The sequence below is a fragment of the Lipophrys pholis genome (genome assembly GCF_963383615.2).
Source record: "Lipophrys pholis genome assembly, chromosome: 5".
NCBI classification, from domain to species: domain Eukaryota; kingdom Metazoa; phylum Chordata; class Actinopteri; order Blenniiformes; family Blenniidae; genus Lipophrys; species Lipophrys pholis.
Genome location: NC_137628.1, coordinates 19,026,217 through 19,095,600, shown reverse-complemented (window position 1 = coordinate 19,095,600; position 69,384 = coordinate 19,026,217). Strand labels below are relative to the sequence as shown.

At 40.8% G+C, this 69,384-nt stretch overlaps 7 protein-coding genes across 9 annotated transcripts; 3 read left to right on the top strand and 4 right to left on the bottom strand.

Moving 5' to 3' along the window:
- The first annotated feature begins 6,792 nt into the window (after positions 1–6,792).
- On the top strand, positions 6,793–9,417 carry LOC308109313 (uncharacterized protein). The gene is made up of 5 exons (XM_080462797.1): positions 6,793–6,835; positions 6,929–7,321; positions 7,588–7,725; positions 7,957–8,018; positions 8,216–9,417. The coding sequence occupies exons 1-5, from the start codon at positions 6,799–6,801 to the stop codon at positions 8,363–8,365; spliced, it is 780 nt and encodes a 259-aa protein (XP_080318923.1). The 5' UTR covers positions 6,793–6,798; the 3' UTR covers positions 8,366–9,417.
- A 6,221-nt stretch (positions 9,418–15,638) lies between these two features.
- On the bottom strand, positions 15,639–26,367 carry stim2a (tromal interaction molecule 2a). Its single transcript, XM_080462770.1, has 12 exons — positions 26,234–26,367; positions 23,565–23,695; positions 22,265–22,376; positions 22,070–22,181; positions 21,854–21,969; positions 20,410–20,584; positions 20,129–20,306; positions 19,812–19,973; positions 19,604–19,704; positions 19,270–19,523; positions 18,860–19,040; positions 15,639–18,720 (listed from the first exon to the last, which is right to left on the bottom strand). Exons 1-12 carry the CDS (start codon positions 26,352–26,354, stop codon positions 17,208–17,210), a joined length of 3,156 nt encoding a protein of 1,051 aa, XP_080318896.1. The 5' UTR covers positions 26,355–26,367; the 3' UTR covers positions 15,639–17,207.
- A 2,490-nt stretch (positions 26,368–28,857) lies between these two features.
- rbpja (recombination signal binding protein for immunoglobulin kappa J region a) lies at positions 28,858–35,151 on the bottom strand. Of its 2 annotated transcripts, XM_080464351.1 has the most exons (11): positions 35,096–35,151; positions 34,277–34,315; positions 34,065–34,160; positions 33,761–33,926; positions 32,956–33,130; positions 32,065–32,202; positions 31,845–31,957; positions 31,061–31,201; positions 30,815–30,970; positions 30,594–30,697; positions 28,858–30,149 (listed from the first exon to the last, which is right to left on the bottom strand). In XM_080464351.1, the coding sequence occupies exons 1-11, from the start codon at positions 35,113–35,115 to the stop codon at positions 29,927–29,929; spliced, it is 1,371 nt and encodes a 456-aa protein (XP_080320477.1). In that variant the 5' UTR covers positions 35,116–35,151; the 3' UTR covers positions 28,858–29,926. The 2 variants fall into 2 exon arrangements, with proteins under 2 accessions (XP_080320477.1, XP_080320476.1); XM_080464350.1 differs by having other exon boundaries at positions 29,114–30,149; positions 30,594–30,970.
- A 1,515-nt stretch (positions 35,152–36,666) lies between these two features.
- On the bottom strand, positions 36,667–45,486 carry hgsnat (heparan-alpha-glucosaminide N-acetyltransferase). Of its 2 annotated transcripts, XM_080463028.1 has the most exons (19): positions 45,113–45,314; positions 44,681–44,820; positions 44,256–44,365; positions 44,014–44,150; positions 43,018–43,133; positions 42,743–42,812; positions 42,517–42,586; positions 41,906–42,006; positions 41,541–41,617; positions 41,387–41,417; positions 40,312–40,472; positions 40,012–40,127; positions 39,782–39,903; positions 39,358–39,484; positions 38,976–39,062; positions 38,784–38,861; positions 38,529–38,599; positions 38,130–38,242; positions 36,667–37,983 (listed from the first exon to the last, which is right to left on the bottom strand). In XM_080463028.1, the coding sequence occupies exons 3-19, from the start codon at positions 44,334–44,336 to the stop codon at positions 37,802–37,804; spliced, it is 1,740 nt and encodes a 579-aa protein (XP_080319154.1). In that variant the 5' UTR covers positions 44,337–44,365; positions 44,681–44,820; positions 45,113–45,314; the 3' UTR covers positions 36,667–37,801. The 2 variants fall into 2 exon arrangements, with proteins under 2 accessions (XP_080319154.1, XP_080319153.1); XM_080463027.1 differs by lacking the exon at positions 44,681–44,820 and having other exon boundaries at positions 45,113–45,486.
- Positions 45,487–46,530: 1,044 nt separating this feature from the next.
- LOC308110119 (dynactin subunit 6-like) lies at positions 46,531–49,092 on the top strand. The gene is made up of 7 exons (XM_080464213.1): positions 46,531–46,640; positions 46,820–46,884; positions 47,697–47,802; positions 47,889–47,974; positions 48,084–48,131; positions 48,234–48,376; positions 48,469–49,092. Exons 1-7 carry the CDS (start codon positions 46,615–46,617, stop codon positions 48,559–48,561), a joined length of 567 nt encoding a protein of 188 aa, XP_080320339.1. The 5' UTR covers positions 46,531–46,614; the 3' UTR covers positions 48,562–49,092.
- Positions 48,909–59,653, bottom strand: gtf2e2 (general transcription factor IIE, polypeptide 2, beta). Its single transcript, XM_080464212.1, has 8 exons — positions 59,431–59,653; positions 57,875–58,045; positions 51,472–51,554; positions 50,792–50,899; positions 50,271–50,453; positions 50,094–50,187; positions 49,741–49,856; positions 48,909–49,651 (listed from the first exon to the last, which is right to left on the bottom strand). The coding sequence occupies exons 2-8, from the start codon at positions 58,032–58,034 to the stop codon at positions 49,532–49,534; spliced, it is 864 nt and encodes a 287-aa protein (XP_080320338.1). The 5' UTR covers positions 58,035–58,045; positions 59,431–59,653; the 3' UTR covers positions 48,909–49,531.
- Positions 52,424–55,508, top strand: smim18 (small integral membrane protein 18; the record flags this gene model as incomplete). Its single annotated transcript, XM_080464214.1, has 2 exons — positions 52,424–52,523; positions 55,189–55,508. Exon 2 carries the CDS (start codon positions 55,194–55,196, stop codon positions 55,506–55,508), a length of 315 nt encoding a protein of 104 aa, XP_080320340.1. The 5' UTR covers positions 52,424–52,523; positions 55,189–55,193.
- Positions 59,654–69,384: the final 9,731 nt, after the last annotated feature.

The window sequence follows — 69,384 nt, the reverse complement described above, 5'->3', positions numbered from 1 at the left end:
GTGCCAGAAGAGAACAGCAAATTCTCGTCAGCCTGCTTTTCTCATATTTCATGTCACGGATTGTTTTCTAAAGTGTCCCTTTTGAGTTTCTGGGTTGGGCTTGGAAGGGTTTTCTGTGACGTTTGGGGTTTCTTTGGGTGCTCTGGTTTCCTCGCACACTCCAAAAACCTCCATGTGAGGCTAATTGCTGAATATAAATTGCCCCTCGGTGTCGAATGTGAGTGCGTGTGCTTGTCTGTCTCTCTGGGTTTTCCTTGTGATGGACTGGCATCCTGCCCAGCGTGTTCTCTGCCTGAACCCATAGTCAGTCTGGAGCCCTTCCATTGCCCCGCAAACCCCAGTTAGATAAAGTGGTGCGGAAGATGCTGGGAGTAGCAAGATAAATTAGCCAATGATAGGATGCTGATTTTGTGAGATATGGTTTTGTATTGGTATTTCTGGTATTGTTTCGCTTAATGAATCTCTCTCTGTCTAATTCTTTGATGTCTTCACCATCCAATAACCCCAACACGGTGAGATGGCGTCACTTCTGAGGGTTTTGGGGGGGTTTTTCCTGTTAAAAGTGATGGTTTTTTTTTCTTTTTTCTTCCCTCTCCGCCGTCTATGCTTTCTCATGCGGGTAGTTTTTTTTTTTTTCCTCCCTCAATTCTAATGGGACGCTAAGTGCCAGGAGATGACTACTTTTTAATTAGCGCTATATAAATAGAACTAAATTGAAATAAAAAGGATTGGGCAGGAGGTAAGAATCAAAGCAGGAGACAACATCACACTTAAGTGTGGCTGTAAAACCCCAGGTGTTATTTACACAATTTGGCTTTGTGGATTCTAAAAACACAAAGTTAATGTGACCCTGCACACATTGCCAATAGTGTAGCTGCTCTAGATATTTTACCTTTGCTCATTTGCTGCTGATCAAAAGCAACAATGGTTCTGATTAGGGCCTTGACAAAGCTAAATATTTAGAATGTGCTTGGAATATGACAATGTCACAAAGTAGGTAAGATATCTAATCCTGAACTTCCCGCTCCTATTTTTTTTTTCCTGAGGTGAAGTTGAAGATACACTCAGTATGCGAAAACTGTTTTATATCTTCAGTTGCTCAGGAGAACCTTTCTAACTTTGGTGACATCAACAAGATTATCTTGTCTTTGGCATGAGACGGGGGGGGTTAAGAAGTGGGCATTTATCAAAGCCAAAGTGAACTTTATTGTCATTCTCGACCATGCAGTGAGGAGCTGAGTGAAATTGCCTTTCTCCGAGCTAAACTATGCTGCATTCAGGCGCTGCTGTCGGAATGAAAGAGAAGAAAGAAAATCTGTTATTAGAGAGTGAGGGCATTATTCCGGCGTGGTTATCCTTTGTGCCGACGTTGCTGTAACACCAATAGAAAGCTTCAGTTCGGTACTATTTGCAGGGTTACTCATTTCTAGCAGAGAACAACTAAATGGAACCAGTTTCAATCCGGGAGTGCACTGCTCTTCTTAGATTGAGGCAAAACAATGAGCTCACTTTTGAAGTGACTGCCTGCTGTGGGGTATTTAAAGCATTCAGGTTGCTTGTGGATATGCCTGCGGTTCTTATCATCTGCCTCCGCGGCTGCCGTGGTCATGGTTGAAACACTAATTAGGAGATTGGGAGAAGCCAGTGGAAGTGCTGGTAAAGTTGGCTTTATGAAAATGTATGGATTGTTTGTATGGACTCAAGATATGAGTGGCTTCGATGCGCTTGTGCAAATGTAGCGTTCATACATAGAAAATCAGTATTTCTGCAATTTTTTGTTTATATATATATATATATATATATATATATATATATATATATATATATATATATATATACGGAAAACAATACATTATATATATATATTTTTATTTTTGTTTTTTTTAACTGTATTAAAGCCGGCACTTATTGGCCAAACTTGTTGGGTTTTTATTCCGTTGCAGCTTTAATACCGACTCTCGAGTCTCGAAGAAGTTTCATTTGAAAAACAAATAAATATATACAGCGAGAGACTGAGATCAATAGTATTGATTTCACGGTGCAATGTGGCATCAACATAATGTTCCACTTTTTGAGATCAGACATGAAGATGCACTCAGAGCTCCCTCGTGTCACTTTGTGTTACAGCCACACTCCAGCGGGCCTCTTCGAAACATCCACTGGACTCCGCATGACTGTCAGCTTCGAGTTGGTCTTTCGGTCAACTGGTGTTCAATTCTTTGTGTTCCGTCTTCTGGTTTCACCGTATAGTCAGAAAACAAATACTTGCAGTATTTTCCACATACTTTCCTTCACTAGTGAAGTGTGCTACTGCAATTGTTGATTTTCTGTGCATCACTGATGTTCAAATTGCTTCGACTTCTGCAGCAATTATATCTTAAGATGAGGGAACGCACGATATCGAAAGCTAAATAAGGTAGATAATTACTTACAATATTACTACTCAATACTCATATGTACTGACCAATCCCAGAGAGTGAATTTGACTTGGAATTCAAGAGTTAGTTAAACCCCCGAATACAGAAATAACATCTTTCATGTCTCCTAACCCTACCATTAACAGTGTGTACTACTAGTCCTCCTGCTTATCATATGTCATTAAAACCAGATGGTCGTGATGCGATTGTCTGCCATCACTATTTGTATAGTGTAAGGACATTTTTATCATTTTTCATTGTATGAAAATGGTCAACTGTACAGGTAATATAAAAGGCTTTCTTACTTCATGCAGCTTTTCAGACCCATCTTAAAAATGGCATTTATGTTTCATCACCGTTTCTGGTTTAGTCTTTGGATAAGACAATATGAAAGCAGAAAAACGAGGAGCCTTTAGCTCTTTTGATTCTGAGTTATTGCATTGGCCATCAAAATACATATTTATTTTCTGTGAGGTTTTTGGGGTTTTTTCAGTCTCACAACCAAGTAGATATTTCTTGAGTGTTTTCGTTTTCCTAAGAAATAAACGTTGTATTAAAAATTGATCAACTGCTAAGAAACCACCAGACGAATTGTCTGTTTGCTGCTGTTATACAATTCAGCTTGAAGTTCCCTTCTTTGATCGAAATCGCTCCGTTACACAGAGGTAGTGAGCTTGTAATAAGACATGACAGCTGTTTGCAGGCAATTTCCTGTTCTCTTTATCTCAAGTTAAAGATCAGTCATATACCTTCACCAGATAGGATCAGACTCAAATTGAAGAATGTATTTCATGAACAAAACTCATCGCATGCAAGAAGTTGAAAGATAGTAGACAGTCGCAAGTGATGCCAGCCTCAACCTAATCCAACAACTCTACTTGTTGAAAAGACAATAATGGATTCCCATCAAGTCCCAAAACACCACAGACCAACAGACAAAGGACAACACAATAGATTAGTTTAGTTGTAGAATTTAACAGTGAAACACAGCACGCACAACTAGGTATACTTTCTATACATAATATGTCCAAATATTTGGCCTCAGCTGTTGAATACTGATTTTCAGAGTTCCAATCAGATCATTTAGCTGCAGGTGTATAAAATCAAAGCGCATGCATTTTGGATTTTTCTATGCTTTCAGCTTTGTGGCATCAGTTTGGGGAAGACATTCTATTCCGACAGGAGCGTGCGCCAGACCACCAACTTAAGGTCCATCACAATGTAGGTTTGGATTTATTGGAGACAGCAGCAGCATTGAGCTTCTCTTTTCTCCTCTCTCACCCTCCATTTCACCATTAACTGTCAAACATCCTGGCTCTCTCATGTAGTCTGTGCTTTCTCCATCCTCTGTCTCTGCACCTTCCTGCGGGATCTCGAACAGTGGAAGTAGAAGTTTGCTATCTGAGCCTTCTGCCCCCATCAAGTCTACAGCAAATGGATTACTTTATCTTCTCATGACAATCTGTTTGTTGGTTGTTGCTCTCTGTCTCTATCTGATCCTATCCTTTTGCTCTTTCTATCCTCCCCCCCCAATCTGAACAGCAGAAGGTCTCCACCTCTGCGCCTGCTTCTTGCAAAGGTTTCTTCCTGTTAAAGGGAAGTTTGTCCTTCCCATTGCCTCCGATGCTTGCTCGGGTGGAAGGTTGACGTTTGCTCTGTAAAAGTGCCTTGAGATGACTATGTTGTAAATGTCACTATATAAATAAATTGAAAACAATGTCAGTACAATCTCTGATGGTACAATTGCTGAGGCATCTGGGTTATTTTGTGAATATAATCATCCATTGATCTCCAATGCAGCTTTATCGCGTTCAGGGTTGCAGGAGCCGGTTCCAGATAAATGTGGGTGAAGAACAGGCCGCCAGTCCATCACAGGGCAACCACAGAGAGACAAACAACTGCACACACACGCCCACGTTTTAAGGTCACCTAAAACCTCACATGCATGCTTTTGCACTGTGGGTGGAAACCAGAGTACCCAGAAAGCATGCAAACCCCACACAGAAAGGTTGCTTGTAATTGAACCCACAACATGAAAAACCGTTCAACATGACCGCCACTGAGCGCACCACAGTAATCAAATTCAGGTCTTTTAAAAAGTCCTTGATCCAGCCACCAACCCCATGCTCCTCAGAGTGAAAACTTTCATCATATCACTCACTTTGTAGTGATGTAGTTGTCAGCACTTTCACCTCATAGTGAGAAGGATCTGGGCTCGAATATAGACCAGGCCTTTCTATTTGGAGCTTTCTCAAATTTGCTGCCGCTGTTCCTGCCTTTTCTGGGTTCAGCTCCAGCACCCTGACTTTTCCTTTTTATTTAAAAAAAATGAATAAATAAATAAAAAAAAAAAGTGGTGGAAAAATGACACAAAAAATGTGTTACTTGATTTGCAAACATTGAAAATAACTCAATATTCACTTTGAGGCTTCACAGTGGAAATACGTTTGTATATTTGTCATTCATGAGTCATTATAGATTTTCAGGAGAATACCTTAAAGCCATTACAAATTTTTAATCGAGCAATTGAGTATGTCACGTTGCTCTTCTCACGGCAGATATTTATGATCTTTTTGGCGTGTTTATTCACATTTTAATGATACAGGATGAATTTGTAGCATCAAAATTCCATTAAACTTGTCAAAAAAGTAATAAATATCAATGCTACGGAATTCATTTGTAATCTTTGAATTGCATAGTGTATTTAAGCTTACATTATACAAGCAACCTTGGAAGATAACAGATCAAGGAGAACTATAATGAATCCATTGTCTTCTATTAAGGGACGAATGGTTTTATGATTCAGGGAACTTCTCAGTAGTATACAGTAAATGTGAATACACTACACCCACTGATCAGATCGAAAAATATCACCACTGTTACTTGACAATAGAACCTCAATACCCCTACATGCCCAGACTTAACAAAGGCTACCAAAACATCAGATTCTGGTTCAGTAAGTCTTGCACTGTGCATGCTGGAGCGTTGCATTGCTGCTGCAGAGTGCTTCTCCACACGGTCAGTAACAAGCCAAGAAAATCACATTTTCCTGGTATTAAAAGTGTTTTAGTAACTTATGATGCGTACAGTTTATCTGAACTTGTTCTACAGTGTAAAATACGAGTTTGTACAGAGTTAACATAAGTACATCAGCTAAGCCCAGAAGACCTGCATCCCATGAGCCACACATTCAGCGACAGGACCCTCTGATGTGGGTTAAAGACCGTCTTTAAGACGAGGGCAGTGATGCCAGTACTCATTATTGCCTGAAAACACAACCTGTACATCTAGAAACTTTACTAATCAAACTATGTATCATGCTGGCTTCACAGATCGTCAGCGTACATTCATCAGGGCCATGTCTTCGTACTGTCAAACCTTATTTTTGTGGCTTCAAATTCATTATTGACCCCTTTTGCTCTGCTTTGGCTGCAGCATCCTTTGCAGAGTGTAGTTTCACACATAAACAGATCTGCTTTCATACCATGCAAGAAAGGTTGCAGCGTACTAAAGATGTGATATTACTCCCGAATCCATGTATCTTTTGAAAAACATGGGCTTTTTTTTTGTCAGTTTCATTTGGCTTTGAATGGACAATTTGAAGAAAAATACAGCCATAAAATCCTCCCTCTTTCATAGATCAACTACTTTTTCAAGGGCATAGTGGAGTGGTGTATTTCACAGATGAGGAGGAGGATTGATAAAATGGGATTTTAGGGCAATAGCTCAGAGACTAATGGAAAACCTCTTCTGACCTCTAGTGGAAATTTAAAGTAATAGCTAACTGGAATGGCAGACAGCAACCGAACTACAATTTGGACAAAATGCAGCAGCAATCCCACAGTGTTATTTTGAATCAGGGTGCTGCTGTACAAAACACTGGAACTAACCCTTTTTTTTTTTTTTTTGCAGAAAACTTGTAAATGAGTACATAAAACAAATAGATCTTTGAGGTAATCATTAAAATGTTTTAGTGATAATCATTAAGCAGTCATTAATTAGAACTGAAGTCGAAAAAAATAAGTATATTTACAAATTGTCATCCTCACATCAAGCTATTTTCAGGGAATGCTGGCCCAACTACTTATATTTAACTTTTTATTTCCAAGATCTGAGCCTCTTCACATAGTATATTGGATGAATTTTATATGAATATATGAAGTTTGTTTACATATTTAACAGTGTTTGTTGTATGTTTTTGATGGTTTGCATTTCTTACTTTTCATCCATCAAAAGCAAAACAAACAAGAAGAAGAAGAAGAAACATAAATCCTGTAAGTTCAATCTATTGGCCAATCACAGGGAACATTTCCTTAAAAGGAAACGTGCCGGTATGATATAACTGACACCTGTGAGGGAAACTTCTTTTGAGGCACGCATCATGGACACGCAGTGGATTTTACTGATTATTTTCTTCGGTATTTGTTTAAGTGAACTTCTTTTCAAAAGAAAATGTGGTGCTTACGTACAGTTGACGTTCATTATCTTTTGTGATCATGGTTCTCTTTCAGGAGGCGTTTTCTCCAGCCAGAACAAGATCACTCCGTCAGTGTTGGAGGTGACAGCCAGACCCGGAGACAACATCACAGTCTATTGTGACTGTAAATCATCCAGGATAGTTCATATAGTGTGGAACAGATACTGTACCCATGAGAACCAGCCTCCTCTTGTCATCAAGACGAGACGTTCACAGTTTGAAACCAATATTCTGAAAGATTTCCCCCGTTTTCAATTGGTGAAAAACCATTCGTCTGAATCATACGATCTGCTGATCACCAACATGACCAGCTCCTACGAGGGCCTCTACGTCTGTGGAACTGAAGAGATCAAGGTGGAGAACAAAGATCGACTCTATTTGAAACATGAGTATGTATCTGGAAACGTCACAACAAGGATCCTTTTCAGTGAGTATTCCCTGAATTTTCTCATTATCTGAACAAATGATTATCATGCAATGGGGTAACATATGTACGCCATATTCCCAGATATGTGTTTTTATGTTTTTATGTCTACCTTAAGGAAACCCGAGAAGAAGACACTCTCCATGTGCCTCAAACTGTATTTATGTAGAACTTCTGAAGAATTCAATTAACTGTATCTGACTCTAATTTAAACAGCAAAGTAGACCCCCCCCCCCCCTCAAAGCAGCTTCATGTTATGTTTTATGCAGACCCCAGTGAACCTCAGGACCCTGAAACTGCACATTGTGGACTGTGCTGGATGCTGCTCATCACTTTGTGTCCAGTCGTTGCTGGGCTCTCCTCTCTGGTCTGGTCCCTGTGGACTTATCAACCCTGGAAGAAAAAAGGTAAGTTTCTGAGAATACCACTGATCTTTACTTTTCCAGGGTATTCTAGACAATGACTTATTAAAGACACATAAAAGTGCAGATAATGGAACTATATTTTTTTTCTCTTGTTGAAATAAAGTTTTTATTACTTTCGCAATTGATCCACAATATCTCTCTTTGCGGATTTAATGGATGAACTTCTATTCTGTTAAGATGCTCTGTGTTTTAATATTGATGTTATCTCCGAAGGTAAAGACTGTAATGGTGATGAGAAAAGACTTGGCACACAAAGCCAAATGCGACAAATTCAGGTAAATACCATTTAAAGATAGATACTGAATCCATTTGGACTCTCTGGTCTATTTTAGATAAAGCTGTAACAATAACAAGTATGGAGATTTAATGGCACTTAATGTTCTGAGAGGGAAAATAATGATACGGTCTATTCATATATGATTACACCTTGCACTTTCTGATTTGTAATTATTGGTTTTAAAATTGGTTTTAGGATGAAGACGTCTGGCTTGCCTCTACGGACATTCAACAGACATTGAAGAAGAACAAATGCTGGAGTTCTGATTTAACTTTCTGCACATATTCTCCCGTCACAGTCTCTGGAACAGCAAGGAACAGACAAGTCAGGATGAAAGTGTCATAACGAAATAGAAAAAAAACTGTATTTTAAGAATCTTTGTTTTGTCAATGTATTGCGTGTATCGACAGCGGTGAAGTTAGATAACTGAATGCCGCCAATGAAGGAAACTTTTTTGTTTTCCTGAAAGTTACGTCAAGTTAATTAAAATTGAAAATACCTATGATTCACAAGAATGTCTTTACATCCATTTTCTCTCGTATTATTCTCTGTGTAGATACAGATGCTGTTGCTGAAGATTGCAGGTCAGGAGTGAAAACCCACAACCACACCGTTGTAGAATGAAATATTTTACTTCGCTGGAAGATTTTCTTTTTTCCATGGGTTTGTGTTTGTGGCTCCAAATAGCAGCATTCCGATCTCTTTTGTAGTACAGTATATACAGGCAGTCAACCACATGCTGGTATTTAGAAGTTGCAAAGACTCCAGTGAGCGCCATCCCGGCGAAAGATGGTAAGAGCTGCTGGATTCTGTGTATTCCCTGTGGTATCTTTACCAGAGCTGCAGAGGAGGGAAATCTGCCATCACTCAGGCCTTTGTAGAGGCTGGAAGAAGGATCAGAGAGTAAATCTGATAGAAAGTTTGACAAATAAAAAGATAAGGGTGGTGGGAAGTTTGATCAGAGAACAAACGAAAGATTTCAGTCTGGATGCCAAAGATTTTGTCAACAAATGCCAAGTCGCATCCCTCTACACCGGTTGGACGCCGTCCTCGCTGTCACAGTGGAGAGAAGCCGCTCTAAGCTACTGTCACGTCTCAGGCAAAGACCACAACGCTGGTTGTTGAAGAGTAATGCCACTACAGACAGTACAGGAGCGCAAAGTGGGGCGACGATTCAACGTTTAACTGAGTCAACCACGTGAAACAAGCTTTAACATGAAAAAAAGACAACCGAGGAAAAAAAAAAATGTAAATACTGGCCAATTTTCAGCAATTTCTTAAACGACATTTCAATCAAAGTTCTAAACTTTTGCATACATTATTCAAGTGTGTGGTTTGGTTTAATGGCCTTTCGCTTTGTTTTCTCTGTGTGTACTTTGGTTTGCTGGCACGATCGGAAAAAGAAAAAAATAATAATCCAAAATGTGAAAATATGGCTCATACTTGTGCATATGTCTGTCTGTCTGTCTCTGTGATTGCAACGTGATGGACTGGAGCCCAGTCCTGTGTAGAAATGTGACATATTTTTGGCTTCAAATCAGGTAGACGTCACTCGTGTAAACCACACATTTGAGCAACAAATCTCCAAGTAACCCAGTGACAAGCAGCAGCTCACACATCAGAGCTCAGACAGATTGAAACTGAAGACTGATCAAGTTGTTTTGTTCACAATAGAGACCAACGCAAACCACAACTGTGACACTTTGTATGCACACATGCAGAGGTGGGATAGCAAACAGGAACTTGTACTATTTTTCATGTCCCTGAACGTATACTTTCTTTAGCCTTAGTTTTTTTTTTTTTTGTTTTTTTTTGTGGGAGTACAAAAACACTGACGCACAGTACTATCAGTTCATGAAATGTCAGCAAAGAGTCGTCATTTACACCACCAGCTCCGCGGTGTGTTATTACAAATTGGAAGTTGTATGTCAGTCAAGTTAATTAGCTCTCCTTCAAGTTCAGGCTGAGGTTCAACCAACTTCTGAGGAAATGTTGGCTCTCTCGCTCTCGTCTATATCTCCCCCACTAATTGCGTGTGTAGGTAGTGCGAAGACAGTTTGTTAGAGTTCTTCTCTTTTGTAGCCTGCCGCTGCCGGAAAAGGCTCCTGTGAGAAGTAAACCAAAAGCGGTAAAGCTGCACATCAAAACAATGAGTTGAAAAATGCTACAATGCTCGTTAAAGTTAATGGAGGCTTGGAAGTAAGGCGCGATTATTATTTTTTTTTTTTTAATGGGCAAATCAAAGTAATAAGCTATAAATAATTGCTTTCTCAGAGAGTCACGGCATTTATTATTGATGTGAAAAATGAATGAATGAACATCTGAGTGGAGCAAAGACAGTGGTATACTGAATGTGTTCTGTATCTTTTGCACTTACTTCCCCGATACTCTTTGAGAGAAGAAAGCCTCAAAGACTCCGGTTCTTTTCTGACAATCAAAGTAAGATTTCTTTCATGTGCACTCAATTGTTTTTGTAATTAGTGTTTTTGTTTTTACGTCCAGCAGTTTCACCAAAACCAGTCTAATTGCAATACACTCTGACAAACACATGATGAAACATTTCAGTCAATCCATAATGACATTTGGTTTAGATTCACATAAAGTGGGGGTCTGCTTCGACAAAAGATGGAGAGAAAAAAGGTGATTTCCAGAAACAATGGCTCGGCTTCACAAGTGTACCCAGGGTTTACAGGAGGTTTCAGAAAAGGAGAAAAATATCCATCAAGCCACAGTTTTCTTGGGTAAAGAAGCTGATTCTATGCCAGAGGTGAGATGAGAATGGCCTGACTTTGAGATGAGAGAAAAACAGCAGCAGTCGCTCACGAAACCACAAGATGCAACCGAGGTCTGCAGAAGACCGTCTCCGTCTGAACCAACAACAAAAGATGAAACAGGTGGGTGACGGCAGCAGCGGCTCTTTTTGGACATTAGATACATGCTTACATTGTCGTGTTTCTGAGTTGAGTCATTTTAACCATTGCCATCGGATTGAGTTCAGATTTCAGAAGCCACTTCCTGCAGCGTGATCACATTTCTGCAAAGGTTCATGGGGAGTGTTAAAACTGTAGCACAGAGAATCCGACTCATTTCTAAGAAACCAGTTCACTAACTGGTGTAACCTGCCGATTTCAAATGTCAAGGGTGAACTCATTGACCGTGGAATTGAAGACCAAGATGGACGGGTGGGAGAAATAATATCCTGCTCGTCTCTGAGAAGAGACTTGGTCATGGTCATGAGTGTGTTAACCGGTAAAGTAACGCAATGAAGTATGACTGTCTAACATCTTGTTCCAAAAGCAGAAACTATGTCATTTCAAAAGCGTCCGCTCTTCCGAGAAGCCTTTTCACAGGATTGTAAAATCTGAATGCTGAGATTTGCTCCCATTCATCCACATTAGTAAAGCTGGGCATTTGGTGTTGAGCGATAAGGAGCTCTCAGTTGGCTTTTCAGTTCATCTCAAAGGCATTGGATGGAATTTAGTTCTGGTGGGGGGGGGCATTTCTTTGTAGAGATCACTTTTCCACAAGTGAACTGTCAAAGTGAAGCCGGAGAGAGCCATCCCCAGACTCCGACTGTTGTTTGAATAGCATTTGATTATGTTTATTACAAACAAAAAGCAGATTCAGAAATAGAAATCTGAGGCTCAGTGTGTATATGTTTCAGTTTTCATTCAAATCGACATATAACTCAACAGGCAGTAAAATGACTGCTTATCGGTGCCTCTCTTAATAGAAAACTTTATGTGTTTAACACAGCATCTCTGATGGAATACTGTGGGGATGTAGTTCATGTGGAGGTTACCGGTTCAAATCCTCTTGCTGATGGGTCACCACTAGGACAAAAAGTCCCTTCACCTAATCCAATGATTCAGATTAAATCAGGAGTACAAAACTGCTCCTTACTAGAACTCATCACAATTCATCATGCACCCAGCAAGTTTTCAAAATGCCTGCATAGAAATGATGATATTTATTACAGGCAATAGTGGGATGTCGGTTTTGTTCCATCGATTCTGTCTTACTGTGTCGTTCATGACTGCCCGGGAATTGAACAGTGACACATTTGTGTTAATATCTTATTGTAGGCGAGACGCGTATGAAATGGCCTTCCTTGATGAACTTACATATCATAATACTGAATTCTTCAAAAGCCAAACGCTAATGAAATCCGTGTAATGGTCCCTTTAACTCTGAAACTATAAGAATGACTAGAAAAGTTAATGAGGCCAGCTGTGGGGAAAAAAATGTAAAGAAGACAAGATTTTTTTGCTGAGCAGTATTTTCCTCAGCAACTTCACAACACAAGGTTGACCTCATAACTCCGGCTTCGCCGTATGATCTGCCCTCAGGAAACCCACACAGACAAACAGCGTCTCATCTAGGCTAACTGAAGTTGTAGGCCAGTGACCTTTTGAAGGTTTGCGGCTGACGGTTTCTTCAGTTCATCACATTAACAATGAAGCCATAACAGAAGCAGAAGATGCGGGAAGAAACGTTGCATTAAACCATCAACAATAGAATAAAATCCCGTAACTGATAAACATTACAAAACGTTTCCTATTTGAAATGCCAATGAATTTCATTTGCAAGGCAGAGTAGATTTGGCAGTCAGAAGCATTCACAGTCTGAAACAAAGATCGGAATTTGAACACACGCTGAAGGACACGTTTTCCTCTCTGAGAGTGTGAAACAGTTGCGACCTCCTGAAAGAAATTGAAACAGGTCAACTTCACCAATAAATGTGTGAAAAGGAAAACTGAAGAGCTGGTCCACATGAAAGTATCGTATTCACACAGCTCAGAATTGAGTTGGGTAACGTCAGCAAATCATCTGGAAGCGAGAATCAATGTATTGAGCATGAAGTAAAAACACATTCTTTGATTCTTTAGATCATGTAATTATTAATCGACCAAGTGCTTAGCTGGCTGAGGTTATACTTTCTATTTTTAAAGAATATGCACAAGACTTTTTCTTTCCCACAGTCCACAATATTCTGAGGCGGGACCTGCGGTTACAATCGTTTTTTTGTTAGGTTTTTTTTTTTTAATATCAGTGCTACAGTGACAACTTGATGCAATGGTTGACATCTTGATTAAATGATAAGATGTCATCCCCCACTGCTAAAACCTAAAATGATATCATTTGTAGAAGTCATTTGTATATTGCAAATTCTTCTATTGGACTTTTACAACACTGATGTCTGATGTTGGAATAGTGGAGAATCATTGTACTGTATGTCAAACACTTCCTTTGAATTATAGCTTAAGCCTGCAGGACAGAGCCATCAATTTCCTTTATATACATTTTGAATAGGTCACATGGCATCAAGGTCCATATCCTTAAACTGACTGAAACTAAACTATTACAGCCAGACCATAAATTAGAGTAAAATGTTAAATGGGCCCTACAAACAGATGTAAACCTGCAGCATTGCCTAAGAAATTAGCAAAGCGAGAACAGTCACTTGGTTGCATTATCAGTAAAACTGACTTTAAAGACACACACACACATTAGTTATTTTCAGTAGTGTGCAGTGGTGTTTCAGTCAGGGCCAGCAGTAGCAAAATGATTACCAAAATAAGTATTGTTGCTCACGCCGTTACAATCAATGCAACAGCCGCACATTATGTCCTACAGTAAAAACACAATCCGAATCCAATGTCAAACCACTATTATGCATCAGTTCTTAATCCACACCAACATGACAGCTGATCAACGATCACAACACATCAAGACACTGCTGTGCAGCATCGCTATCAGATCATCTTCCAGTGTTTCCCATAGGAAACACCACTTTACAATCAAAACAGAACCAAATGCCAACAGCAGCGCCAATCTAATCCAGAGAAAGTAAAAAAAATAAAAATAAAAACTAGCACTCACCCATCACTTGTAGATGAAATCCATCCTGCGATCCTTTTTGATGACTCGCTCTATGAGGCTGCTAAAACCACTGCTATTCCATGTTCCGGAACTTGTAGTGAAGCGAAAACATGGCCAGCAGAGCAGCTTGTTGTGCTCCAGCTAGCTGTCACCCAGTTGTAGTGTTGGTAGTTTCCCGCTGTAAAATGTTGCACAAAGCCTTTGGTCTTCCTCTACTCACAATTTCCATTTCTTCTGCAAACGGGCGCCTTGAAAAAGGCCCCCGAAGCAGGTCCGCTATCGTATCACCAGACCTTGCTGTTAAATTAGCCATCACCTCCAGAATAGCAGATAATAACAGTGCGTCATCACGCACCTACCCATGGGCCAATCAGTGAAGCTCATTTCAATGACGACACCAAGACCAGCACGAGAAACGCCACTTGCCCGAGGGCGTTCCGTCAATAACATATCAAAATTTGACTGGCTGATGATACTGTCACTCAACATTTTAAGCCAATAGCAGCGTCCAGCTTCGATCAGAGGTCAGCAATACAGTTACTGCTGGCCCCGGCAGAGGAAATGAGCTGTGATGCGTTTAGAGGACATAGGAGATTTGAGCCCCACAAAATATAACCAGTCGTTGTCTGGATAAAGTTGCATACTGAACAAGTAGCCTAATTCATTCCAGACAGATTTCAGAATCACCTTTTTAATTGTAAAAAAAAAAAAAAAGTATTATTTTTGAACAGCGCTAGTGACTGTACACCACTGGTTATTTTCTGCAGCCCACACACCTGCAATATATTGTCAGGCAGCTCATTTTGACTGCGCAATATCCCCGCTTTATTACACTGACTTTTTATATAAACATGAAGTTGCAAAGCTTGGAGCTCAATAAAATTTGTATTTTTAGTTGTTATTTTGTTTTGTTTTTTTCATTTTTTTTTATAACCATACCCATTGGCAAAACCACTGGCTCGCCTGCTGTTATCACACCCTGCCTATTTTTATTTAAAAAACAAACAGACGATGACTTTGTAATCTCAAGCACAAGAAACTCTCCTGTCCTCTAGTGGCGGAAGTGAGTAATAAAATCCAAACAGGAAAACAAGTTTGATGCAAATTGAAAATATTCCATTATTCAGTGCCTCTATGTTTTGCACTTGAACGTATCTGTGATGAATAGAGATTGTTGACTTCTCAAAACACACCATGCACAAAACCAACAGAGATATACTTATCACAGAGGGGAAGAGGTAAATAACACGATCAGTATCAAGGTGTGTTCTGCTCTAAAAAACATTTGACTAAATGTTGCGGTTGTAGTTGAAAGAGGTGTGTATTTGTTAGCTCCCCTGAAGTGAAATTGGCTTTTTCAGACTGCTCAACTCTTTAATGACAATGGTATTTTAAAGCAAGAGGAGGAAGATGAAATAATTAATTTCAAATCAGTCCGAAATGGTTTTTTTTCGCTGTGTTCTTTTTTTTCCAGCAATATGCTTTGCAAGTTAGTCATTTATATCTAATCACATACACACCAATGGAGGGGGCTGCCATGCAAAGTGCTCAGTCCATCTGTAGAGATTAATTTGAGGGTCTTGCTCAGGGACACTTTGACATGTTGGTAAGTTAAAAAAAAAAAAAAAAGTCGACACACTGTACACACTGAGATTTTGATTTGATTCTTCTTTGGGGATTTTTTTTTATGAAAGTTTTTATCATAGATCATAGATCATGCACAACATTTGGTTATCATCGCATGTTTATTGCATCTGTTATCAAATTACAGCACAATTCACCAAGTGTCATTTTCTAAGACAAGGGAAGTTGTATTTGCATTTCATTTATACATTCAGGTCATTGGACAAAAACAAACGTCAATTCAGAAAGAAAGAAAAAAAAGAAATTCTCTGAAATATATAGAAGGGGAAAAACAACATACTGATTTTGTCACCTGTAAACAATAAAGGAAACATTAACATACCACTAACTTTAACTTCAAACTTGCTACTTTAGCAAGCAAACTATTCCTGAGCTTATGGCTAATTTGTGCTAACCATTTTCCCCAAAAAATAAATAATAACACAAAATGTGGGTTATATTGCATTAAACCAAGAAAAAAAAAACAATTTGATTAAATTTCTATTGTTATTTTAGGTGCAAATCATGTCAGAAATATCTGAAACAGTGTGATAATTGTGTTTCTTTTCAGCAACATGTGGTGACAAAAGTACACAGGAGATAATAATGATGATCTGGTAGTGATAATAATGTTTAAGTTGTCGATTACTGAGATAAGACTATCGATTTAAACAGGAGGATGTTTAAGTCCCGTACAGAGCCTCCCGCAAAAACACCGTGCTGCTTTCAAAAGACACACAAAACACAAAAAAACAACTCCTCAAACAAAACATTTCTAAGAGGTTCTCCCTCGATGCAAAATGTGCTCGTCAGTGCTCACTCATTTAAGTGCCAAACATGGTAGAGTGCCATAAAAACCAGATTTCAGGTCCCACATCAATCTTAAAATCGATTAACTGGCCAAAAACAGGTGGTCTCCAATGGGATTCTAATCTTAAATCACTGTCAGTGAACGGACAACAATATCTGACCTCCCATTTTCTCTCTGAGCTGAAGCCATTTAGCTCTAAAGGAACAATCATCTCTTCAATCATGGGGTCCTACAGTGAGGATTATTACATAGCAGAATACCTTTTCACTTAACTGCCCAACAAAAGTTTTATAGAAAGAAATGGAAGAAATATATGTAATATATAATAAAAACAATAAAGTCAGTTAGGTTTCACACAGATTGTGTTATAAGGTAAAAACTGTGACTGTGATTACCCTGATTTCTTTCTGAAAAAACAACAGTCATTTAAAACTGCAGTGAATAAATTCCAGGTTTGATTCATAGCATTTTTTTGCTATTATACAGGTGAGCAGCAATTACTAAAACTCTTCATTATTTAGCCACAGGCAAAGCATTTAAAAAAACAACAAAAAAAAAGAATCTACATCTATAAAAATACACGGTTATTCGCCATGTGTCTATAAAACTTCATACCAAAGTGAAATCAGCTTCAAATATAAAATATTTTCTACTAAAATCCTAATTTCTTCCGGTGCTTAAACACAAAAGTAAGAAAATAGAGACATTATATTCATGTTTCTCTTCCCCATTCATTGCGTTTAAGCTCTTCGAAAGTGCGCTTTCTCATTGCTCACTGTCACCCAACCATTTCTAACGCATCACTTTCTGGTTCAAAAGAAAGAATAAGAATATGAATAAAAACTACAAAAAAAGATTCACAGCTGATTGTCATAGTTTTTGAAGACCGCTTTGAACCTTTTCTGAATTTGACTCATTTTTCTTTTTAAAGAGATTTTTGAGTTTCATAGATTTCTTGCCCTTCTCTTTATCCTTGTTCTTCTCCTCCCTACCTTCGGCTGGCGAAACCACAGAGGAAGCGACGCCCCTGGGCGGTCGCGGAGGTGGCTCTGCCTCCGTTTGCGGCCTGTTTTGAGGCAGGTTGGGATTGGAGGATGAGAGACTGCCGGGGCTTGAAGTCATGGGGTTGCACGACTTTTCAAGGATGCCATCGTACACGAGTTGGCTCAAAGGACCGACGGAGAAAATGTCTGACGAGGACTTCCACGGCGCCTGTGCGGTCAACATCAGGTCTGGCTGCCGACTTCGACCCGGATAGGAACTTGACTCATGTGCTCCTAACTCCTCCCTCAGGAGAGCTTGTTTGTGCATTTCGATTGGATCTTCAAGTATTTCCCAGGAGACGCTTCCAGTTGGAGTGTCCAAGGAAACGTCCATGTCATCTCTCAGCATTCGTGGCATTCGTCTTCTGAGAGAACCGGCAGGCATCTCGGGTTCATTTCTCATTATCTTCCTGCTTGCGGATGGTTCCAAACCAAATTCCTGCTTCTCTGTTAAGGACGATGTATCCATAAGTGCTTCCAATTTCTCTCTGGGCAGCATCCGGATGGAAGCAGCGTCAGTGCAATACTCCAGTTCGTCTCTTGATATCTTTCTCGGTGGCGTTCTGGCAGCTTCAACCATGGTATCCTTCACTAATACTCTCACAGGAGAATCAAGATGGCATTCTCCTTTGTTCCATGGAAGCTTCCAAGCACCTGTGTCCTGGGACATTCCCATTGCGTCTCTTGTAACCCTTCTGACTTCAAATGCATGTTCAGTATCGTCTCTTGCCGTCTTTCTTGAGGCGCTGTCCATGGATGCTCCTAACATGTCTCTTGATATTCTCCTCGGCGTCGCACCTGTCGAGGGTTCCAGCTCATTCCAGAGAATCTTCCTGACATCAAGTGGTGCGTCACTTCTTTCTCTGTATAAATTCCTCGTTGGGATCTCCATCAAATCCCCCACTGTGTCTTTTTCTACCTTGTGGAGAGAAAGCTCTGCATCCGACTCATTTGAATTCCCCTTTCGAAACGCAACATCCACCGGAACTTCACTTCTGTCTCGGGATATCTTTCTTGTCGTACTATCGACGGCAGACTCTTCAGTGGGCATCCGCAGAGGTGTTTCCAAAGAAGCGTCAAAGGCTTTGTCTCGTGCCATCTTCCTACAGAAAATGTCCGCCGAAGCTTCAAGCTCTTCCACGGAAACTTTGCAAACTGGAGCTTCAACAACAGCCTCTGCTTCTTTACTCAAAGGGCTTGTACCTGAACTCTCTGCAAGGGGCTCAGTTTCATCGTAATAGAGCTTTCGAGAGGCACATTCAGCAGTAGCACTCGGAAATATTTTACTGAGAGGCTGTGGAGTGACGTATTCCGAGTCCGTGAACTTCTCTTGGGAATTTCTAATGGTTAGAAAAGTAGAACAAAACAAAAACCAGAAGGACAGAGTCAGGGAGTGGATAAACATACAAACTTGTACATGTTGAAGGTTCTTTAAAATGAACAGGATAGGCAAGTGAAACTGGAAACAGGAATACATACTGTTTTTTGAGCGTTTTCAGAAAACGTCCCTCTTGTTCATCGTAGCCAGTGTAAGGGGCCCGGATGGGAATGAGGAGATCCGGGTCTGGAGAGTTCAGCGCAGCCGGTGGCTGATTGATGACGCCTGAACGACGCGACCGACATATGGCAGATCCCCGCATCCGAGGAGAACGTTTAAGTGCTGGACGAGAGGCCAAAGTTTAGATAATAAGTAAAACCAGATATATTTATTGATAACAGACAGTGGTGTAGAGATCTCATTGAATATGTACCCTTAGTCTTTATCATACAACATCAAATATAAACAAACACTGAGTTCAGTTCATTCGTTTACTACACAGCACACGATGATTAACGGAACACATTGTAACAGACATTATGAGAGATAAAACCTCATTTTTGTTTCTTACCTGGCTTCTGTTGTAGGATTGGCACAGCAGGCTCCTCTAAGAGATCCTCTATAGATCCGTGAATGGAGCTGTGATATGAACAAGGTTGTTGGAGCACCCGTGGCAATCCCAAAGTAATGGATTCCGAGTAGAGTTGAGCAGTGAGGTTTGCGAGGCCGGGGTTTCTGATGATGGGGAAGCCACAGAGCAGCTCAATCTGCTGCCAGCGATGAAGACGTTCCCGCAGGCAGGCCGTCACCTCAGACAATGCATTCCTTTGGAAAAACACAAATGTTATCATACCGTTATGATAACGTGTAACACGCAATAATTTGCAGCGGAGCGCATAACTCACTTTGCCTCCAAGATCTTCTGGTCGACCTGGTCCAGAGAGGAGCTGTGAGCCATGTGAAGAGTCCCCAGAACAGAACTCCTCTTTTTCTTTATCCTCTCTGCCTGTGAGAAAGCAAATCGTCAGCAATATCTCAACCGAATTAAAACGTTCCTCTCAGTATGACCGCAATGTTTTTTTTTCCTTTGTACTTATTGGATTCATCCTTTACCTCTTCCTTTGCGATGGCAAGCTGAAGCTCTGCACTCTGCTTTTTAACGTTGTAGTATTGAACCTCAACTTCATGGGTGAGCTGCAGCCAGTGCTGAAGAACCTCGGAGACGTTCCAACTCGCCTGCATGTCCTTCTCGGCCTGCATTAGTGCTCCACGGATCTAAAGACGTGACATCAGACGTTGGACACGCCACGTGTCGGTTAAAGATGAAATCCATTCCTTTAAGTATTTCAAATGCGTTTTAATCGTTCAATATAGAAGTGACAGGTGTCTCGAGAGTTTGTGGGATTCCTTCCACTAATCGGCATGTGTACCTGCTCCAGCTCCTCCTCTGCATATCGGAGGCGACTGAGCTCAGTGACAGCTCCCTGCCTCAGCTCGTGCAGACGGTAAGCCTCCTCCTGCGCCCCCATAATCTCATCTCTCATCTTCTCCTCCAGGTTGTGCTTCTCCTCTGCTACATTACGTTTTTCTTCCTGGGCTCGTTCCAGCCTGAGCAAATAAGAATGTTCATTTTTCAATCAAACTAAGCAAAGTCAACTCCGAGTATAATATGCAAAAGCAAAAGAGAAGAAAGCAAATGCGTAATACTCACTGTTCTTGTAGGTCTATAAGGCTCTGTTCAGCCCTCTGCAGACTTTCTAAATCTTTCATCATCCTGGTAATGTGGACTTTGCTGGCTTTGTTCTGAGACTGGGCAAACCAACAGCCTCCCACTCCCATCACCACGGACACAATGAGAAGCAGGTCCTTCATGTAATTATGAGGGCCTATAATAAAATAGAAAGTCAGGATATCTCACTGGTAAAAGATGCACAGTGACTATATGAACATAAGGGGAGAAATACACAGACAACTTTAGCCTCTGTGCCAACTTTATTTTTTGTCTTTATTATAAAAAGCAATAAAGATTTACTACACATGTTCTCTGTTCCTGTCCTACTTTCTTTCTTTCTTTCTTTCTATCCCCTAACCCCGGGGTGTCAAACTCATTTTAGTTCAGGGGCCACATACAAGCCCAATTTCATCTTGAGTGTGCTCAACCGATAAAAAAGTGCAAAATTAGTCTTTAAATGTAAAATTTGAAGTTTTCCTTTGTTGTGGCACAGATCATACACAATGAAAATGTCCATATTTTCACCAAACCAAACAATTACTACTGAAAATGACTTCAATTTCGACATAAAGCCAATTTTAATGAAACAGTTTGGTGCAAAATACAGTTTATATACATATATATATATATATACCTCTCCTATACCTATTGCTTTATGCATATTTCACCGATATCTCAGATCGGGTCTCAGTGTTGTGTTGTGTTGTGTTGTGCTGTGTTGTGATGTGATGTGATGTGTTGTGATGTGATGTGTTGTGTTGTGCTGTTCTGTGTTGTGTTGTGTTGTGTTGTGTTGTGTTGTGTTGTGCTGTGCTGTGATGTGTTGTGTTGTGTTGTGTTGTGTTGTGTTGTGTTGTGTTGTGCTGTGTTGTGATGTGATGTGTTGTGTTGTGTTGTGTTGTGCTGTGCTGTGCTGTGCTGTGCTGTGCTGTGCTGTGCTGTGTTGTGTTGTGTTGTGTTGTGCTGTGCTGTGCTGTGCTGTGCTGTGCTGTGTTGTGTTGTGTTGTGTTGTGTTGTGTTGTGTTGTGGCTACAACTCTTAATAAATCTGTTTAAAAATCAGTTTTCTTTGAAATTTTGCTTGGTGGTTTGATGAACTGGATTGAAGCATCTTCCGGGATGGCTTTGACCCACGCGACTATTTGTTTGACACCCCTGCCCTAACCGGAACCATAACCAGAGAAAGTCGCCACCTCTGAGCCTGGTTCTGCAGGTTTAATCTTGTTAAAAGGGAGTTTTTCCTTTCCACTGTCCTGTGCTTGCTCATGTTGGGTTTTTTTTCTTTTCTGTAACATGCTGTGATGTATTCAGCACTATCTAAATAAAATAAAATAGAATTACATTGACATGCACATTGAAGAGGTAAATAGGCAGAACAGTTTAAAAAAGAAACACGAGCAGGAAAGCAGAGGATTTGTTCTCACGTGCGGGCGGTCCGAACAGGACTACATCCAGTGCTTTGATGTTGAGTTTCTGTTTGTCTCTCTGGTCTTGAACTCTCAGATGTCCGCTCAGGAATGACGGCTCATTAGCTGCAATCCTGCAAGCAGATGTTACGGACGGTACAAGCTCTGTGATGATGTGCGCCTTAAAATTAACTGACGGTGAAAAGCAGGAGAATCTCCACAGGTTGCTCTCACCTGGGGAGTGTGTTTCCATTGACTTTAAAGTCTTTAAAGTTTCTTTCATACTGTGGCAACTCAACAAACTCCTTCAGCCAGCGGAGCACCTCATCTTGAGTCCAGTTGTGTACTGGAAGGAAAGAAGTTTAGAGCACGATACCTCAGGACGCGAATGAAGAAACAAAAAACAAAACCTCGGGGACATGCACACACCTTCAGAGGACTTCCATCCCCTCCAGAGCTCCTCCACGGTGATGTGTTGGTCTTCTCTGTGCAACATGTTGTGTTTGTTGGTCTGCTGCTGCTTCATGTCTTCAATGATGAACTGCAACACCAGGGAAGAGTGAAACAATTGACTGAAATCAAAGTGTTTTTCCGATCATGTTGTTCTCAGTGGTACAAATCACAAGCACCTGACATCATCTCTGTCCGAAAAAAACCATTGGGTGGCTGCAGTGCTTGATGTGCTTGGATTCCAATCTAGAAATAAATTGCGGCTGGTTTGAGATTGCCTTTTTATTTGCATGTGCTTGCGTGCGTGCGCGCTGTCTTGGAATGTCGCCTTGGCTGCAAAAGCTTCGTATGATGGGGAGAGGAATTTTGACACTTTGACGAGCCCAGACCCCGTCCCCAACATCTCTATGGCAACGGCAACCCGAGCCCCTGGATACTGTATCCCCGAACGGCATTCTGGACGGCAAAGACATTCTAGAATTCTGACTTTACTATCTATGGCACACACCACAGACTTGTTTGAGTATGAACTCTGAAATGCTAAAAGAATTAACAAAATGGCTCAACTAGACCTGTGCAAATGTAAATGCTTACAACGAGCAGGCCTTTACACACATACCAAAAGAAATGCGGTCGTAAAGACATTTACAAATGACCACCTTTTTTTAGAAGAGATAAAATAGTAAAGTATTTTTGGTGCAGTTGTTCACTGGCCAGTATTGGTTTTGGTATTAATCTTTCTTAAAAAAACAACAAGAAAACAACTCAACACATCATCTGACCATAGCAGAACATAATATAGTACAAATCTGATATAATCTTAGAAAATCTAGACGGTATACTGTTTGCATAAAGATGTAATATGTCAGGCTTTATAACGATCAATGTGTAACTGTCATACACAATATGGGTATAGCACTCAGGTAGTGTGATGGGCCAGCATCTCTTTTCAAGGATTTCATAGACGCGACATCAAACTGGCATATGGATAATTTTGAAAGTTGAGTCAGAAAACATTAAGAGGAGACGTACTCTTCACTATGACTATGAAGGTCACTAGTGTTTCAGTATTCTACTAGTGCAATCCAGTTCTGTCACCGAGCCAAAAGCAAAGTTATACTGTTGCTATCCTTGAAGGAGCATTTGACTCTGACATAAGCCAGGACACCTGTCGTTGCACTGCTTTACCCCGTCTGTCTCTGGCATGAAAGAACATGCATACACAAGGCATGAAACCAAGAAAATAGCTTTAGAGGTTCAAGAAAAGAGCACTCTGTACCTCCACACTCTCTTCCACCTCAATGCCGCCATCTTGGTCGTCGTCCATCATCTGATGGATGCTCCGCAGGGCCTCCAAGCTGTAGCGATCGGCCTCACTCATGCAGGGTGGAGACACCACCATGCAGGGATCTACATGGTGGAAAAAAAGCATTTTCACGTCAAAACAAGTCTATCAGAAAAACTGACCTTTAGGTTTCGTAATATCTAATTCAGCAACAAAGTCGTGGTGTCCACTTACTGCAATGCAACTGTGCTTTGACTATAACAGAGAACCAGTCACACTGGTCCATTTATGTCTTATTGTTGTTTTTACACTGTGCTTTGACATCAGAGGGAAGACTCGGACTGAATTTATTCATTCATGAGTTCTACGTTGGGCTGCATGGCGGTTGCCTCGCAGTAATGAAGGTCCAGGTTTGAGTCCCATCTCAGTGGTATTTGCAGGTGTTTACTCTGGTATCTCTTACACCATCTAAATCAGGTATGAGGGAATTGGTGACACCAACTGTGTGTGTGACTGTGTCTGCTCTATGCCAGTGCATCTCAAAGTAACACACAGATGCTGCCTATTTGGAGTCACGGTTCTCCTTTTAGAGTAACTAGTTAACTTAATAATCAAGTCTGGATTCGGGAAAGAAACCTAGAAAAGCACAAAGAGAAGATGCAAACCACACAGGACGCTTGCGGCTCAGAATATTAAAAGGACCTTGCTGCCCTGATAACACAGTACCAACCACTACAATACAACTCAGGCTGGTTCAGACCACTCAGGACCTTTTTCTAATTAAGTTGGAAGACCTTTACTGCACTGAGCTTCTCTTGTCATTCACTGTCTGTCTCTCTCTCCCCGTCTCTGAGCCTGTCCACCATCACCTGTGTCTCATGTGTAACACTTGAGATGCCAATGCTGTTTTTGCCCTATATAAAACAACTAAATTGATTTGAATATATAGCCACGGCCCTATATTCAAATTCAATTTATTTCAATTCAGTTCAAGTCAATTCATCTAACTGGACACTACCTCTTTCCATTGTCAAGAATGAACGGTGCTGTTTTACAGTATTTAAAACATTTAGTGTCTAGTTTCACCAATCATTCAAAACCCTTTCAGCCCATTTCACAGAAAGAATTAAATTCTCCGTTATGTTGTGGTGAATTTTACTAAGTCAAGTTAACGCCTGACTTGTGACACTCAAATTGTTTGATTAATTAAAGGGTAAAAGGTAAATGACACTGAACAAAGACAATAGCAAGTTTTCTCAAGTTATTGTTGAAGTTAGTGGCAATAGAACAAAAGTGCCCAAACCTGGAATGCAAAAGCAAATTCTGATGATGACCGTATTATAGAATGTACTTGATCAAGCTGCACTACCCAGGGGAGTTGTCACAGGCAAATCAACTGCACTCATTAGGCTTCAAGTTGTACAGCGTGTTCCTGGCTTAAGTTTACGGTAGGGACATGAATGCATGGGAAGTTGACGCACAGCTTTCCCTCATCTGTCAGTCTTCTGAGTCAGAGCCCATTTTTGTCTTTGTGACTGTTTGGATGCTCCAGTGGTGAAAGACGCTCACTTAAATCTACCAGTGAGCAGCTTTTGTAACACAAGCTGCTCCTTGCCCGTGTTAGAAGGAGAGATTTAGGAATGAGAAACAGTGGATCTTAAATTCTCAGCAGCAAACTGACACCAGTGTTTTATTTCTTAATAAGTTTTGACACTTGTTTACTTGGTGCGCTCAATAGGACCGAAAAACCTGTGGAAGAGTGACTTGTTTTGACTTGTCACTGCCACAGTTACAGAGGAGTTCTGTAAAGGTACTGAATATGATACTCACCCTTTCCTTGTTGATGAAACTCGAATTTCTGTAAAGTGACGTGACCACTCAGCTGGGTGAGCTATTAGGTATCAGTAGTGAATGCAAAAGCCCTCAGAGGAGTGTTTGTGTTTGTGTGCAGCTATATCACTCATGCTGTCAGGCCATAAGTCTTCATACACAGTCACATTGTTGAAATGCCTAACATAAGGTATTTATTGAATGAAAAAGTATTTAAATAATGAAAAGGGAAATATTTAGCTTAGGTTATAAAATTATGACATAGTTAAGGTTTGATGTAGAGAGTAATATCTTCAGAAATGAAATGATTCATGTCAATGTGATGGGAAATAAGATCGTGTGTTTATCTGTTTGTGTTGTTTGTGTTGCTGGTGTCCCAGCAGGACCTCGGTTTAACCCTTTCCACAGATGTGTGGGAGCTCATTCTACAAGACTGGAAACTGTATGAAAGAATTGAACGGTTGAAACAAAGGGTTCTTGGTTATAAAATGTCACTTTTGTTTGCAAGAGTCATACATGATCTAGAATTGAATTCCACCTGGAAACGTGTGTTCCACTTTGTTTTCAGGTAGTTTGAAGCAGTATGGGCCGCATGACATTCTTCAATTGTGACTATGTAAGAATTAATCTTGTAACACGCACGTTTGAAATGAGTTAAGAGAATAAATAATTGACAGTTGGTTGTAGAAAGCAGGGGAGGTGCACGTCTCCTTGTTCACTGTGTTTGATGACAGGACATATTTTTAAATGCCGATGCGAAACCTTAGACGAGATGTGTGTCGATATTTTTCATTCTGTTTTGATTCCGACCCGTTGGCGTCGTGTCCAAATACCTGAAGGGTCGAACCCTGCGCTCCCACCGGGGAAGGTGAACCCCTGGAGGTCTCCGGCCCCGTGAGCGGCCAAGATGAGCGCGGCGGGCACCAGGAGCACCAGCGGAGACAGCGGGATCATGATGGTCGGTAACGTTTTTAGTCCACAGAGGAGGAAAACGCTTCAAAGCAGACGGAGAAGGACCGCGTGGCCCATAGAACATGGGGTCAGTCAGCGAAAGGTGTCAAGCGATCTGTGTTGCTATTACTGGTGCAGGCTGGGCGAGATGTGATACTAATGTTCACTTGAGAAATTAGACAAGAGGGACGAGCGCGCGCGCTCCGGTAAGCGCACCAGAGGAGAGAGCGCACGAGGTTTGCGAAGACTTTCTCCAAACTCTGCAAGACGGCGCGTCAAAACTGTGCGGAAAGGGTTTGGTGGTACTCCAGAAAAAAGGACTTATTCTTCTATATTTAATCCAAAGCAGTACAGGTGAAACATGCAGGAGGCCTTATCCTCAGCCTGATCCATGTTGATGTGGAAAATCCGCTCTAAAACAGCCAAGATGAAGATTAAATGAAAACTTTTGGCCTGAAAAAAAAAAGGCACTGCAGGCTTGTATGTGATCTTGTGTCCCTCGTCCTCTGCAGAAGCCTCTTTGGATTGTTCTTTTATAAGCAAACCTTTCTTACTCCAGTTGGACTCCCAGTTCTTTGCTCTATTAGCTGTCACTCTTTCCCAACAGAGATGTGACGCTTCTTCTGCGGAACTGAGGCTTCCAGTCTCCCTCCCCCTCCTTCCTCGCTCCCTCACAGAGGGGCCTCTTTCTTATGCTCCCAAGCCAAATATATACATAGAGGACAAACATTCCAGTTTGTTAAATACAATGACTTGGCTTGGCATATTTAAGTTGTTTTTTTTGTTTCATTAGGAGCTACTGTAGTCCATGAACCCAACAGTCATTCCTTCAAACATCTATCAGAATCTTGCTGATGCCAGTCTGGATGGAGCCTCAATGAAAGCCCTTGGATTGTCACTATCGGGACGTTTTGACAGAGTCCACCTCTATCATGCCAGGAATAGTCTGTCCTATGTGGTATTATAGACTGAGTCCAACAGCTGTACCCTTGATCGCAGTTTTTGAAGTTATATGAAATGGATTAGCAAGTGTTTGTACACCTGTCCTCCGGTTTTCTAAAATAAATCTTTTATAAGGTTTCCCATTTCTGCAACAGACGTACTGAAACTGATGAATGCAGTCTTATTTCGTGGGGCAAAGCAAATTGAGAGTGAGAAAACAAAAGAGGGAGAGAGAGAGAGAGAGAGAGAGAGAAGGGCAGACTACACAACACAGCACACAAACTTCAACAGTTACAAAGTGTCCGGTTTCATTCCAGCAATCCAGCTCCTCGTTTAAAAATAGTGAGGCAGATCTGACCTCTACCCTGTGGAGCATGCCCAAGTGGCAAGCATCCAGGAAGGTCTCAGGAGGATCCAGCCGATGAACATTTTACGTGATCACACGGCGAAAGGACAAGATGGAATGAATGTAACAGCTAAGATATCTCTGCATTAAAAAGCAAATGAATACATTTAGAGCTCTTATTCCCGCAGTGTGCAAAACTACATGGCTTAATCAGCTGCAACGTCACACTTTTGGATGGATGGATGAACGTTACCAGAACCATTTCATGTGGACGTGTCAGGATTCATAACTTGCCTCCAAATCCTCTTGAACTCTGAGGATTTAAGCTTTGTGCTGAACTCTTTTCATAAGTTTGACCATTGATAGTCGAATTTTATTGGGTGGGAAAACAACTAGAAATATTTCACAACTCAACCTTGGCAGTTTGTTCCAAGCCAAATTAAAAGTTGATGCATTTACAGAGGTTGTTTACAACAAAACGGGCCAAACGGTTGTTCATTCTGGGCTTGATGGTCGCTCATGGAGGGTCGTGGAAAGTTAAGCGCTCGTATTGAGCACAACAGCAATGAAAGCCACATTTTAGGAACACAAATGATGATCCATAATGAAAAAGCACACAATGACTTACCTCTCCCAGATTGAATCATTAAGAAAAAGCTCTGTAGATTGTGATACCCCTTCATTTTCCACAAGGTGGACCGTGCAGGTGATGATCAGTATTTATTGGGATTTTCATGAAAAATGCATTCACACCATGAATGACTTTAAAACTAGTAGGTACCAAATAACCACGTATTATATTAAAAGTTGCTCTGCTTATTGTATTGTAGACAATGGTGTGAAGAGGAAACTGAGGAGTGGCTCACTTGGCAGAACAAGTTATCATTCAATCCCAAGATTGGTGGCTTGATTCCCAATCTGTCTTTCCATGTGCTTTAAAGTTTTTGGGCAAGACATTGAACCTTCCAGAGGAGGTGAACATAAAACTGGTGGAGTGAACATGAAGCTAGACAGTAAAGACGGTTGAAGCGCCTCTTACAATACCAATACTCCAAATTTGACCTTTAATTTCTTCCACCGAGATTTATATAAACAAGATGAAGTCTTCAGTACTGCCTGGACAGCTTTGACCTTTCTTTAGTAATATGCAAGACTTCAGACACCCAAGTCGTTTTAAGGCCTCACTATTTTTTGGAAAAAGGAAACAACAGAGACTAATCATGTTTAGATTGGAGCTTTAAGTGCAGGACATACAAACCGCATGTTGATTAGACAACAGAAAACGCAGAGAAATACATTCTTTAAAAATTCCATCTTTGATATAAAGAGTAACAACAACAAAAAGGTCAGTGGCCTGGAGACCATCTGAAGCAGAAAACCTGCAGGCAGACATGTCGACATTGTTTTAAAGTGCCTCCTTAAAAACAAAGACTGATTGATTCTCCAAGGTCAATTTTTTTTTTTTTTTTTTTTTCCAAACTACCCATCACACATAATTATTTAAAATTGGTAAAAGTGTTAAGTATGCATTAAAAGAGAGGAGAGGAACAAGCCCAAAGTTATCTCCACTGTGACCTCTGTGCTGACAGACACAGGAGTCAAGAACCGGACAAACTATTTGGTAACAAAAAAAACAAACAAAAAAAAAAACTACAATGCAGTTTCACAAAAATGTACCTCAGCAAAAGCTTATAAAATATAATATGAATAAAATAATGTAATAATAAATCCTTGGTCCATTAAAATGGTGTTACTCTTAGAAATCGTCCCTTGCTTATAGTCATGAAATCAACAACTTTTGTTTTTCGGTAAAAAAAAAAAAAAAAAAGTGACCTTGCTCATAAGAAAGCAAAGTAAAAGTAGCTTCCAAACCCAGGCGTGTATAAAAACAAAGTAGTTATCTTACAAAATATGTTGTTGAGAAAGTCAGATAGCAAGTTCACCATCCTTGAGGTGAAGATCTGGGACTTCAAGGTCCTCCTCGCGGCCTTTTGGCATGACCAGAAGAATCCACAAGAGGGCACTAAAGCACAAAGTCACAAGTACTTTCAACTCTTCCTTTCTAACCTCTCAAGAAGTCCTCATGATTTTCACAAGTTCAGTTCGATAAAAAAAGCTTCTGTGCAATCCTTCACACGTCCATGAGCCTCTTTGTGCCGACATTTTCTTCATCATGCATGGTGCGCACACAAACCCAGCATCACTGCAGCCGCGCCCCAGAGTCACAGCTATACTCCCCGCCACGTGGCCGTCCGCCAGGCAGCCCGAACAAAGGTGACGATGCTGGTCACGATGAAGAAGTGCTGTAGGATCGCAAAATGGCCCCGGCGGCATTGCAGTGTGGTCTGGGCCCAGGCTCGGGGGTGTAGGTGAAGGTTAAGGCGGTGGAGTAAATGATCCCATCGTTGCGGACCAACGTGACTGGCACCTGAACTGGCTGCCTCACCCAGCGCCAGCCCTCCCTGAAAGCCGAGATGTCCGGCACCACACACAGGACGCTCTCCCCACACCTAAGACGAGATGAAACGAAGCAAGGCTTGAATGTTTGCATTGTTATACAAAAACAGGACTTACAGCACTGAAATGCCAGAGCAAAGAGGAAACTTGCACCACATGGAATTATGCATGGCAAAGGCAAGAAGACTGAAGCTGGGTTCCATCTTCGCCGACTATGGACAAAGGTAGAACAGCTCACAGGTACATCACAGACCAGTGACAAACACTCACATTCACACGTAGCAGCATTTTCAAAATCACCCAGTCACGCCCTAAACACAAACCCAGACATAAACTATGCAAGGATGAAACCGTGCTAACTGTTTTCTGTTTGTTTGTTTCCACAGTGACACAAATCCTCAAGTGTTAGTGTGTAGTCGGGTTTAGGTTCCACGCACACGCACACACCAAAGGAAAAAGAATGAAACATAAAAAAAAACACTTGCAGGGCCCTATACCTGTACATGGTGTCTGCCTCCACGTCTCCGAACCACACTCTGAGGTTGGGGGTGAAGTTCTGTCCCGTCAGCTCCAACATGGCCACGTCTCCTCCGCCATTTAACTGAACACAAACAAGTAGAGAAGTCCTTTCAAAAGCTCTCATCCTCTGAACTGAAACTTCACCCAGACTCGCACTCGTGTTTACTGGACGAAGAAGCAGCATATTTTCAGTCATAACCTGCAAACTTTCCACCACTGGCACAGGTGTGACTGGTGTGGGGACGGGGCCCATGCCCTCATAAAAAGTGTACTCGGCTTTGTCGGTGCTAATGATAGTCCAGGAAGCGCCATCGTTGATGATGTCCTTGTTGGTCTCTTTGGAACATGGAGTGGCCTGGAAAAACAGACACCGAGAACAAGTTGGAAAGAAAAAACCTCAATCTAAATGAACTCCTGAAAGCTGTGTGTGGTTGTGAGGGTGTACCTGGTACTGGATGATCCTTTCCTGTGAGAGACAGAGATACATTTTTTCCGTGTCTTTCAGGAAGAAGGAGCACTTGTGAAGCTGGGACACTGGATCGTCTGCATCCATTAACGCCGTTTGCTTGTCAACTTTGCGAATCACCTGAGGAAAAAGAAATAAAAACAAAACACACCAGTTATTAAAAACAAGGGAAAATTCTTCATGTGTGCGCAAGTTCATACAAAAACAGGCAGGAAAGTACTTGAATGAGAGGAAAGACAGGTCAGTTTCTCACAGAAAAAAACACACTTTAAAAAAAAAAAAGAAAGAAGTTTCCAACCTATTTACAAAATGCATCTAAATCAAATGGACATTTTCTATTACATCAGGCAAAGTAGGAAGATTAAACTGTCTTAGCCAGAGGTGGGAGCTCTCACAACAGTCTAAACCATTTTTATTCAACCCAGACTTTTTTTGCTTATACACTGATAAACTTTATTATAGCGAAAGATTTTAAAAGCAAAACCACAGCAAAAGATCCACAAACTACATTTTACATTTTCACACTGAAGCTGATCCGTTAAGCCAATTTTAGAAACGGGTTAGAACTGGCCGTGTTCACTGTTCACCACGCTACCGGTCAGTCTGACTCGATCCCAACCCTGGAAGGTACACAGGTCAACTGAGCCTGATCCAGGTGTTAAATGCATTTTTTTTTTTTTTTAAATCCATTTTTGGTTCAACTTTTGTCTATTGTGGAATAAAGAAACAAAAAAAGAAAACCGAGATGTGAATTGACACCTACCAGTCGGGGCAGGGCCATGCCGGTAACCGAACACACTAATTTCACCGTCTGGCCATAATGAATGTAGCCGTCTCTCACAGCAAATTCCTCCCCTTCAGACTCCTCGTCATCCACTAGAAAGTACAGAGAAAGTGACAGGACACAACGTTGTTTTACACGTGCAGATTCATTTGAAAGAATGCCAAAGAAGATCGTTAAGAAAATAAAGGTGTGGACTCACAGAGATGGATAAAGAAGGCGCCCCACTGTTGAGAGCTGGCATGAAAGTTGCCCCCCTCCACATGAAGGTACCTGGTACTAACCGTCTGGGAACGCAGGCGGTTGAACAAGGCCACCTTAGTTCCAGAAGCGATACACACTGACAGAAGAGTAAGAAAGAAAAAATTTAAATAAATAAAAAAAAAAAAAATCATCCCTTGAGATTAAATATAAACCTCCCAGTGCAGCAAGGTCACAGCACACACACACACACACATTTTAGCCGCTGTTCCACCGCGCAGTACGTGCCGGAGCGGGAGGTTACGGTACGGCAAAGCGCACCCAGGACCAACTCTTGTTGCGCGGTCCCACCACAGAACGTTCGGTAAAAATGTAGGCAGGGTTGTGAACGGCTCGGAGACACGGAAGCGGTCGGCGGCCGTCCAAGTCGTTCTCTGTGACTCAGGTTAAACTTTCTCATTGTGAACAGCAGCGTCCAGCTCCTGCTGAAGCTCCTCCTCCCGTTCCTGAGAGGAGCGTCTGTATCTCGTTGAAAGACCGCGGTGTTGTGTCGCACGCCGACGTTTCAATAAACCCAGTTAACAAATCAACCAGTTAGCATGAAGCCGCGGATGTAAACAACAACAGGAGGGTTTACGGCCGATGAAATTAGTTAAATATTGCGGCCAAGTCGAGAGTGACGATCGTCACTACCAATCAGCAGACGGCTGCGTTGGAGCTCCTCCTCTCAGACCCCTTCCTCGGTGCCCGGTACCTCAACGCAAGGGTAGCGGAAAATCGTCATTTCCGTACCATCCGCCACTTTTCAGTCGGACCGCGCGAAAACCCGCCCCGCGACAGAAAGTGCGGTGGAACTGCGCCTTTTGTGTGTCCGCTAAATCCTGCAACTCACAATCCGCATTTTTCAGCGACTGCTTCTTCTTGGAGGGTTTGGAGATGACCTTGATCCTCTTGCTGAGGAAGACTCCGATGTTGGAGCTGTTCCCGTACAACATCTTCACAGACAGCATGAAGTGCTTCCTTTTATCCGAGTCGCTGATATAAAGGGTCTTTGCTGTGCAGAAGTGCTGCCGCGGAGAAAACATAAAAGTTTAGGAGATTCAGCACGAGGGTCTGGTTTTTCTTTTTTTTCCCCGTTTCACTTCCCTTTCATCTGCTTTGGCAAAACAAGTTCATTACGGGCATCGGTCTAAAAAGAAACACGAGGACATGCAAGAGCTTTGCAGCAGAACACAAAGGATATGGTGAAAATACAAAGCAAACGGTGGTAATTCTTTGTGTCAAGGTCATAGTTTATCAGTCATAGTGCAACACAAAAATCTTGTATGTAGTGCAATTATCAGGATTTGGTTATAATTTCACAGTAAGTGTGAATGTTTGTGAGAAAAGGCTATCTCTATCGTAATACTTTAAGTTAGACTTTCCATTGCAAAGCTGATTTTAAACAGGAAACAATTACAAGGTCAAAGTCACTAAGAGCCAATGACCTTCTTGTTTAATGTCCCCCGGTGAGGAAAAACAGCTGGAAATTAATTCATAAGGGAAATCAAACCTGTCGTTGAGTCAGGCACAGCAGGGATTCATTCTGACAGCTTTACATTCTAATTTGGATCTTTTCTGAGTGAACTGCATTCAAAATTAAGTCCAAAAATAGGAGCAAAGGTCCTAAAATGACTGGGGATAATAAGTCCACAGACCTTCCCTTCCAGATTAAGCTGTTGCATCTCCTGCTCACTGTTGCCGATCCCGATGAAAGCACACGGCTGAGCCTCCTGCTCCGTGCAGCCCTCCTTCTCCATACTTTCCAACTTCTTCTGCCACCCGGTGCCCATCAGATACACGCAGGGAGGAGGACAGAAAAATCTGCAAGAGGAAAGCAGACGTCAGACACACACACACACACACACACCGGAGCGTCAATCCATCCATTTTAAGATGGACATTATTCACATTGGACACACAATTCAAACATTCAACGCTTCAAATATTTTAGACACAAACCTTTTTTCGTTTCCGTACGACTTTTGTGCAACTTTCGCGTGCAGGATGAGCACAGTCTGATCATCTTTCTCCTTCATGTAATTTCTCATAGCCTCTCTGAAATAAAAAATATATATATATTTAGCAGCTTTGTAAAATAAAAATGACTACTACTTTAATCAAGCTATTTTTCTCAACTTTATGAGCAGATGTGAAGCCTCTCTTTTCCCTACCTTGTCAAACGCTGAGGCTGTGGTCGCTCACCAAACTTCCTGCAAAATAAAAAAAACAATGTAAAGTATTAGAAAATGAATTCCGAGTGAAAACTGCAGTAAAACGGTAAAACAATATGAGCAGCAACAATATTAGGTAAGCATGCCATCATGAAATGAATTGCAATAAATACAAAACTTCAGTAGATTGAGAAAATGTCTTTGTAGTTTGAGATTTGTTCTGCAAAAATAACAGTGCTTTTTCTCTTGCCACTGATTTGACTTGTCAAAGCATGAGTGCACAGTATATAAGAAAATATACTTTAATAAGGATATACTTTGATTACGATATATTTGTGTCTAATGAACAAAACCTTCTCTCTCCGATGACAGGTCATTTAAATTGGACGAAATTAAATAAAATCAAAATGCTTAAACTTAAATGTTATTTAAAAACAGTACATGTAACATTGAGGCATCGTGGACGGTTTGTTAGGAAACCGACTTTCCCAAGTTGACAAAGTAAGAAATGAGACAAAAGAAGGAGATGAGCCCAAATAGGAAAGTCAAACTTTTTAAAAGTATTTTGAAACTTTTGTCAAGAGAAGGGAGGACGAATGGCAGAGAAAGCAGACGTTACTACCAAGAGTAGTTTTGCAGAAGTCGAGCAGGCAGGGGGAGGGCTGCGTGGGGTAAACCGGGGGTGGGTGGGTGTGGGGGCAGCAACGGCATTAAACCCCCAAAAACATCCCCCAAAACCCCCGCAGACCCGCCACTGGAAGCACCGCACCGAAACCCAACATTTCTTAACAGCACACTGCCTTGCATTTCTGCACTTACCCCGTAACAACGGGCGCCATCTTCCGAGTGAACCCACCACCACCACCACCTCCCCCTGCTACAAAAAAAAAGAAGAAAGTCCAACAATCGCGAGATCCCTGCCTTCCCCCCCGGGGCCCCTTCACCAGAGCCAGCGGTGCACCAAGAAGAGCCGGGGCAGAAGGAGGAGAAGGAGAGAGGGACAGAGAGAGGAGGGGAGGAGTGACGGGGCAAATGGGTGAGAAGTGGGGGAGGGAGGGGGAACGGGTGGAGGGCAGACGCCAAAACAACAGGCGTGGGAAAGTTTTGAAATCGCGCGAGAGCGAAAAAACTCTCACAATACACATGAATGGTGATTGGCCGATAGTATCGCGAGAGTAGCGGGGCAGGGCTCCCACACTGTAACTGGATTCCCACGCCTTATTGAGCAATAAAAGAGAGTACACCTTTCTGCACGGCGGAGCTGCTGTCACAGCCGCATGGGGTCTGCAGGAGCTCCTCAAATACACACTCGGGTTTCAACTTCTTTATTGTTGGAGAAAAAAAAAAGCACAATACAAAAGTAAAATAAAAAAAATAATAATAAATTCCCCCACCCCCTCCATCTAACCCCCCCCAAATACTAACAGAAAAACACAACAACTGCATACTCACATATGTACACTCATATTAACTCATATGATAGTGTTTTGTTTTGTTTTTTTAAAAAAGAAAAAATAAATTGTGGAAAAAAACCTGGGAGATTTTATAGCCTTTAAGCAAAAGTAAAAAAAACACACCAAAAAAACATGTTGTGAAGTATACTCAAACACAAAAGTATTTGTTAATGTATCAATGTTAAAGCATTAAGAAAGGTGGGGGGATCATATGCATATACATGCTCACTCACACACATTATCCATCCACCCATCTTCTGTACCCGATCGTCTGATCAGACTCGATTATGGGCGTAAGCAGAGTAATAAACCCCCCTCTTTATGTGTAAGTGTTCATTTGAGAGGGACTCGGGGGAACGATTGAAGTGACTTAGGCTTTGGCATGGATGTGGTTATCACAGAGGCTGTTTTGAACATTTCAAAGGCGGCTGTTCTACTTGGATTTTCACAGAGTATTCTGTGGATTTACAGAAGAAAGGAGAGGAATCCTTCATCGAGCAGCTCATCTTGGATGAATAAGACTTGCTGATGATGCCAGAGGTTCGAGATCATTTTGATATCCACTGATTAGATGAATGGATGAAGATGTGCGTCAGAGGAAACTGGATCAAACCGACAAATGGATCAGAACATCAGAGGTCAAACTTTCAGAGAGTGAAATGACTTCAGGTTGCTCAACTATCACCTGAGCATTGCTCGGACATCTCAGAGTATATTGCTGATCAGGTTGCTTACACACATAGTTTCCATCTTTTCCAAAATTATATGAGTGTTTTTTTTCTTTCCCTTTAACCTTTCTCATCGCTTTCGCATTTTACAACTGCAAATACATGTATGATTGATTTTAGTTTATAAGTGGTTTGAATTACAAAACAAATATATATTCATTTCTCCTGTAAAGTTTTCATTTTGGGAAGCAATCAATCAACACATTTTGGAATATGTTTTATTAAATAAAACTTGTACATATGAAACCATCAAATGTATAAAAAGTGGCAATGGGTACAATTGATTTAAAACAGTACTAGATTGGCAATAGTTCCAAAGTCTCACAGCAATTGGATATTCTGACAGACTGGACATAATATTCAAAAAAATAGTATTTGTATAAACGATACAGTGGAACAGAATTTGAATTTAAATTATATTGTGTTTTCCAAAATAATCGATACATTTCCTTGCAATTGTTTGGCACATAAATTGGTGGACGTGCGCGACATTAAGGGGGGCTGCTGCATGAGATATTTTAATGAAAACCTCATCAAAAAATATTTCCACACACTTGACAGTTTCTGAATTGACCAAAATGCAGCACAAGCAACTGCCTGCTGGTATCACTAGTCATCTAGTATGTGGTCACGAACTTCCCCTCAGCACTTGGTAACGCAGAGCATCGAATGTCAAGTCGCTCGGCCGCTATTAAAAAAAAACGGTGAATACACGTGAACGGGGTGACTAACTCACGAAAAGCCATACTTGAATCTGCAGACAACTGATGAGTAAGTAAAGGTTAACGCTCACATTTTTTTTTACAACCTTTATATACGGTGTCCTCTTTACGTAATCAACATTATGTCTTCCACTGTGCTGTGAAAATAATGAAAGATGAAATGAGTCATACTGCTCAGCCTTTTCCTGAATGTGTACATCATATTCGGTCTCTTTTTACTCAATCACACTTTTTTTTTTTTTTTTTTTTTTTTTCAGAGTGACAAAACAACACTTTAGACGGGAGAACTCATTCTGTAAGACAGGTCTGGGTCAAAAAAAATCACTGCAATACTCAACAAGGATGAGGAATGATATCAAGCATCCATAACACAAATGATTAGTTGTCCCCTCACTAATGTCACCAGGGAAATTACTTTTGTAAATAAAGCTTTCCTGAGTTGGAGCAGATATTTGGTAGGGCTCAGCAGCGTCATGAATGGAAACCTTTGAAAAAACATTCAGGATCCTATAAATAAATGACTCCGAAGAAAGAAAGTCATGGACATTCTGGATCCAGTTGCGGGCACATCATTCTGATGCAAACACTGTCCTTTGTCTTCTACGATGAGGGACTCCGCGTTTAGATTTTCCAGAAAATCTTCTTTCTGTACAGGATGTAAGAGATGAGGACCCAACAGGAAGTGGCCACGAGGTTCTGGGTGAGGTGCTCAGTATGCGACTGGCTGTTTGCCATCTGCCAGCGGAAGGGAAAGTAGTTCTCAAACACTTCATGACCCACGTACACAAGGATGGAGTTCATACCTGAAATCAGAGAAGAAAAAAAAAACCAATCTACAAATTAGTTGGTCATTTCTCACGATATTACATTTAAGGTTATACAAAACTCTGCCTTTCCATGTCAGTCAAGTTAAAGGCTGCAATTGTTTCTTGGGGCATTTTGCACTCACCGGGGTAGTAAAAAGGTGCCCCAGACCACCACTTCTTTACGTCCACTGTGTAGTAGACAAGTGCGAGCAGCACAAAGGCAAAACAAGCCAGAGTTGTCACATAGGACAGAGACCTGGATGGGGAATAAACAAACATGTCTGCTGGTTAACAATGAGAAATGCTGTGCCTGGTGAACTTCGACCATTTCAATCTAGGACTGGAGTGACTTACGAACTCTACACCTGCAATATATAATAAGCAAATGATCAATTCTGAACATTCTGATAAATGTTGAAATATTGTAGTATTTCTCACCAGAAACTGATGATAAACTTGAAAGATGGCTTCGGTGCTTTAATTATGCGGCAACTATTTTCAGTTAAGGAGCATTGAAAAGTAACATTTAGGTCTTATCTTACCACAGGTTCTTGTTGACAGGAATGAAGCCCTGGTCTGTCGAACACTTGGTTAGAACTGCTGATATGACTCCCTGTGTGAAAGAAGAGATTTCATTTTTCATCCAGGAAAAGAAAGTTGTGGAATAAATATGACAGGAATAATCCAAAAAACATTTGAATTAATCTTCTGGTTTTACGTGATTTACTTTCCAATCTGATCTGTTTGGTGTAGTAAACAAACAAACAAAAAACAAATCCTAATTGAAATGAACTCACCAGAAAAAGACCCCATGAGCAGAACCTTGACATAATACTTGTGGGGATATCTCTGTAGTGTAAGATTATCTTTCCTGCCTGAAAACAATTAGAAAAAGACATTTATTTGCTTTTGATCGTTGCAACACTGACATTAAAAACACGAACATATCCCACACAAAATGAAGACAAAGTTCAAAAGGCATAACAAACCTGTAATCCCAGGAAGGCGATGACGATGGAGTTGATGCTGCCGAGGACTCCCTCTGGATCGTATGCCACTTGAGATCGATAAATAACCTGAATTCAAAGAAAAGCTCAGAGTGTAAATTAACTCCTGCAGTGATCTATCCTGACTTATAGGAATGAACGTTTACCAGTCCAAATATTTAACACATACAATAGTATTCATACCCGTTGAACTATTCCACAGTTTATCACATTACAATCACAAATGCGGTTGTGATGTTTGTTTTAAACAAATAAAAAAACTGAAAAGTGTGGCGTGTGGAAAACTACAAGGACTATGAATACTTTTGCAAGCCAGCGTAAATGCTGTTATTCTTTCAGTAATTGTCCTGTTGTGGTGACGAACCCGTGATGAGGGAGTCTGGTAGATGTGGTTTTCTCCCAGCAGCCAACGATCAATGAAGCCAGCAGCTCCACCGGTGCAGTTAGTATACTGACCCATGTCCCCGATCCCCCCGGGGCCCAGATAACCTCTGCAGCAAAGGAATTGATAAAGTCAGAGTTAATCATGTACCAAACACTATATATCAATGGAAAAGGTTGAGGTTTTAAAAAGATACACAGTCTGTTGCTTTGTATTTAATTACATGAAACCCCCCCCCCCCCGATGAGCCATCAAACTAAATTTTATTTGATTTTGAAGGTTTTATTAGACGCTACCAATATATTCTCCAAATGTGGACATAAAGTTTTGCTGCTTGCGAAGCACTTCCCTTGTGGCCGTGCACACAATAGAACTCATTTATACAAACACAGCAAGTTTCACTCACGTTGGGCAACCTGGCACAGGAAGTAAGAAAGTGAGGCAAAGCCAGACGACCTCCAGGAGAATCACACACAGCCAGGCCGGCCAGTACAGCAGGATATCCAGGCATCGGGACCACCGAGCGTCCTGAAATACATCAGCACGTCTTACTCAATGACGGTTGGACGAACAAGTGATTGTGGTCAGAACGCAGTAATGAATTTACGGGATAAGATCACATATGAGTAGTCTTACTGTTGCATAGATGTCAAGGTGACCTCTTGCCACTAATAAATCTAAACTGGCTACAACCAAGTACGACCAGGCAAGGCGCTGCAGCACACCGGGGATCCGCAGATTGTGCCAAGACACTGTGGAGCAGATCAACACGGAGTGTGAGAAAAAAAAAAACACACACACACACGTGACCACATAAAGCGGAGAAGCAATGAACTGCTCCTCACAGTTTGATAGAGCATTAAAATATAACAATAATTTACGTGAGGTGGTTTGGTAAACATGAGCCTTCAATTCAACAGGGGACTTTATACTTACATGCTCCTTGACAGTAGTTTGGGTTGATGATGAGGAGTCCAATGATGAAGAGCTGTACGCTCCTCCACACAACTTTTCCAAGCAGTGAGCGACGGCTCGATCCCGCTCGCAGCATGGAGTTGATGGACAGAGCTACAGATGTGCCCATTATGAAGACAAACCTGCAGAAAGAACGAAACGCAGAGTCGACAATGTGAGTGGCTGGAGGCCTGGTGGCTGAACCTATTCATCGCTACATCTTCTAAACACAAGGTGCCAAATATCTGCTGACTCTTGCTGTCAACCCACTGGAAATAGCATCAGTCACAAAAGACTGTCACAAAAAACTGTCCTTCATTTATCATCACTATTTAATAACAATACAGCTTTTTCACTTTGAAGTGTGGGTGGATGAAAATACACTTTGTGCACAAATCCTAGTTTTTCTGCATCTTTGCCATTGTTATATAAAGGTGAATGCTTATTGGATTTGAGAGTATCAGGTGAAGTGTATTTGTGTAAGGGAGGCTGTTATCAACCGGCCATAAATATGGGCCAAAAGATTTGACTTAACTCATTCTGGAAAGTCAAAGAGAGTCTTTCAGAGAGCTGCAGCACTATCGACACAGCCAAGACATTTTATCATTATCAGAAAACCATACGATCGTTTGTTGCAAATAGATTTTCAGTCCTCCACTGAAAAGCTTTAAAGATTAAAAATAGCATGGCCCTTAACCTCCTCACCTGAACTAAATCCTAATGAGAACTTGTGGGTTCTAATTGAATGGGAAATTCAGAGCGGAGGAAATCTCTACAATTCTCTGGGAAACGGGTTGCTGCTGCACAAAAACATTGAAAAAAAAGAAGTCAGATTGGTATTTTTTTGGTATTTGCATTTGTTCGCATACTAATTACACACTAAGAGTTTCCCAATAACTGTCCACACATTCGATATATTCTCATTAATACAAAAAGCCCAAACCTCAATTTCACTTTCTTGAATATTTAAGTTTGAGGTTAATTAACATTTTGGGTTGACGACGAGCACTGGAGTTGCTCGGTAATAAAATCTGAAGAATATTTAATTTGAGCTTACCATGGGAAGACTAGATCTGCAATAGTGAGGCCTGTAACAGATATCAGGAACATCATATGAATTTATGAACTCTGATACTGAAAGAATTCACCAAGATCTAGGAATAGAAATCAAGCGGCGCAACAATTTAAATGAATATAAAAGACGAGCTCACCATTCCAGCTCTCGTGTCTGAAGAACCAGTATCGTCCGCCTCCGTAATTCACAAACACCATAATGACTAGAGAGAGCCTGTTAGAAACACAAAAACCTAATGTTTATCATAAACCGCTGGCCAAATTCCATTTTGCTTCATAGGATCCATTAGAAATGTCACTTGAAATATAGCAAACGGCCGCGGGTTTAGAAAGAAAAATGAACTGCCTTAAGGCCCGAGGCTCAAAGTATTGTCAGCTGAGGTGCATTAATAAGAAATAATTCCAGAGTCAGCTGCCAAATGTCACAGTGTCATAAGAATCACATGGTGGGAGTGTAATGACAGATAAGCTCGTATCTGTCACAGCTCGTGCGGCTGCTGACCCTCTGAATGTGTCCAGAGATCTGAGGCGCTTGCTGGTGCTGGGCGGAGGAGGGAGGATGTTGTCAGTCACTGGCGCCGTCATCCGAGGTGAGCCCAGCTCCTGGGAGGGAACAGTAACATTTGGTATAAAATACGGTTACAGCATAATTAAACTCACATGTTTCATTTAAAAGCAAAGAGTCAATACTTTGAAGGTGCTTTAAATACAAGAAAGCATGTGACTGAATACACAAGTCAGTTTAATTTGATGTCACGTATTGCACAATAAATGCTTGTTTTACAATCCTCATTTCTTCTACACCTCTTTATCCAACTCAGGGCACACTCACATTCACACATACAGGTGATAAAGCTCCTAATTAGTCTGAAATACATGTTTTTGGACTGTGGAAGGAACGCACGGAACAGAAAAAAACAATAAAGTACTGAAAAAAAAAAACCCAACAACACGAGTATTGTATGTGGCATATTAGGTCAAGCACATTGTGTTTGCCTACACTTAAATGTCGACTGGATCCCATTTTATGGCCGACTAATGGGGAAAAAAATAGGAAATTCCAAAGGGCGACTATATATTTTCTTGCCAATGAATAAAAAAATTCTCACTCACAGAGTTGATGAGTCTCTCTGTCTCCATGGACCCCCCAATCCGGAAGACGAGACCCCTCACTATGTTAAATCTGGACACAAAAAAACAATTAGTTTGTGGTTACTTTAATCATAAACACAATCTATAAATTTTCTGGTCTTGAAAAAAAAAAAAAAAAAAAAAGAAAATGGGTTCATCTTTCCACTTTGGAATTTACACAGACAAAGAACGAGGACAGCAAACTCACTCCAATATTCTTCTTGTAACGTTCACTAGCACAGCCAGTCCAGCAAAGATGGTAAAGGCAACCAAGATGGCTGTGCATAGAGAGAAACTGATATTAATCCAATGTCATTTGCATAGTATGGTAAAAAAAAAAATTTTTTTTTTTTTTTTTTACTGTTCTATTAGTTTACATTTACAATCAATGCTTTCCACAGACATGAAAGTGTAATGCATCAAAGCGTTTATCCCAAACGTAAGTCACACAGGTTAATGAGTATATTTATTTGTGAGACTCACGCATGTAGCTGTTCACCGGGGCTGCGTCAGTCACAACCGAGCAGTTCACAGATGAGGAGTTGACAATTTTAGCCCAGAGAGAGTAATTCCCAAACTCACCAAAGTGAAAAGGAACCCTGCAAAACAGAAATAACAAATCATGATTTTAATTCACTTTCAATTCATCCCCAAAATCTGTTCCTTGTCAGGAAACAATCCTTTAGAAGGATTTATTTAAATAAAGTATACAGAAAAGGAACAATTACAATAAGACTGATGGCTGAAGATATCCATTTTTTTCTCTTTAGTGATTAAAGCACCTTCTTCCTCAAGGTATCAAACATAACTCCTCACTCATAGTGTGGTCAGAATAACTACTAATCCTAGTAATAATGGTAGAAATATCAATTCTACTGCAATGTTTGAGCAAACAAAAACCTGGATCTGATTAGCTCAGATGTCAAAGGGATTTCACAGGTGAGTATGGGAATGGGTATATATATATATATATATATATATATATATATATAAATAAATATAAAGTTAAAATTTACTGGGTTAGGGGTCAGATGGCAAAAGGATTTGTTGTATTTCACAAAATTTAAATATACTAGTGTTAAAAGCAGATCTATGGAGAATCAATGACGATTGGCACTGGCTCAGTACATCTCTCTTATCAACCCACCTGGAACATTCATTAGGACATCGGCATTTAATTTAATCTGCATCACATCACATTTATTCGGACCATTTCGAAAACATTACGTTTTGTTATTATTTATGCCAAATATGCATCTCATTAAAACACTATTTTCAGTTTTTTTTACGTTCTGCAATTATCACAAATCCCGTGTGTGTGTGTGTGTGTGTGTGTGTGTGTGTGTGTGTGTGTGTGTGTGTGTGTGTGTGTGTGTGTGTGTGTGTGTGTGTGTGTGTGTGTGTGTGTATAAAACCACATATATTGCATATACAGTATATCTGATGAGGTATATGTGGTGACTTTAATCCTAAACTTACTTGCAGAGCTCTTTGTTGGTCTGGGTGCTGTTGAGCTGTAAATTGATCTCATGCTGTGTGCCTATGGCAAACTCCCCTGAGCTGGGAACACCAGGGCCGTGTCTTTTCGGTACGACTCCCAGCGTCTGGTACACACACTTAAAAAGCAAAAGAGGCAAAACAAATGGATAATATCCATCCAACAACAAGCCCCACAACCACTGAACCGTCGAGAGGGGGATATCTGCAATGTGTGATCCCACCTGGTAGCAGTGTTCCGACACCCAGGACACCAACACACCAGTGTCCAGCTCATTGTTGATGGTGAGGAGAGCTTCGTCCATCTTCAGTGACGAGTGTTGCCTCGAGCCAGCTGCAGGAAGAAACATCAAGACAAGAGGTGACAACCATTGTAATGTGTTTGAATGGTTCCACAAATGGGCCCCACCCAAGTGTCCGATCAGTAAACAGACATTGGTCAACACAGTTAAAATAAGTATTTACGCGCAAAAAACTTGTATTACAGTTTGCAAGTTTTAAAATCCATCCCAAACTGTACAACTACAAATAATGACACGGACATTATATAAGAACGATTATCCAACGATGAAGGTTTTGCATGTAAGAAAAGCCTTTTTTTCTACCGATGCTGCTGTGGTGCAGCGAGCCGTTTGGTTCGGTAGCTCACCTCAATCACACGTCGCCGACTGGCTGGAGGAGCCGCCGGGGGTCTGCGAGCTGGAGCTCGGTTTAACCGCGACCTGCAGACCTGCAGCTCGAGCTTGTGAGAGGGCTGACGTTATGGCTGCAGAGCCCGGCGGTCACATGCTGAATTAATCCACAAAAACACCCCCCAAGGAGGGAAGTTCAAACGGCTGAAGCTCTCCCTACCTCTCCGGAGTGGATGCTAATCTACTGTTAGCCTCGAGCTCACGTTTATAAAACTCCTTCATCGGATTAAATGTTGGGTTGAAAGAACGAAAACGACAGTCGGTGCACTGTGGTGATGTTAAAATAAAATCGAAAAGCTAATGATTAAACGGTACCGGGTCCTTTGTAATGAGGTTGCTGGTGGTATCCTGTCGTTACTTTGAACTTTTTTGTGTGTTTTTATACTTACATGCTGAGATTGGAGGCAGCAGCAGCGTCAGACACACGGCCACAACCAGAGCAGCCGCAGCAGAAAGAGGAAGCATCGCAGTTATTTCTGCTTGTGTCCTGTCAGTCTGCTGCTTTTTCTGGATCTCCCTGACGACTGACGATGTCTGTTTGGCGTTTTTCTTGGAGATCTTTTTGGCCATCACAGCTCCCACTTCCGGCATGCCATTGTTTTGACACGGTAGTGGGAGCGAGGAGGGACAAATCTCCTCGACCTGGAAAACTGCCGATCAATGATCACTTTTTATTACTGTGTGTGAGTGTGTGTGTGTGTGTGTGTGTGTGTGTGTGTGTGTGTGTGTGTGTGTGTGTGTGTGTGTGTGTGTGTGTGTGTGTGTGTGAGAGAGAGAGAGAGAGAGAGAGAGAGAGAGAGAGAGAGAGAGAGAGAGAGAGAGAAACACTTATTGAAGAAATGCCTGAAGCTGCTCTGATGTTGGGTCATTTTCAAGCCATCCTTCATTTCATGTTATTAATGAAATAATTGTACTTTCTGTAAGATGATATTGTTCATCATATAGGATGAACAAATTAGATCATCTGCTGGAAGGATCAGAAACAATCACTGACCAATCTGGGTTTTTGCCTATTTAATATATATTTTCTTCATTTGTGTGGATGTGTGTGTGTGTGTGTGTTGTTCTTTTTGCTTCTACTGGGGGTAATGTGGGGGTCACGTCACTGACTAGAGTTTCGCCAGGGTGAATTGAGGTCTTCTGACAGCCTCTGTTATTGATACCCAGCAGATGAACATTAAACGCCAGGAACACGGGGGCATTTCTGTCAGAGCCCTGTCACTTTGGAACAACATCTAACAACGTGTCATCATCCTAGACTTCTCCCGATTGTAAATCTAATTTGAAAACAAACATTTTTAAATGAACTTAAAGGAATTTTATTTCTTAATTTATAATTTAATACAGCCATCACTTACACTAGATCCACTACTACTACTACTACTACTACTACTACTACTACTACTACTACTACACTACTATGGGTGAGGGCAAGATGCACCATAGACAGACGCCAGTAGTTTATTATTGAATTAAATTCATTTATTTAATTGTATTGATTTGTCCTAGATTGTTTTATCTGCTGTTGGGATTCACCTTTTTTTGTCTATTATGTGAAGCACCTTATATATTATAATTGGCAACATTTTGCATGTTTTTTTATGATTGTGTGGCTATTTTTTGTGACTTTAAGTTTATTTTTTGGCGTACCTGTGCCATGCTTTCTGTGTGTGTGTGTGTGTGTGTGTGTGTGTGTGTGTGTGTGTGTGTGTGTGTGTGTGTGTGTGTGTGTGTGTGTGTGTGTATTGGTTATTTATTCGTTGTTGTTTTTTGTCGAGACCGCAGCGGACTCCCGGACCACAGTCAGAGCAGCTCCACCCTGCCCAGAGCTCGGGCGCATGCGCAGAGCACATTAGCAAAGCTCCCATTAGCTGAAGCTTCATCGTTCATAATGGCAGATAAAAGTTCCCAGAAAAGGTAGGATAAACAATATTTTAGCTTTGGTGTGTGACTTTATATTCAGACAAAAGTAGAACTAAAGCACGGCTCTGTTTGAAACGGTGAAGCTGCAGTGAGACTGTTTAAGACGGCTTAGCAAAGTATCTGGTTAGCATTGTGAGCTAACAAACACTTTCCTCTGTCATTTGTTGTTGCAGTGTGAAAATAGCTGCCGGAGCTTTGGTCTGTGTGGAGAGTGAGATCAGGGGAGATGTTACCATCGGTAAGGTGTTCTGAGTTTGTTGTCTTGCAGGAAGTTTTCTGATGCGTTTGGAAAACCTGCGTTTGTCCACGTCAAAGCGGATCAGTCAGGATGACATGTAGCTTCAGCTGTGTGAACTTAACTCCCAATAATCGGAGTACTTTGAGCCCGGTAAACTGCTTTTAGTTTTTAGGCACCGAATATTTGGGAAAAGCTCCCAGAAAACGGAATTCTTTTAAAAAACAAATTTGAAGACTATTGTCTTTGCAGCTGCCTTGTTTTGAAGCAAGTTAAGGATTTTTATGCAGCAATATGTCTTAATATTGCCTTTTTATTCTGCTGGTCATGTTGACTTTCCTCAGTTAAAGGTGATGAGATTGAAAAATAAGTAATAATAAAAATATGTGCTGTGGCATGAACTTGAAATCTGATTCAGTTTTTGGATTTGAAAAGGATCAAACTCAAAAATGAACGCCTAAAACTCCTTTCAGACAAATAAATGGAAATATGGTTGTGTAACTTGAAGATTTTACAATGTTTTCAACGAGATTTCCAGATACGAACAGTGAAAACATAAAATCTTTGCAATGTTGGATGTTATTGCAAATCAATAATTTATTATTTGGACAGTTTTGAAACACAAATATTCTTTTGATATCCTATAATGACAATATAGAATTGTAATTACTGAAGCTTGATAAGTTGAGAAAAGTATTTATAAATACATTTTTACTTTTCTTCACCATCTGTGTCTGTGTGTTTTTCAATCATATTGAATTGTAACTTGTTTTGTATAGTTCCTAATACAAGTTTAAGAATGGGTTGTTCTTCAGGTCCGAGGACAGTGGTCCATCCAAAAGCACGTATCATTGCAGAAGCTGGGCCAATCGTGATAGGAGAGGGCAATTTAATAGAGGAACAAGCTCTTATTATCAACAGGTATGTTTTGCGTTTCAGTTTTCTACTTTTTCCTTTCCATTCATAATGTTTCCGTGAAAATACCAGATGTTTTGCTTACTCTGCAGTTATCCAGAAAACATCACGCCGGACTCGGAGGTGGAACCGAAGACGATGACTATCGGCGTCAACAATGTGTTTGAAGTCGGCTGCGGTATCCTCTCCATTTGTTTCTTTGATATTAGTCCACAAGTGATCTGAAACTGTAACCGTTGGAAAAGATCACAGCAAAACAGTCCAGGTTTTCTTTAACCGACACTCAGTTTCTCAAGCCTTGAAAATTGGGGACAACAATGTGATAGAGTCTAAAGGTGAGACGATGGTAGCATTGTGTGTTCGTGTCGATAGGACAGATCTACATCTGTGGAGGAACACTTTTTCTGACTGGATCAATTTCCTGTTTTGCGTTGCAGCTGATGTTGGCAGAAACGTGATCCTCACCAGTGGCTGCATCATTGGAGCCTTCTGTCAGGTCAACACCTGTGAGGTCATACCGGAGAACACGGTGATCTACGGCTCTGGATGTATGAGGCGAGTTCAGACGGAGAGACCACAGGTATGAATTTGAAAGATCCACCTTGTACAAATTGAGCTTGTCTGATTTTTACGGTGCTGTATTTTATTAACTCGTCTGCTTCACGGTTCCAGCCACAGACTCTACAGCTCGACTTCCTGATGAAGATTTTGCCGAACTACCACCATTTGAAGAAAACCATTAAAACCGGCCAGGCGGCCAGCTAATCTTGAAGTGGCTAGAGAACCCGTATTCAGCAGATCTTGCAGGAAGAAAGCATGAATGTATATAAATATAAAACACCTACCTAGCCTGTCACTTATTTTTCCTAACTTGCTGATATTTTGTATTAACGGCAACAGCAGATGAGGAACTTCATCTTGCTGTGCTGCTGCGTTGTTTTCTATGACTAAACTAAGTCCTGAAGGAAAATCTGATGTTTGTCTTTTATCAGAGCCATCGTTACTACGGGCATACAAATATTATGGGAATTACTAAGTCATTGTAGTGAACGACAACAACATCACAATGAGGAATAAAAAAAAAAAAGCAGACTTCAAGAAATTCATTTTTTATGTAAAACACTTTATTACTCCTTTTTAAAGTGGCAACAATTCAGAGTTCAGGCAGCAGTACGTAATGTAAATAAAATGAGTTGAAATATTTGAGATTTAAACCACGATGTCGTGGTTCAGCAAAGTAAAACTATTTTCAAATTCCAAAAGAAGTAAAGTTGAAGATGTTTCAGGCTTGAATGTAATCCATGACACAAGGCTGTTTTTCCATTTGTAATATTCAAAGAATTGAAGGTTGCAGACAGTTCCTTCAAATAAAAAGTTCCTTTGCAATTCACTAAATGAAATGCTGGAAGAAAAAGTATTTACACAAGTCAGCCTCGTTGCCATCAAACAGTAACTCTGTGGTGCCCTCGGTGAGGGCGTTTGGTGTCTTCAGTGGTCGCGGTTCACGTTTCCCTCCAGTGTCCTTCAGCAGTTCTCTCACCAGTAAACAAAATGAGAAGAATTCCACAACACAGGCGCTATCTAGTCAATGTTAACGCAAACTGACCACTAAGGAATGAAAAGGAAAAGAAGCAACTTTCTTTCGACAGCCATCAGAAGTCTGTGGGTCGTAGTGGCACCAAGCTCTTCGTCTCCAGCCAGGTCTGAGTCAAAGACGCGTGAGACCGAAGAGATTTCACTTCTTCACAGGCACACCGTCTGAATAGTCCTCCAGGACCCCCGCCAAGTGGTTGTTGTGGGTCTTGAATGGTCTCTTTCGCTGACCACCTTGCTTCTTTCTCTTTTGAACTGGTAACTGCAGAGCAAACGGAAACACAATGACCACTGATGGAATGGCTGTTAATGGGACGCATCGTGTTTACAGGAAAACAAAAAGGGGCTCACCACTTTCTTTGGTCCCGTTTCTTGCATGGAGGAGATGCCTTGTTTTTTCAGGTACTCGTCAATCTTCTCTTCATCAATGGAGTCGACAGGGACACTCCGCCACAGCTTCTGAAATTCTGCAATAAGAGACGTATCAGGGTGATAAGTTACCACTGATTTGTATTTTGCATGAACTCAGCACAATAATTAGATTAAAATAAATGGACTTTGAAACTGCAGTTTTTTGGCCTGATGAAAGTTCAAAGTTCAAAATCCTCTTATTGATGTGAGACAGAAAATGGCTTAGCGCCTCTTCAGATTTGTGGCTCAGTGCTCGGGTAGAAAGATTAAGCGGCATCACGACTCCTCCTCACCTTCATCTACTGTAAACTGGCAGTGTTTGTCATTGTAGAAGAGAATCTTCTTCTTGTCTGGCCTCGTGATGAAGATGATCTGATCGCCCAGCGCCTGTCGACGATCACACAGCACAGTGTTCACTCATCACACTCGGTGAGCGGACAGGCCCGAGCCTCGGCTTGGATCACGTGTACCTTGATGGCCTTGGCGGAGTTGGGCAGCCCCTCCTCCACGTCATCCAGCAGCACTCCTCCCAGGCCCACCTGGTCATGTTTGTCCAGCAGCCTCAGCAAAGACTTCTTGTCCTTCAGGTTGTACTTGGGCTTGAAGCCATACGTCCCATCCCGGACTTCAATTTTGGGATTGTTGACCAACGCCTGAAAGATTGGAAGGTAGCCGGAAGGGAGAAAATTCGTTAGTAGTAGTAAATGTACATTAGTGTTAATTGTATTTCATATATTTTCCAACATTGAAGTCCAAAAGAGATGTTGGAATGTTCAGGAGTGATCTGTTAATTTTGTGTTTACCAAGATAAAAACTTAACATTGTTCATAGCATCCAACATATGGAGATGGACCAAAAAATATGCCTTTGAAGTAACCGATATCAGTTTACAAGAGATTTCAGGAAATGGGTTTTAGTGAAATGATGGACGACAACAGTCAGTGTACTACAAAACATTAGAAGTGTGGAAGCAAAGAAAATACAAACATACCTCGGTCATGAGCCATTGTTTCTGTTTCATGCTGATGTCCAAGAGCTTGGTCTCGTCCAGAATCTCTTCGAGTGTCAGATAATGCGTGTCGCCATTCTGATGCCTTGTCTGAGAATGAACAGACAGAAAACACAATGAAATCCAGCATAGAATCAATACCATCAAAAACAGCCTGCCATAGCCATCTTTGTAAAAGATTACGTCTTCAACGTCCACCACTGAGTCTTGAAATGTTCCCCACATGAAACTGCTGGGAGTATTTTACACAGTTTAAAACTATTAACAGTCAACAGATGGCATCAGAAATGCCCACATATAAAGCAAATCTATCATGTTGAGTGCCAGAGCAGCAGAAATGGATGAGTCAGGCCGTGAGTGCAGAGCCACAGCATGACAAACAAGCTGTTTACAGATCAAAAGAAAAAGTGGGGACCAAATGTTACACAGTGGACACGACTGACTCACTGAAAGAACAGCCAACAAGTGACGTTCTTCAGAAGCTTGATCAGAAACACAAACAAGCTAAGAGCGGCGTGACTGCTGATCGAAGCGCTTAAATCAACTTGGAGAGAAAACAGTGTTCAGTCAGTATCAGCTAGTTTCATGTTAGGAAAGGAAACTTAAAACAGTCCCTTCTAAAACTTGGGTCCCTTTAATTGAAGACGTCTCCTCGTGATTACCTTCATGTAATTGACTATCTTGGCCAAGCAGCCAAACTTGTATCCAGAACTGGCCTTGATGTTGATGTTGCCATTACTCGATTCTGTGAGGAAGAAAAAACACGTTCAAACAAATGATCAAAATGTTTTGCATCTTAACACAGACGAACCCCCGATATTTGAAACAACAGTTTTTTTTTTTTGCTCTTTTACACAAAGAGTAAAGAAAGCTGTTTGCTAGATTCTTTATATAAAATAAATACATTGAACTCCATTCCAAAGCACGTTCATTTTCTTTTAAGTGATGTCACATTTGTGAGAATCATGCATTTTGGATTGTTTCTATTGTCAATGATCTCTTTACATATATATATATATGGTATGTATGCCTTTATTGGCAGTTAGAATCGTTCATTTTCTTACTCTCAATTATTGACTCAACAAAACCTGAACAGGAAGATTTGTTCCTTTCTTTACATTTTCTCTGTTAATCTTCTCTGTCCATCCTTAAGAAGAAAAAGTGATTTTTAAAAAATGATTATTAGTTGGGGAATACTGAAGCTGTGATTTTTTTCAGCAGCAAGACAAGAACATTGATTACCTCAAAATAAGAAACTGTCAACATGGTGAATGATGTATTTTGATGATACACAGGCACATTACTGACGCCCCCCCCAGGAGACTGTCTGAAGCCCGGACTCCACAATCACCAATCAAACCACGAAACAGATGCTGAATCATGAATGATTCATGACGTGGGCGGGAGCTTCTGCTCCTAAGAGCTGCACAGTGGGCCGGACGCTGAGACTCTGACAGGCCGCTTAACGAATGGTGCAGAGGCAGGGCTAGAAAAGGAGCCTGCGCCGTTTCAGCTGAGACCTGAAGAGCGGAAAGGAGTGGCGGCGCCAGTGCACGAGCGACGGTTGGAAGCGCACGAGAGGAGGAAAACAGGTCGAGGAGTGAGTGTGGAGGAGGGAGAGCGTGGAAGACAGAGAGCGAGGTCGAGCAGCAAAAAAAGAGGAGAGAGAGCATTTGTTGCCTCGCATCTCGTGCAGGCTGAGCTGGACCCCCAGGTGAGTCCGGATCCGTAAAATAACGTGCGTTTGTGTGTGACATCAGCACATCATAACAAGCCACAGAATTAATTCAATCTACAGGCTGCTGCAGACTCCTGGCTGTGAGTCCGACAAGGTTTTATACGAGTGCTCCCCGCATTTACAGGGGAAATCATGCATCTTCAAATGCAGCCGAACCATTTCAATCACCACATCTACAAGTCAATTTATACTGTAACAATTACCAAGCCGGGGTGGACATTGTCCAGCTGAGATCAAGGCTGTAAAAGCAGGCGGTGGACTAAATAAAACATGGATCTGCCCGTCTGCATTAACTTGAATACCAAGCATCAGGAACTCCTCAGTGTCGTCATGTGTGTTCGCGCTGTGCATGAGCATCAGTCATGTCTGTATTTGTGGAAAAGCGTGACTCTGGACGAACTGCAGCTTTCAAGGCAGATCAATGAGGGAATGAAAGCTGCGTCGAGCCAGGAGTGCATTTGATGCGTGTAAGAGCATTGGAGGGGGGGTGGGGTGGGGGTGGGGGGGGTTAGTGACTCACTGTCTAGAGTGCAATGCCTACTGCTATTACACCTCTGGAGCCCATCTGGGGTGGGGCTCATTTGAGGTGAATTAACCGATGCTCCAGATAGGCAAAATATGAGTGACTGCTGTGACAAATAAAAGAGGGGTAGAGGGACGGCGGTGGGGGGGTTGACGGGCAAGTGAGCAAAATCAGTCAAAGAGGTTGTTGTCATGGTGATCAGTTGCACCGAAATTCATATTATGAGCTGGGCCTGCGATAAAAGGATGCTAATCCAAGGACCAGTAATAACACATTGTAAAGGACATCCGCAGCTTGCGGTCACTTGACAGTTATCATCATGATTCGAGAACAGTCAGAACCGTTCATCTAATCATGTAGCGTAAAGTGAGTCCTAAGTCTCCAGGATACTTTCAGCTTTAGCTGGCAACAATTTGTCTTGGACCCATTTGACCAACGCCACTGGCACAGAGACATAAATAATGTATCACTGCAACATAAGTGACTGCAATAGGAAATCCATTGATAAGAAACCAGAAAAGTGCAGCCAGTGTCTCTGTGTATATTACGGGACACAGATGCATTTTCATGTGACACAAAATGCACCATTATTGTTTAATTTCAAGATGACATATTCCAAACTGTGAATTCCGCCATGCGAAAATATTTCAGTCAGTCAAGACAAGTGAAGCTAAAATGGCTCGAGGAAAACAAGGAAAAGGTTCCAAAGAACGACCAACCAATCTTTGAATATGGATGAAAACTCAATAATCACACAAAACTAAAGGCCAACATAAAATAATAAAATATGGTGTCTCGTCAACAGCAAATCACGATAAACCTCTCAGGAATACACTAAAATACTAATATAAATAAAACAATTCCAATACACATTGGACAAAGCTATACAATTTTTATGAAAATCATTTCTAAATTAGAGAAATTTAGAGATGATTTCTGATTAGCTTTCTGTTTATTCATACTCTTGAGTAATAACTATAGAATTATATGATGTATTATCTGATTCCCCCTAAAAAAAAGACTTCCTAGACATCTCAGCCATTTGTTTGAAAAGGAGTAATTGCACTAGTGTTATGTGTCAAAGCACATTTTAGAAAAAAAAATGCATCAATTGATAGTGTGAAGGGGTAAAACAACAGCGGAACTATCTAATAATGCTAACTACGATTGTTGTACATTTAAATTATGAGCTGGAAGCAATGTGGAAGTTGCCAAATTTATGTAACGCAAAGAGAAAAATACACATGTTCGTGTTATTTTTTCTCGGACCACTCGAGTGACGTGGGTCAGCAGCCTTTAAATCAGTATGATCTCTAAATGCCAGTGACCATGTGCATACAGGAGTGAGCCAAGAGTAGGGGTGTGGGCAGAGGTACTGGCACACGGTTCCCGAGGGGTTTAAATGGTAGGCGTTGGCTGAGAATGTGAAAGGGAGGAAGAGAAGACGACCAGCCTGACAACGTGCACACTGAAGAGCCTTTTACCTCCAGGATCACGCCGCACTTCCTTCATAACAACATCCATGTCCCAGGTTCTGAGCCAGGAGTCAGACGCTCCATTTAACTGCGCAGTTACGTTTCGTTATCGTGCTTTTTAAGTCTATTTTTGGTCCGAAGCAGATGGACTCAGTAGGGTTTCTGCTCGTTCGCACCTGGAACATCACATTGTTTCATTTCACAGAAATCCTTTCTGTACTGATAGCCATGTACTATAAAAACACACTGTGCATTTAAGTGTATCTACAGCATGACTTTCTGTATGAATTATGTAGTACAACAATAATCACATTACAGTAAATTACCTGCGAGATGCCCTGATGGTTTTAAGAGACGGAAATGAGTTTCTCTCTATGCCTTCAGTGAAACGATGTGCTTCTCCAGTTGCACATTAATTCCCCACATAACGTACAAACATGCCTTTTCAACACTTGGTATCATGAAGCTCGATACATCAGGTTATAGCCATTATTTTCCCAGTTTAATCAGTCTCTTAATCTCTCCATCGTGAAAACAGGCATTTCAGTAATCTGACATTTCATTTCTGGTTTACTCTGCGGTGAAAGGCCATCATAATTATAAAATAAAATAATCCTGTTTTCTTCTTGTCATTTCCAAACAGAAACGATGGCGAACATCACCGGCACAATACCCCCAAGTCCTCTCCTTGAAGCAGCCCCACTGTCGCACGTCTCCCTGCAGGTCCAAGAGGTCTACCCCTTCCACGATGGCTGGAATGTGGCCTGTTTCATCATCCTCCTGCTTTTCATCCTGACTGTCCTGTCCCTGGCAGCCTTGGCTGTCCTCTACGAGCTGCTGGACTGTGGCTGCTGTGCCAAAGGGAAAACGCACCACCAGCTACAGGAGGAAGGGCCCGGAAGCTGCAGCAGGCTCATGACCGGCATTTGCAAAGAGCCAGAAATGCACACTGAGGTGGTGTAGGAAGAATCGTACTCGATTCCCAGTAAAAAAATGAAAGACATTCCGAAACTTCTCAGCTGCTGATAAGTAGGAAGAAGCTGAGAGACAATGTACAAAGGAAGGGGACAGTGGTTTTGAAAGAGCAAGACTAGCTTTTCATTATATTTATGAGGATATTCACATCCACAGCAAACCCTGGAAGCCATATTTTACATCAGAGGGGGAAAAAAAGAGCAAAGACAACACTAATAGTTTGGCTGATAAAACACCAATTTCGGGTACTTCTGAATAGCAGAATGTGCTGCATTAATTGGCTTGTTACTCGTTTTCTTTAACGGGCAATAAAGACTAATGGCCAAAACACAATAAAATAAATAAATAAAAAGAAACCAACAGGCATGTTTCATGTCTGAGCTTCTAGAAAACAGGTATACAGAAATTCTTTCCAAATCTAAAGGATTGAGTGTCCTACTTTTAAACTGATGAAACCTGTCAGGAGACAATCACTGCTTGGCATTGTCTGTTTCCCTGTTTTCCCCCCAGTGTTGAGTCCATGTTTAGCACTGCAACGTTTTCTCACGACAAGTTTGGTTGCTGCACAGTGTTGTAAATTATCAAGTCATATTGAGCACAATGTGTGATTTAATATGCCTTACCACAAAATGCCTAATAAATTATCACCAAGTTATGTCCGTTTCTTTCTAATAAAACATGGAGCCGCTTCACGTTGGGTGCGATAACAGGAGACCGTGCAGAAGGTCTACATGACATCACGCAGAAAGTCCAAACATTCAACTAAAATGTGATTGTCTTACACATTTCAATGCAACTCCCAAATTGAGTACAAAACACATTTCTGTGAGGGTTTGTAAAGTCTCTGCTCAATGTAGTACGACGACGACGAAACACTGAAGATACAGATCATGTTTGAAAAGCATGACGGTGCTACCCAATTGTTCCTTCTACTTTGAGTGTAAATTCTTAGACAGTGGCATTTATTTAAAGCCAAGAGATAAAGGCAACCAGGATGTATATTTGGAAAAAGGTGATGTGTATTCACTCAATAGAAGTAATGCACAACGACATCGACTCCAGCATTTGTATATTAACCTGCACTGAACTACGTCTGCTGCTCCTGGTAGCTGTAATCCCGGTCTGAGAAGATGACCCATCTCATCACAACAACGGCCTCACCAGATCTGCTTCCACTTCACTTAGTGAGGCTGCACGGAGGTAATGGATTACACTAAGTAATCCTGCAGAGCGCCACTTGGAGAAGAGAGCCTTGTGCAGCATTTAAAATCGAAGTGCTGCTGTTGACGATTGTGACTAAAAGCTTTTGAAACACACAATATATTTCAGGGAAAATGTTAAAAGATATTCAATGTATGTTGTGGTTCCTTTTCAATTAACTATTCCGATTGTTTTACTTTTATTGGACTTGTTGGATGAGTCAATTTTTTTTATTTTTTAAGGATTAAGTCACCAGGAACATCTCTAGTTAAAGAAAAGTATTTTGGCCAATGGATTTTTGTCTTTTACGACAATAATTGATGCAAACTGGTGAATTAAAACTGGATGACTTTTGAGGGCTAAAGTGAATTAAAACACTAACAACAGAGCAAAGTTTGGATTACATTACACATCCAGAGAGTCCTTATGTTCTGAACACCATTTTAAGTTTCCTTTTTTTTTTAGGTTGCCACTTCACAGTGAAATAGTATCCTCCATAATGTAATGAGCTTTTAACTGGATAGCTTGGTGTCCCGTTATCCGACCTGAGGATAAAACACGCAAGGTTCCGGCAAGAAGTACAACAAATTATTAACAATAATAAAAAAGCTATTAAGTACGATTAAGCACTAATGTAAATTCATTACATAGCTTGTATGGCTCATATCAACAAAGTGACAGTACAAGAATCAGATTGTTTGCAGGAATGAGAATAAGATGCTGTGATCTAGATGAGGCAGTATGTTATTGCAGCTTGCCAGTTAGAAGAGGCTGGCAACTAATCTCTTGTCATTTCAAATGTTTGAGAACTGTCATACTAGTTGGAGAGAATCATCAATGAAACTGATCTGAACTTCAAAACTGTCTTAGATTTAAGAGCACAGAGATTTTTTATTTTTTTTTTCTAGCAGTGTGCACAGGTATATAGAGCTTTTACCATATAATGAATGCTGTGTGGGCTGTTGGTTGCATTTGCTGGACAAGTTTCCTTATTTAGGATACACAAAGCTTTCTGATCTAATATTATGGTGGCCTATTAAAGAAAACTCTAATGGTGGTGGACATGGGAATCAGTGAAGCTGTAAGTAAGCAATTCGATAGCCCCCACCACTTGAACAAATATGAACAATTTAAAATAAATGCATTTCACTTACCAGTACCGTGTTTGGACCCTGAGGAGCTATCCTTGTCTAATTTGGGCTTCTTCTTCTTGTGCGATCCAGATTCGGATGCAGCCTGTCTCTTCTCGACAGCTGGAGTGGAAAGAGCTCTTTTCTTGAAGAGCTCTCTGTCCCTCAGTAGAGCTGGATCCATACTGGCACCTTCTGAAGTTTGAAGAAAAAAAAAAAAGAAGGACACAATCAGTTAAATATCAAACAAATTGTCCAAAGCTCTGGGCAAACGTATTGGTTGCCATTTAACATGAGAAATAATGCCCATAAAAACTACTAGACTACAGTGAAATACAATAATGAAGGGCCTGAGTCCCTTGGAGTCTGAGATACGAAATGAACTCAAAAGCAAAGTGAAAACAGGTGTCATCTTTATAGCACATTGGACACTCCTATACCTATTCAAACCAGCACACTGAAAAGTTGGGAAAAAGTACCTAGGTAACTCATAAAAACAGCAAAACAACATTTTCCCTCACCACTTCTAAGATACTTGGTAGGAAACCCAAAGATAGACACAGACTATTATTCAACTAATTATCAATCTAACTTGCTAAATATTTTCTAAATGGACTTAGAGGGGAGGATCCAGATGCATATATTAGTCATAGTAGAAATTAGACATGTCCATATTTACTTATTTCATTTTTATTCGGACTCATTTGATGTTTTCGACATTCTATTCAATCCAAAAAAATGAACTATAAAATTCCAGAGGAAATTTTTGTGTGCCTGCCTCTCACTGCAGTGGATCTCCTGTGGTCTCCTCCATGAGGTGACTCTCCCATCCGCTTTGAATGCGACATTTTTTCGCATTTTCTTCTTTTGCGATTTATTTGGAAAGGGTTATCGGAATCCTTAACAAAAAAAAAAAAAAAAAGGGCTGCCTCGGAATGTAATCCTTGCGCATTGCCACTAACAGGCACAAGAATAATAAAAAAAAATTTAATTACCAAGGACTTTCAAAACATAAAATGTAATTATCTTGTTTGTCTTGACAATCAAAAGTTCAACCGGTTAATTGTTCGGGAGATCAGTTTCCATGTTTGTGAAGCAAATGTTACAGAAAACAAGTCCTCACAATGAAACTCAACTGACATTGTAAATAGACCATTTGCAGATGTTTACCTACAGACGAAAATAAGATGCATATGTGGGCATTACGTTGGCCAAATTTGTATTATTTTTTGGGCAAAATGTATATAGCCCATTCAGCCCAAGGTTGTTTTCAAAAGCAACACGAGGGCTAACCAGAATATTGCCAGTGAATAATTCAATAATCCCCGGAGAGAAACTAAACCTGGACTAGTCTAAATGAGCTAACAATAACATTAGCCAGGCTCCAGTGAGCTAACGTTAGATTGTCGGCATTGTTTTAAATCAGCTTTATGAGGATTTAGTAAGTCAGCGTCAACCTCAAGGCAGCCGAATAAACGTGCCTCGCTTCATCCACCGTGGAAAACTCAAGCATGTTTTTAATAATAAAAGCCAAACGAGGTAGCAGTTTAGCTAGCGTTAGCACGGTGGGTGAACGTTACCTGGCACTTTGTGCTGTTGTCACCCCGGAGAAGCCGACAGCTCCCAACTTTCCACGGAGGAAATGCGGCAGGAGTTGATTGCACCGAATCACTGTTTCGCTCTAAAGAACACTGTAAGACGACATTAGCTGACTTAACTTCGTACACATCTCGTTTTCATGTTGTACGTTCGCCTTATCGACGTCATCGCGTACAGCGTCCACAAACAACGCGTGACGTGACCACGTGATACAATTTTATTTGACTTCTTATAAGTAACGCGTTCCCCAATAAATGGCTAATTTTCAAGAAAATTTTTCAAATTTCTGCTATAATAATCAAGGACATAACTTAAAAAAGTTAATACTTGGAACTGCTTAGAAATTCATTCATCTCCATTCACACCAATTGGGTTATAAATCTCATTCTGGATACTCGCATTTGTATATTCTTTATAAATTCATTCAGAATACATTTTCTCTCTCGCAAATTGTAAACGTCCATAGTAGAAGTGGCTGTTAGTATCAGCAGAGTAAATAGCTCAAATTGGCCGCTTAGTGGTTTCTTTTTAAACTGCAGGCGATTTATCCACTTTATTTCCCCTTCAAAGAACAGATGCAAAAGAGCATAAATCCAAAATTATTATTATTATTATTTTTTTTTATTTCACCAGGTTTTACATTGAGCCTTTGAAATCAGTGTTTTTCTTCACATAGTCACAACAAAAACTATCTGAAAAAAGTGGCAAAGCTATATATATAAAAAAAATATTTCTCAAGCCCTGGTCCAATAGAATAAAACACAATTGATCATCAAATCAAAAAAAATCAAAATTGGGACAAAGATTTAGTGCTAAACCAAATTTGTTCAATAAATATAAGCTTTTTTCTCCCATTTGGCTCATCCAGTCTTTTGTCTTCAAGACAAGCTTCTGATTTGACAAGTTGATCAATAGCATCTGGTTTTATAGATAAATAGTTTTGTGCATCATCTGCAACACAATTTAAGTTAGTGCAATGTTTCCTAATAACATACAAGGGGCATGTATAATGTGAAGAGTATAGGTCCTAGCACAGAACCCTGTTGAACGCCATGGTTGATTTTAATCTGAACTGAAGAGTCTTAATTAACATGAACAAGAAGTATCTGTCTGATAAATATAATAGTAGATATGAGAGTAGTTATTTTCTGAAATTATTTTCAAATTGGCACATTTTTTAATGTATTGACATTTCTCTTATATGTTTTATGTGTTTTATGAGCCTGTTTTGTTTGAAACTTGATTATACTGCTCCTTGTCTTGTCCAGGACATTCTTGAAAAACAGACTTTTAATCTCATTGAGTTTTTTCAAGTAAAATAAAGGTTTAATAAAAAGAATAAAAATTTTTTTTTAAATAGTTTCAAATGCTGCAGTGAGATCTAACGGGACAAGAACAGAGACCAGTTCTTTGTCCGAGGCCATGACAAGATCATTAGTAACTTTGACCAGAGCTGCGATGATGAACTCCTGACTAAAATGACTCATGGATCATTTGTACATAAATGGTCATGTAGATGACTTGCAACAACCTTTTCCAGGATATTAGAAATACAGGGAAGTTTGGGTAATAGCCTGTAACTTGTTAAAACACAAATCCATCCATCATTTTTCTATACCAGTTTATTCAACCTAAGGAGCAGAGCAACTACCAACTAAGATACATTTTAGATTTCTCGTCTATCATAGGTCAAACACACAAAAAAAACTCACACACATTTACATTTACACAGGGCAATATGAAGTCAGTAGTTCAAATGCAAGTTTTGGGCCTTTCTGGGGAGAAAATGTAAACTCAGAGAGCACCTCAAGTCAAATACAGACTTGAATCATGTGGCATTCTTGCTATAAAAAGGTTCTTAACCATGGCCTGAGTGTAATAAATTGTTCACTAAAAACGAAGTACCAACATGACATCTCAAGAGGAATTGTATGTAAGGGTGCGAATTGCAGTGATACAAATCACACAAACCATAGAAGAAGCTGATAGACAGAGGCTATGTAATGTAGTTCCAGGGAATAAACGTCTAACAAGCCTATAAGAGTTTAGAAATGAGGATCATACATGTGTCCTATGGAACTCTTTTAAAGAAACCTTACCTTTATTGTGTGGCACCTCTTACCTTGACTAAGCCCCTGAAATCCTTTTGGATTGATAGATATGACTTAGCTGCCACTACCCACCTTTCCCTTCTGGAGATGTGCCGTATAGCAGACTGGAACTGGCTGAAGAAATAAGATTTGCGTCTTTTCACAAAACTTCCTCCAAGCAAGCAGGACTTTGCTGACAGAGGAGGGAAGGCGTCTCCGCCACTGGGTAATCAGTTGAGAAAAGAGGTGAGATAAGGCTGCTGTATAACCAGGTCACCAAAGAAAATGAGAGAGCTAAGCACCCAGAAGCAGCCGAGTGTGGAAAATAAGCCACAGAATGGAGCTACTATATTGTGGGATTCAGCTCAATATGAAGGAAAGGAGCAGAAGAGTCTTTTTGAATGGGTTTTTTTTTGTTTTGTTTTTTTTAACCAATTGGTCCTCAGTTGCTGCACATGCATAAGCTTTCACACAAGTCAGAATTGCACGGGAATTAAAAGAGGAATTTGTGTTTTAGTCAGAAGTAAGCGGGAACTTGTCTTAGTCCCAAAGCTCCTCAGATCACATTTTAATATGAAATGCTTAATAGCCTTCTGGGTTTCATTGGTTTAAGACATAAATCAGTGACTTAATGATGCTGTAGAGCACATCAGACCTCTGTTCGATGGTTTTCCATCTGTCGCACATCATATTGGTGGTCTGTCAAAATAATGGCACTTAAAATTTGGTTGTGAAGCGTTTCTGTTTGTCTTAACATGTTGTGAAGTTAAAACAACAAAAAACAGATGCATTAGGGAGAGTTTGATCAAATCTGACAGCTGTGAAAGAAAATATAGAAAAGAGGAACACAGAAATGTCTCATTGTGCTGTCAATATAATCACTTTAGGTTTGAAAATATCTGATTGGTTCATCTCTTAATGTGTTCTTTTCATCATAAAAAAACATAACTGTGGAAATTTAGTCATCCTCTATCCTGCTTTATTCACATTGATGTGGACTGGAGTTTACCGCCAGTTTATACTGACCAAATAATCCAACATGAATGAATTTGGATTGTACGCAGAATCCAAGAGGAACAAGCAAACTCCACACAAGAAGAAGCCATTGAGTCTCAACCTAGAAATACATACATGCTTTAACAATGGTAAATTGTTAAAAATGGCAAGTATTTATTTGTGGCTCGTTATGGAATGATATATTCCACATCTAATTGTGTAATTTTTTGGTATTCTAAACAGCTAGAGTGAGTGCTCAGTATACAAACTCAGTGCTGTATTGTTGTCACTCATACATTTATTATAAGGATGCATGTAAAGTAAGAAGGTTCAGCAGCTCTGATTACCTCGGCAGATAAAGTTTTTAATGAGTATTGTGAGCCTTCTTTTAAAGACCAAGAGGTTATACCGCCGACATCGCCGAATCAAATTTCTCATTGGCAAGGTGTGAAATCTTCAGTATGTCATCGTTTCAACACGAATCAGCTGGACATCACAGGTCAAAACTCTCCTGGTTTCTCTTTCTATGCCTGTTTTGCAACGCTCACTGGTGTCCCGGGCATTATTAAATGACTAAAGTATACTCAAGAGTTCAACCTCAGTGCAGAAGAAAACATCATTTTGTGCCATGTTTGTATGATAAAGTCTGTTGAAGAGCATTAAACAGAACAAAAATAATCATTTGTACAGAAAAAAAAAATAATCTTAATTGGAAAAATGCCTCAATAGAAAGGATGGCGCCACAGTTTTCATCATTTCCATGCTACAATTTTATGTGTTATTTGAGTGAAAACTGCCCTATATATGACTAACTAACAGCCCTGTTCTAATAATGATGATTTGCATGTGTTTGGTGTGCCGTACCTATGTTCATGCATGCATATAAAAAAAAAAAAAGAAAAGTTAATTATTTTTAAAATAAATACATAGTGGTGTCACTGGAAGGATGGGATATTTAATTTAAGTAAATAAGTGAAATATTATCTCTTTGTTGAGCCTGACTAGTTATCAATTTTAAGACTCTGATCCTGTCGCCAAGATAAAAAGAAATGTGGATGTTACCAAACGCAGTCCCTAACCTCAAAATAAGGTTTATATCAAAATCCTGATAAGTTCCTATTGTGGTTATGTGTGTGTGGGTGAGTGGACACACTCTGTCCACTCACCTACCTTGTATATTGTGTATTAATCAAAATTGCACAGCTCTCAACAAACAATATTGCAGAAAGCTCATATTTGCCGGTGCATCAGTCCTGCTTTCAGATGTTCACGTGGATCATAGGACAAATTACCATCTCCAAAACTTCTAATTAATGATTTAGTGGGCTAGTCAAAGAAGTGAGTCCGCACATGAATGATTAAATATGTGCTAACCTAATTTAGGCCCTAATCCATATTTAATGAATTACGCTGTTTAGTCATAGCAGAGTGAAAATGGGGGAGTGAGCAATAAGATTTAGACATCAGAGAATAGTCAGGCTTCATGTCACAATCATAAATTATTCTGCTTCAGATAGCCCGGCCACAGAGTTACTTCCAAACCTCCACAATAAAATGAGCAATCGAAGGGGTAACGATGGCCAATTAGACTAATGCCGTCAATCTGAAGCAAACCTAACCGAAATTAGATTCATTTTTAGAAGTCACCTTGCTCTCTTCATCAGCCTGTAGAGATTCAGTGTTTCTATTTTTTTTTTCCCCCACCGCTGAAAATCTGACACATTTATTAGCAGATCTGTGTCGTTTGTGATTACATGGGACAGTGGAGAGGTGGGTGCGAATGGACTTGAGGTGGTGGGAGTTGTGTATAATGTACTACAGTAACAAGAAGAGAGGGGGGGGGGGGGATAGTCTCGAGGTGAGGAGTAATATCAAAGAGTCGAGGCCAGTGAAGTCCAGCAGCCGCAGCCAAGTGCAAATCCCTGTGGTGGAGAAAATCTCAAAGTGACAGCTTTCAATTACAAGAGTCTGAGAATGTGTGTGTGTGTGTGTGTGTGTGTGTGTGTGTGTGTGTGTGTGTGTGTGTGTGTGTGTGTGTGTGTGTGTGTGTGTGTGTGTGTGTGCTACCTGTCAGCACTTCTGGGCATTACTGACAGTTAGATGTCACAGCTTTTAAATTGAAACTAACTCATGTACGCACGCACGCACGCTTCTTCCCTCTCTCAGTCTCATTCTCACTAATGGCGGTGGTGTATTCTCAGGTGTCCAGGTCAAACTGATGTTTGAGTCTGAAAACCAAAATGAAGACGAAGCAGACGCCGCACACCAAAACACAATGTGCGACCGTAGATTCTGTGTAGCTGCATGTGATTTGCATCTAAGAGCATCCCAGTAAATGATGTATAAACACATGAGCAACTGACTCTGCTTTGCAGCGTTTGACTAGAAAGCAACTCCACAAAGGTAATGAGGCATATTGTTGTTTCTCACTTGTTGTTGTTGTTTCTTGATTTATTCAGGGAAATACAGAAAAACAATCTTACATTAAAAATAAGAAATCCAATAGTTGTGTGATGTATAGGTCGCCCAGATGAGGCATCACCAGTGTGCATTTGGACAGGCAGTGTTGGAGTCGATTATTTTTTTTTTAACACAACATGAATACTCACTAATAAATCTGTTGACTTGTTTATCTTTTTTTTTTTTATTCCCAAAACATTTTCTATTACCTGAAGGGAGGATTTACTCCCATTAAGCATTATTGAGGTCTCATGTTTGGAGGTGAAGCCTGTCTTCAACTCATCTCATGGTGTTCAGAGGGGTCGAGGTCGAGGCTTTGTTGCTGAGCGATTTCCTCTGACCCTTTCAAATTGCTTCTTCATGCACCTAACGGTGTGTAGAGTGGCACGCTGTGTTGTGTCTGCCTCAGGTTGAACAAGGACACGATATAAAATGCTGATCCAAATCTACACAATATATGTTATTTATTAAACTCTTTGTCAAATCTATGCCTATTTAATGATTAACAGTTGGATTAACAGTGGAGGCAGTTTTTAAAGACCATTTCCTTGGATGGAAGTGTCAATCTCTGTTCTGTTTGTCTGCATACAGATAAGAGTTAGAGGCGGTTTGCTGTCATTGCAGTGAACACAAGGTGGCAGTAGAGCAGCATTCTCTCCTGCTGCAGCCAGGTGACTCATCCAGGCAGAGGAGCTGCAGCCTTTCAGCCAGACAGAGGAGATAAAAACAGTCAAACCTGCTGTATTGACCCCGGTCTTAGAGCTAGAGCTCATCTGCTAACCCTTTCAGCATAGAAAAAACACACTGTGGCTGCAGAGAACTCCAGATTTCCTTGTTAAATAAAAACGGAGTAGATCAAGGGACAGCATCCCGAACAGAGGGGACACAGAGGTCTGTCATGCTGTCATGCTCCATAACAGACCAGCACTCGGGCTTTATTCAGACACCTTTTTTCCCACGTGCCCTTCCCTCAAACCTTGCATCAAAGAAATCAATGATCTGATTTTGACTGGCTGGTGAGAAGTGCAATGGTCGAGCCAACCAATCCTTTGCTAAATCTGTCAATTTAAAAGGCGGAAGAGACACCTTTTAACGATTTTGAACAAGCTCACTTGCTGTGAGGTGGCTGCTGAGGCATCGTTATGTAAGACTGCATAGACACTCAAGGATGGGGCAGAGTTTTGTTGCTGAGGCAGTTTTTCAACAACTCTGTACTTCATAGCAGGAATACGGTCCTAGAATCAAGCTTATAAATCTCCAACAATGAGCCGCAATATTACATTATTCTATTTGTAGAGGTTTAAGGTTAAGAATTGTACACATACACACACACACGTATCAAAATACTTGCACAAATCTCTGTCAGCATATACCAAACAATAACTCTTAACGCCATTTATGTACACACACATGCTGTAGAAGTGTGTGTGTGTGTGTGTGTGAGTGTGTGTGTGTGTGTGTGTGTGTGTGTGTGTGTGTGTGTGTGTGTGTGTGTGTGTGTGTGTGTGTGTGTGTGTGTGTGTGTGTGTGTGTGTGTGTGTGTGTGCTGTGCTGTGCCGTTGTGTGGGTGGCACCCCAGGGCTATACGACGGCCAGGTGAAACGAGTGTGTGCTGTCCAAACCCTGCAGGGGCAGGATAATCCTGATTCCTGATGTTAATCTGAGTATTGAGCTTCTGTGTGGGGTGGTGGTGGTGGGGGGGAGGGGCCACGCTGACACCTGATGGTGTGGAGGTCAAAGCTGCGGATGCCTGTGTGTGTTTGGTGTGTGTGTGTTTGTGTGTGAGTGATGCTCCTCTTGCCCTTTCCAAATGTCACAGAAGGGCCAACTCCTGAAGAGCGAGCCCATAATGTGTGCCCACACATTGTGTGTGTGTGTGTGTGTGTGTGTGTGTGTGTGTGTGTGTGTGTGTGTGTGTGTGTGTGTGTGTGTGTGTGTGTGTGTGTGTGCCATGGTAATCTCCACTATTAAGCCCTTCAAAAGTCTCATTTCCACTGATGTTTGTTTGTTTGTGCGTGTGTGTGTGTGTGTGTGTGTGTGTGTGTGTGTGTGTGTGTGTGTGTGTGTGTGCGTGTGTGTGCGTGTGTGTGCGTGTGCGTGCGTGTGCGTGCGTGTGCGTGCGTGTGCGTGTGTGTGTGTGTGCAAAGCACATGCGTATGCTTACCTTCCATTTGCGACTCTCTTCAGTATCAAGATCTTTTCTGCTCTTCTCTTATCATATTTTTAATACTTGTCATTCACAGCGCAGTGCAGTTCACAAATTCTTCAAAACAATATCTGCTTACCACAAAATATCTAAATAGATTTTCATCTCACCCCAGTGGTTCAGTCTTGGTTCATATTCATAAACAGCTCTAAAACTCAGAAATAAGAAAGTCAAAACACAATTGTGCCTGACCGTCAAATCTTACTTTATTTAGCGGTTTGGGATACAATATTCCTAATATGGCTGCGTTACACTAACTAGATTTTTTGAGGTTCCGTGAGGCAAAAGTGTTGCTGCTTTGAAATAATGAGCTCACACATGTATAAAACATTGTCAAACTCATCAACAATCTTACAAGCCCGGATAAGCTTCGTGAATTCCCATTTATGTCTTGACTCAAATTTATTCCTCACCATGTGACTGTGGAAAAAAAAAAAGAAGAAAAGAAGAAAAAAAAGAAAAGAAAAGCAAGTACTCCATGGTGCCCAATCTCGACGAGCGATGTCCGCCCACAGTCTGTCACCAGTCAGCTCTATTCTATTCCATACGGCATTAAGATAAATAAATATATAAATAAACAATTAGCGGAGACATGGCGCTTGCTCGAGCTATTTTGACCATCATTGCCAATGAGGAGAAAATGTACAGTATGTGTCAAGAATGACTTCATGATGCTAATATTTGCTTTTGGACTTTTCAGCAGTCCATCATTTTTGCCAACCGAGGGTGTGAAAATAAAACCAGTGACAACAAACAACTGCAAACAAGCAAAGCTTGATGTATCCTTTATCTACTCCTCTGTGTTTCTCCTCATCTTTGTTCCGTGCTTCGCGTTCTTGGTTGGTTTTTATCTGAGGGGGAGTTGTTGTTGTCACAAACACTCATTAAGCTGTCCAGAATTACAGGTATAATACAAGATTGATTTTCCCTTTGGCCACCATTCTAAAATACAGCTTTCACTAGATTTCAGCAAGAATAATAGAATGATTTGAGTCATACCGCAAATCAAACTCCCTGTTTCAAACCGAGACGCTCCGGTGGCAAGTTTTTAAGGCACGTTTTGCAAATCCTAAAAGAAAAAAAAACAACTTTTTTGTGCACCCCTGCATTATATTTCATTGGTACATGATGATAAAACAGTACATGTTTACAGCTTTTTGAGTCAAACTCTGCGGGGAATTGGGAGTGGCGGTGGTACTGATAGCAGGGGGCGTACAAATAAAGGCAAAGAGCAGTTCATAAAATGGTTTCTATAACAATCGGAGCACGACGGGTTGCCTTACTTATGGGCTTAACCCATAATGATGGTGTTTGATTTCTCACAAACTGTGAAAAACTGACATTATTAGAGCAACAAAACTCCCACCACACTGCAACTGCCACATTAGTACCGGAGACATGGCAACCTAAATGTCTTCAGACTTATGGTGTTACACAATTAAAAAAAAAAAATAGATGTTGCATTAATGATTTGTATGAATGCATACATCCAAAGCAACTTCAAAGAAACCGTATGTTTGTAAGAAAAACATAGCTGTAAGATGCTGTTCAACTGTATGATAAAGAAGTTGAAAAAAGCATGTAGTACATCATATTATTTTTGCCGCTTTCAGAAATACATTTGTTCAAAACCCAAAACACACTATAGGCTGAACTTAAAAGCAGCCAACATTATATTAAAGGGCATCATTATTTGAAATATATTCAAATATATGTGAATATCAGAGTGGTGGATGTGTACAATTTAAACTTGATTTAAAGACTCGCAATACTGCAACACTAAGCGAAGTCAACCGCGGTGCAATGTATCTGGACACACCTAAGCATTTGATAATATATTAAAGGTCTTATATAATGTGAAATTCACTTTGTAATGCTTTTTCTTATGGTATTGTGTTCCCATAGCCTGTACTGTTAAGGGGGTGAAGAAAGTGTGTCATCGCTCTCACTCGTTTGACTCTACCTTTCAGTGAATGTTCTCATACAGGTGATCCAGGAACCTCCCCTTTGGGGTCAGACTCTGGTTCAAACCGGTGAAAAACTGCTTTTTTATTAGCCATATCAATAAATCCACCGTAAACATTAGCACTTGGCAATTTGGGGCAATACACTGTGAGTATGTTGTTTGACCTCTGACAACCATGTGAAATTGTTTAGGAACTGTATGGGACCTTTGATATATT

Coding starts and splice junctions, on each gene's coding strand:
- LOC308109313 (XM_080462797.1), top strand. CDS start 6,799: ATGGACACGCAGTGGATTTTACTGATTATTTTCTTCG. Junction 6,836..6,928: donor TTTACTGATTATTTTCTTCG/GTATTTGTTTAA, acceptor GTTCTCTTTCAG/GAGGCGTTTTCTCCAGCCAG. Junction 7,322..7,587: donor CACAACAAGGATCCTTTTCA/GTGAGTATTCCC, acceptor TGTTTTATGCAG/ACCCCAGTGAACCTCAGGAC.
- stim2a (XM_080462770.1), bottom strand. CDS start 26,354: ATGATCCCGCTGTCTCCGCTGGTGCTCCTGGTGCCCGCCGCGCTCATC. Junction 21,970..22,069: donor AATGGAAACACACTCCCCAG/GTGAGAGCAACC, acceptor ATCTGCTTGCAG/GATTGCAGCTAATGAGCCGT. Junction 20,585..21,853: donor CCTGTTCGGACCGCCCGCAC/GTGAGAACAAAT, acceptor ATTTTATTATAG/GCCCTCATAATTACATGAAG.
- rbpja (XM_080464350.1), bottom strand. CDS start 35,115: ATGGCGCCCGTTGTTACGGG. Junction 32,203..32,955: donor GTCGCTGAAAAATGCGGATT/GTGAGTTGCAGG, acceptor CTCTTCTGTCAG/TGTGTATCGCTTCTGGAACT. Junction 31,958..32,064: donor CGCCTTCTTTATCCATCTCT/GTGAGTCCACAC, acceptor TGTACTTTCTAG/TGGATGACGAGGAGTCTGAA.
- hgsnat (XM_080463027.1), bottom strand. CDS start 45,314: ATGCCGGAAGTGGGAGCTGTGATGGCCAAAAAGATCTCCAAGAAAAAC. Junction 42,587..42,742: donor GTTACAAGAAGAATATTGGA/GTGAGTTTGCTG, acceptor TTTTGTGTCCAG/ATTTAACATAGTGAGGGGTC. Junction 38,862..38,975: donor TCGCCTTCCTGGGATTACAG/GTTTGTTATGCC, acceptor AATTGTTTTCAG/GCAGGAAAGATAATCTTACA.
- LOC308110119 (XM_080464213.1), top strand. CDS start 46,615: ATGGCAGATAAAAGTTCCCAGAAAAG. Junction 48,132..48,233: donor CAATGTGATAGAGTCTAAAG/GTGAGACGATGG, acceptor TTTGCGTTGCAG/CTGATGTTGGCAGAAACGTG. Junction 48,377..48,468: donor TTCAGACGGAGAGACCACAG/GTATGAATTTGA, acceptor TCACGGTTCCAG/CCACAGACTCTACAGCTCGA.
- gtf2e2 (XM_080464212.1), bottom strand. CDS start 58,034: ATGGATCCAGCTCTACTGAGGGACAGAGAGCTCTTCAAGAAAAGAGCT. Junction 51,555..57,874: donor AGGGTCCAAACACGGTACTG/GTAAGTGAAATG, acceptor TCTTCCTCACAG/AATCGAGTAATGGCAACATC. Junction 50,900..51,471: donor AGATAGTCAATTACATGAAG/GTAATCACGAGG, acceptor GTTCATTCTCAG/ACAAGGCATCAGAATGGCGA.